Below are 72,089 nucleotides of genomic sequence, written 5' to 3' on the forward strand. Positions count from 1 at the left end.
GTAATCTGAATGCAAATATCATCCAAAAGAAATAGGTTAATTAATCTAGAAAAAGAGAAAACATTGTAAATCACCAAGAAGGCAGAGTAAGAGATTTCAACTCACTTGCTCAAAATTGTAGGTGTCTACTAGTTAACATTGAAACCAACTACTAAATGGTGTCAAAAATCCTAGTTCTTAGGAAATTAAATAAAAACGTTTTTTGAATGCTTAAGGTTCAGACCCAGAGGGACACACCAAATAGGTAGGCAAAGCTCCACCTAGCTCTGACTCAAAGCCTGGCCATTTTCAAGGCTGCTCCTGATCAACCTTTATCATCAGCGAAGTGTTTTCAGTTTATATTTCTTTAAGTTTATGACCTACAACTACCAACTTCCTCATGTGCATCATGTAAAAAGAAGTAGAGCAACTTCTTTAAAGAGGAATGGTTTGCTTTGTTGTACTGCAATAGTCAGTAAGAACGTTCCTAGCTTCTAAATATCCCATTCCAGAAGCTTTAGCTGAATGTTAGGCAAAACTTTAAGGTTTTATTTCCGACCCGAGTCCCTAGGAAAAATACGTGGGCTCGGAGATTGATTCAACACACAATTAATGAGCTCCAAGGACCTGGTCAGCAAGCTTCTTTCCGACAAGGGGACGGGTAATCTGATTGCACTGCATGGTAACAGGACCGGCTAACAAGCACTTTGACATTCAGCTCTAAACCACTTGCTCAGAACTTTCAGGCCTTTCCACGTAACATGCACGATTTTACAGAAGTGGTTTCTCCAAGCTATACCTGCCAAACCTGAGGCCAAAAGACTCATCGCAAAGTGCAGCGAGGTCTCTGCCGAGGACCTGACACCAAGCGCGAGCAAGTGGAGCCTCCAGAAGTGAGGCCCCCCAGAGGGCACAGGGCAGAGGCACCCCCATGATCCGGCTCCGGGGAGCCGAGGACGCGCGCACCTTCATGAACTCGTCCTTGTCGAAGCAGAGCGTGTCTGGCCCCTTGGGCAGGTTCATCCTACTTTTCTCCATCCCGCCGGCCACCGCCTCTCAGTGCCAAGATCCAAGCAAGAAAACGCAGGAGGCTGCGCAAACTGACGCGGCGGCCTCAGCCACCGCCAGTTTCCAAGGCACAGGAGGTCCGCTTCCGCCAACATGGCAGCGCCCGCGCCGCAGCCAATGAGCGACGGCACCGCAAGCCAGCCTGCGCCTGGCTCTGGCCAAGAGGGGCGCGGGGACAGCCGCCGCCGCTCAGGTTAGGCCGTGCTTCCCTCATGCGGCGGAGGGCGGCACTGCAGCCTCGCGCGGGTTCCTGCGAGGCGTGGCTGAGCTGCAGGGGTGGATCAAAAGGGGTGAGCGGGTCTCCCTCCCACACCACCGTTCCTACTGGGAAAAATTGGCCTGCAACGCTTTTCCAGTGCCTTCTCCCCTGAGATTGCTCCACTTCGTTATGCATGGCCGGACGTTGGCCCTTTGGTTCTCAGGCCCGTTTTCCAGATTGGACGTATCACTGTGGTCGCATTCTTCACCTCCCTATACGGGGTCACTGCTCCTGGTGGGCCCCGACGCCTCTATGGAGACTCCGCCCTGAGCCTCTGCACCCACAGAGCAGTGTAGCGCCTCCTCTGCTGGGCTCGGTTACTGGGAACTCAGAGGGAAAAAGGTGGTCAGCTAGGCAGCTTCCTGCCCAACCTGGGGCTCTGTTCCAGGTGGGCAGCCTCTGAGCGCAGCTATGGGTCTTCAAGATTCTTAAAGGAATGCCTCGCTATCTGATTCAACACAGCAGACAAATACATGTGTATGCATATTTGTTTTTAATTTCAACCAGGAATGGACAAATGTTTGTGTTGTGGCCGGTACTGGTGCAACCAAACCAATTTCTCAGACTGTCCTCCTCCTCCTCCCCCACCCACCCCAATTTTATTCTGGGACGTTCTTCTTTTTCCTCCCTTGCGTTTTTCCCCTCTTGTCCCTTCCGCTAGCTGTAAATACTGTGTCAAATGATGATTCATTTTTCTTCTTTTCTCCTTTACGTTCTGACGACTCAAACCACAAACCTCACTTCACACTCTTCATTCTGCAAACCTTTTCTTCCTGCTTTTATTGAGGAATCTACGTCTCTCCTCCCAATTTTTCTTTTTGGAGCTGACATTAATGCCATGATAGCCAGTAAAAAGGAATCCGACAGCAGAGGGCAAGACCTTACCATGAGACTTTGTATTTCAAGTACTGTATCCTGAATAGGAAACTGGTCCCTTAAAAAAAAAAATGGAGGCATAGAATCCAAAACGATCTACTCCCTAGCATGGGACCTAGCAGGCCCTATTGAAGAACCTATATCCTGCCAGTAGGATGAGAGCTGGAAGCTAGCTGGAGAATCAAAATATTCTGCCAGAGGAGCCATTGGGAAAAGTGCATCCTAAGTCCCTGTTATGTTTGTTGGCTGGAGAAACTGAAAGCCTCATTTTCTGTTTAGTTTTTTGTTTTCTCTTGTCATGAAAATTTTCAAACACACACAAGTCTAGAGAGCTCAAGGACCCACCCCAAGTACTTAGCACCTCGCTTCCACCATCATCAACCTGACTCCTCTGTCCACTCCCCACCCACCGCATCAAGACCTTCTTTTTGTGTTGGAATATATTTTAAAACAAATTCCAAACACCACATTATTTCCTATTCCCTGATACCTCATCAAAAGAAGAAAATAAAAACACCTGACATTTCTTGGCATTTCTTTGTAAAGTATGCACCTGCTTCTGCATTTCTCAGTAAATATTAATCCCCCTTTGACTTTGCATCTCTGGAAGGTTTTTAGTTCCCTATTTTCAGTGCCATTGTGACAGCTCCCATTTTTTTCTTCCCACCCTCCCCTATTTATAGGCTTCACATTTTTGGCAGGTCTGCTATAGAACATTCAAAGATTGCAGGGGGAAATATTATGCTCAGGAAATCAGAGGAGCATTTTCTGCAGTCATCATCACCACGTTCTCATGCTCATCCTCTCCTGAACTGTGGGACTCGAGCAGCTGAATTTTCCACCAGCAACCAGAGTCACCCTTGTTCACTGCTGAGGGATAGGAGCGTTTCCATTTTTAAATGGATCATGTGCTTGAACTGAAGGCTGAGGATACGGACGGATGGTCCTGCATTCCTAGAGGAGGGCAGACATGTCACAGAAGAGACAGGGGAGACAGTCACCACCTTCAGGACCTGCACTCTGACTTGGAAAACTCAATTAACCCATGGGCTATTTCAACATCTTCTGTATTTTGTTTATAACTCTGCTTCATTCCAGGATGGGTTTGAGGTGGTTTGGTTTGATTCCTGAACATTTCCCATGCCAACGAGAAGAGATTCTGTTAGGGGGTCCCCAAGTCTGTCTCGTCTCCCTAATCAATTAGTAAATGTTATAGTAATGCCCAAATATACTTCCACGTATATTTTGTAATCGACTTCGCTCATGGAAATGGTAGGGATAACATCTTTTTCTTTTTACCACTATAGGCGAAATTGTGACTTTGAAATGAACCAAAAAGATTACAGTTGTTTTCAAAGGAAAAATAGTCAGTCTAGCACGCCATTCCAGATGTGATTCTATGGTGTATCCTGTGTCTTTCTTTAAGCTATTTTACAACTCTGTAAGTTGTGGATAACTGATAGCAATGCAAGTGATATTAACGTTTGTCTATAAATATACAAATAAATTTTATCCTGTGAAAGTACAATTGACCCTTCCTGCCTCAATTTCCTTTGGAAAAAGCCAGTTTTGCATCCATTAGGGAAGTTCATTTGCACATCCTTGGCTGTATATCTATCTGGTCTTTAGATTATCTCTGGAAGTGGTCGTGACATTTTACTAGTTCTCTTGTTAATTACTGAGTTAAAATCTTTACAAATATTCTTTTTATATTTGTATGAAAGTTACGATTTTTAAAAAAGTATCCCTTAGCAGCATTTCAAATCATAAACCGTGATATGATTCTCATAAATGAAAGTGCAGAGAAATAAAATCAGAGTGAGTTTTAGAGTTGTCGTCTGTGTGGCCAGCACTGTGACAGGGGCTAAGAATGAATGAAGCTCAAGACCCAGCCTTTGACCCTGAAGAGTTCAGAATCTGCTTAGAGAGACACGACCTTCAAGCATGATGAATGTATGTGACTCTTTCACATTAGTGCTCCTCGGGGTTGCTAACCTTTCTCTTCCATGCTACCCTCTCCCGCAGTCATCTCAGCTGTGTCCTTGGTTTCAGCTCCGGAACACATACTCACAGTTCTGCTATCACATCTTCACCATGCGCTTCTTTTTCCCCGTCCACTAGGCCCATGTATAATACCACTTCACTTTGAAGTCCCACTGATGCCTCAAACTCAGCATGTTCAAAGGCTGATTCATTATCTTTCCCAAAAGGCCTGCTTATCCTCCTTCATTTTATTTCTTGATAAATGACTCCACCAAATGCCAGCTGCATAAGCCAAACACCCAGATATCAATCACAGAACTGAGCCAACCGATTGCACTTTAAAATAACCAGAAACCTCAAATGGGTGTAGAGGCAGAAAAGGGATGATCTCTTTCCTCCCCATCATAAAGGATCAAGGCTGACACTCCTATAACAAGAGACAGGTTAACAGAGAAAAGCATCAGAAATTTACTATGTGCACACATGTGCACTGGAATCGTACAAAACATGAAAACTCCAAAAAGACCCAGCTGGTTGATACTTAAGTACCCTTAAGCATGGGACTCATGCTCTCTGGCTCTTTCCAGGACTCCACTTTGGGAGGTAACTCAGTGCTTCCTTTCTAATGGATCCCTCCTGTCAGCAACTTCTGAGTTTCTTGCCCTTCTGTCATTCACAGTATAACTTATAAAATACTTAAGCGTACTTAAGCATTGGGAAGAAGGGAGATGGGGTGTAGGAGTAAAATGATGTACAGGGGAAATGAATGGACCCAGGAGACAGAAATTAACCTGAAAATGATTCACTTTGGAATTTAGATGAGCCCTAGAAGCTGACAGTATCTTGTGGAAAAGTCCATCCAGAAGTGGTCACACCCCTCGGTCTTTTTCCTGCTAGAGGAAATGAGATGTCAGGGAGTGAGTGGAGGGCAATTGTGTTCCTCTTTGGGGTTTTGGTTTCCAGGGATATAAGGGAGCTTCAGAGAGGATCCTCATCCTGTGCTTGGGAGAGACAAAGAACCGGAGCCAGGGAGAGAGCGGGTGGTAGAGACCTTGAGGCTGCTTCTCCAGCTCCACGTGTCAAGGTGCCACACGTCAGGGCAGCAGTTTCTCAGCCCCGGAAGCATACTCAGCACTGACTGCCAGGCCCCTTGTCTCTCCAGCGGGCACTTTCCCTCTAATGAAAATGACTAGTTCATGCCTTCAGGACTTGCCCCAGCTTTCTCCCCCACTTCTCCCGCCACAACGCCCCCTCCCTCTTAGCTCATGCTCTCATGTCACGTTTTGCTGGGGAAACAGAAGCAAGGTGCACAGGAATTCTCATATGTTCTTACCATCAAATCAAATCTATACTCTGTGTTCATATATTTTCAGTTTTTATCATTTATTCCACACACATTTATTAAACACCTACTCTGCAGTAGACAATACTCTGAGCATTGGTAATTCAGTAATTAACAGTAATGAACTTTTCAGAAAAGTGCCTGTCGTCATGGAATTTTCATTGTAATTGAACAGATGCACAATAAACTAATACAAATTAAAAGTTCACTAAAGATAAAGCCGAGTGAGTGAGAAGAGCGGTGAGAGACTGTCATAGGGGAGTAAGTGTCCTCCCTTCCCGTGTCACGCAGCCAGGTGCCCCCGCAGGTGCTTGGGACTCATGCTCTCCAGCCCTTTCCAGGACTCCGCTCTGGGAGGTAACTCAGTGCCTCCTTTCTACTGGATCACTCCTGTCAGCAACCTCTGAGTTTCTTGCCCTGCCGTCATTCACAGTATAACTTGTAAAATACTTTTTTATACCCTGGTTGCCCAACATGGTTACCACTCCCCTGGGGATAACTGAAAACTCTATACAATCTTGGTCACAGATCATTTTAAGAGAGTCCCTTTCCAGATCCTCTACTTCCATATACACTCTTTAGTAAAATTGATATGCCCAAGAATGCATCAGATAGTGATACATCTAATTTCCTTTTATTTATTTGCCATGGATCAGGGCAGTCTCCATCCTACAAAATGCAAAAGGGCTGGATGCGGTGGCTGACACCTGTAATCCTAGCACTTTGGGAGGCTGAGGCGGGTGGATCACCTGAGGTCAGGAGTTTGAGACCAGGTGAAACCCTGTCTCTACAAAAAATACAAAAATTAGCTGGGTGTGGTGGTGTGTGCCTGTAATCCCAGCTACTCAGGAGGCTGAGGCAGGAGAATTGCTTGAAGCTGGGAGGTGGAGGTTGCAGTGAGCCGAGATTGCACCACTGCACTCCAGCCTGGGTGACAGAGTGAGACTCAGTCTCAATAAATAAATAAATAGGACAAGAGGTCCCACTGGGAAATTACGGAACAGTGGGTTTTGTAAGGTGGGAACAAAGAAGCAGAACAATAGAAAAAAAAAATCTGATTGTTAACATCACATTACTTTAGGTGATTTTTCGTAGGTATTAAAGCAGAGGAAACTTCCTTATGATGCTGACACAGGTAGACTGGAATCTTCTGTTTTCAGGAAAAACTGGTCCATTTGGGGGACGTATCTGCTTCCTTAAAGTTTCAGTTTGATTAGCAGCAGTTAGTATGAGTGACTCCATTTTGGTTTGGTCTGGTCCATCGGGGCCTAGTGCAGCAGCTCAGCCCAAATCTCCCTTAATTTTTTAAGAGACTTCAACACTAGGATTTCCTTTTGTTGTTGTTGTTATGTGAAGGGTGTCATTAGAAAAAGAGTCTTTGGGTTAATGTTAACGTGCTCTGAAATTAGAAAAGCAGAATCCCTTTGGGTTAGTGACATTGATTCTTTTAAATTAAACTAAATTGCTTTGAGGGACTACCAAAGTGTCCAGATACAATGGGAGTAGAAACACAAATCAGCATTTTAATAGATGTTTTTCTGATTCAGTATGGTTAAGAAAACAAAATAACTGGTTGGGCGCGGTGGCTCAAGCCTGTAATCCCAGCACTTTGGGAGGCCGAGGTGGGTGGATCACGAGGTCAAGAGATCGAGACCATCCTGGTCAACATGGTGAAACCCCGTCTCTACTAAAAACACAAAAATTAGCTGGGCGTGGTGGCAAGTACCTGTAGTCCCAGCTACTCAGGAGGCTGAGGCAGGAGAACTGCCTGAACCCAGGAGGTGGAGGTTGCGGTGAGCCGAGATTGCGCCATTGCACTCCAGCCCGGGTAACAAGAGTGAAACTCTGTCTCAAAAAAAAAAAAAGAAAGAAAGAAAGAAAGAAAACAAAATAACTGAAAGCTAGGATTTTTTAAAAAGTTAAATTGGATCAGGAAAGTTTTATTCCAGTCAAGCCAATCTTTCCCTATGTTATCTTTTTAAAATACTTTTAATATTTTCAGCCTATAATTTATTTTTAAAAATATAAATTTATGATGAAATATTTCAGGTGTCAACTTAAAAATGTTCAAGACGGTACATAAATTCTCTCAGGAAGGGCATGAGCAAAGATGACCACTCCTAGCAACATGTGCTCGAGGGGTCCCGGTTCTCATTTCCTGTTCTTTCCTTAGTTCACCACAGTCACACAGGTGTTCTTCCTACCATTCTGGAGCTATATCCTAAATTTCCTTTAAGGGTTGCTCTTTTTTACCTGATCTTCACATTTTCAGATTCCCCAAAGCTTGATTCTGAGTCTCCTATAGCCACGTGCTTTCTGAATCAGGATTTCTCAAACTTGGCACAGTTGACATTTTGGGACCTATTATTCTTTGTTGTGTATTGTAGGATATTTAGCAGTATCCCTGGCCTCTACCCGATAGTTGCCAGTAGCAGTCCCTGCCTGAGTTGTGACAATCAAAAATGCCTCCAGGCATTGCCCAATGTGCCCTGGAAGCAAGATCACCACCTCCTATGTACCCTCATCTCTCAGTTTCAGAACCACTGTTCTCAGTTATTCCAGACAATATATTGATTTAACTACTTTCTGTAAATGGAAGGCTCTGAAGTTAAATATCTAATTTTGACCCGTTTATTGAGCTCAGACTCATATCCAGCTGCCTATGGAATTTCTCCATGGGAGTATATTACAGATGCCAAATTTTTAACATAACTTTAACCAGTTCCCTCCTCTACCTGTGCCTCTTCTGGTTTTCTCCCATAATAGTAAAGACATCCCCTCCTACCTAGTGGCTACGGCCTCAACCTTTGGGATGACTTCTCCCTTCCCCTGTTCTCATCTGTCAGCAAGTCCTATTAATGTTACCTCCAAAACAGAATGCAGACTTGATCACGGCTCCCATATGAATCCAAATCCTGACACGTGCGTTTTTCCTTTTTAACCTCAGTTACTACCATCAGGCTTTCAGTCCCACTACTCTACAGAAACAGCTGTTTTTCAAGGTCATTTTAAGGTCCCTCATAGTCACCACATTGCCAAATCCCGTATGTCATTCTCAGACCTCAGATTACTCAACCTGTCAGTCCCAATTGACACAGTAGTCCCTCTGTTTTTCTTGAAATGTTTCGTTTTTTTCACTTAGCTTCTGACTCTGCCTTTGTTTTCTGCCAGTCTTTGTTGGCTTGTTCTGACCTCAACTTTTCAGCACCAGTGTGCTCCAGAACTCAGCCCTGTTTCTGCTTAACTCAGAGTCTCCCTCAAGGCAAAAATGAAGGCATTGGCTGGGCTATGTTGTCATCTGCAGGTTCAGCTGGGGAAGAATCTGTTTCCAAACTCATTTAGGTTTTTGGCAGAATTTGTTTCCCTGTACCCACATGTCTCGGGGCCCTAGCCTCTTTTTGGCTATCTGTTGGAGTCTGCCCTCTGCTCCCAGAGGCCTTCTGCAGTTCCCTGCCACAGGACCTCTCCACAGTGGTTGACAAGAAGCCCTTTGCTTCCTCAAAGTCAGCAGAAGAGCCTCTCACTCCAGTCAGCAAAAGAACAGACGAATGAAACACAGTGTACTTATAGGAGGGATAATTCCTTACCTTGCCATATTCTACTAGTTAGAAGCAAGTCTAGGTCCTGTCCGCTTTCAAAGGACATAACACAGGGCAGATATCAGAGGGCCATCTTAAAATGCTGGCTAATATGCATTCCCTGTCTCTACTCCCTGCATGGGCAAGCTCTTCCAGCCTCACTGCTTTAAATAACACCCCTATTCTAATGACTGTCACATTTCTGTGTCCAGCCTGGACCTCATTCCTGAATTCCTGACTTGTACATCCAGCTGCCTGCTTGTCATCTCCATGTGATTCAACAGGCATCTCAAATTCAACACATCCAAAACTAGACTCCTCATTTCCTCTCAGGCTTGCTCCTCCCATAGTCTTTCTCATCTTGGTAAACGGAAGCTCTATTGTTCCAGTGCCTCAGGCCAAAAATCTAAAACTCTTCCCAATTCTTACCTTGTTCACATGATCCACATATAAGGCATCAACAAATTCTGTGTGTTTTGCCTTCAAAACACATACAGAATCTGACCACTTCTCCCACCTGCCCATCTACCGCTCTGGTCTGTGCCCATGTCATCTAGGTCAGTGGTTCTCACCTGAGGAAGGTTTTGTCCACACTTCTCATGGGTTTTGGCAATGTCTGGAGATGTCTCAGGTGGAACCACTGGGGAAGGGTCACTACTGGCATCTAGTGGTCAGAGGCCAGGAGTGCTGCCAAACATCACACAACACACGCGGCAGCCTCCACCACAAAGATGATCTGGCCCCAAATGTCAATGGTGCTGAGGCTGTGAAACCTAATCTAGATGAATTCAAGTAGCCTCCAAACTGTCTCCTTGCCTCTAGGCTTGCCCATCTTCCTGCGAGTCTATACTCCACAAAGCAGCCTGATGGATTCTTTTCAAATCAAGCCAAGGCAGGCCTCTTCTCTATTCAAAATCACAGAATGGCTACTCATTGGTCACAGAGGTAAGGATCAATTCTAACAAAGGCCTGTGAAGACTTACACGATCAGGCCCTCACTTCCTCTCTTGCTCCATCCCTATCGATCCCTGTGCCCTTCTTCAAACACAATAGGCACGCTCCCATGTTCAGTTTGCTGTTTACTTTGTTTGAAATGCTCTTCTGCAGACATTACTCTTGCTCACCCTTTTATTTCTTCAAGATCCTTGCTCAAATAAGAGAAACTTCCCTGACATAGCCTTAATAAAAGAGCAACCTTCTCCTGTAAACCTCCACCTGCCATGTCCCCATACCCTGCTTTACCTTTTTTCCGAATATTTATCAACTCATAAGATAGATAGATTGATAGAGAGATGAACAGATAGATAGATGACAGATGGATAGACAGATGGATAGACAGCGATAGACAATAGATGAATAGATGCATAGATGAGTAGATGGTAGAGATAGATAAATAGATGATAGAGATAGGTAAGTAGGCAGATAGATAGATGATGACACATTAAATAGATAGATATAAATGGATAGATGAAAGAGATGGATAGATACAGGTAGGTGGTTGAATAGACTAGATAGATAGATAGATAGATAGATAGATAATTTATCTGCTTATTGTCTGACTGCCCCACTAAAATGGAAGCTCCATGGAGCCAATAACTGTATCCTTCTTATTAACTATTCCATCTCTGGGGTCTAGTATGGTACCTAGCACACAGCCGCTGTTCTACAAATATTGAAGAATGACTAGTTTTCTTGTTTGTGCTTTTGCCTCCCTTCTATCCATTCTCCACACAGCAGTCAAAGGATCTTTTAAAAATGTCAGAGGAATGCTCTCACTCCCCTTCACCCATCCTTCGAAACCCTCGAATCACTTTTTATTGCTCCTGGGTATTTTTTTTTTTTTTTTGAGATGAAGTCTCGCTCTGTCACCCAGGGTGAAGTGCAGTGGCACAATCTTGACTTACTGCTACCCCTGCCTCCCAGGTTCAGGTGATTTCCCTGCTTCAGCCCCCCAAGTAGCTGGGATTACAGGTGCACACCACCACACCCAGCTAATTTTTGCATTGTTAGTAGAGACAAGATTTCACTACGTTGGGCAGGCTGGTTTCAAACTCCTGATCTCAAGTGATCCTCCCGCCCTGTCCTCCCAAAGTGCTGGGATTACAGAAATGAGCCACTGTGCCCTGCTACTTGCTCTTAAACTCCATTTGATTATTTATAAACCAGGCCAAATTAAGATTTTAGTCTTTAATCATGGAAAAGATTATGGTATCCTCACTACTATAGACAATTTTCTAAAAATGATAATGTTAAATCCCAAAATAAATATATTAGAAGCTTAACAATTTCAGATTTTTACCAAAGCCTCATTAATCATCCCACCTCTATATCTACCTAATCTTTTCCAACTGCCCAGCTTTCCCTTCTGTTTCGAGCCTTCACCATACTCTGCCAGAATTACTGCAAAAGCTTTCCAATTTGCCTTCCCACCTCCAGCCGTACGTCTCCTTCCCTTCTCTTTCCACACCAGTTCATTCTCCATACTACTCCAAAATGATCATTCTAAAATATATATCCCATTACATTCTTCTCCTACTTATAATTACTCAATATCTCTAAATTTCCTTAGTGAAGGAATTTTCTTTTTTTTTTTTTTTGAGACGGAGTTTCACTCATGTTACCCAGACTGAAGTGCAATGGCACAATCTCGGCTCACCGCAACCTCTGCCTCCTGGGTTCAGGCAATTCTCCTGCCTCAACCTCCTGAGCAGCTGGGATTACAGGCACGCGCCACCATGCCCAGCTAATGTTTTGTACTTTTAGCAGAGGCGGGGTTTCACCATGTTGGCCAGGATGGTCTCGATCTCTTGACCTCGTGATCCACCCGCCTCGGCCTCCCAAAGTGCTAGGATTACAGGCGTGAGCCACTGCACCCGGCTTTTTAGGAAGGGTTTTTTAAGACCCATTAGTTGCAAGTGACAACAAGCCAAAGCAAACTGGATTGAACAAAAGGGGAAAAGATACAAAGCAAAACTTTAAAAAAGGAATTTTGATGTTCACATAGAAAAGGATTCTGTGGTAGTTTATGGTACTCAAAGAAGAGCAGAAAAACTAGAATTTCAGAATCAAGCAACTGGGACTTAAAATCAGTGGAATATATATTTTTTTCTTGCTGACTGTCTGTGTCTATTGTCTGCTTGTCTCCATTGGACTGCTTTCTTCTTTAGTCATCATCTTTTCAAGTGTCAGGGAAGACTGCCACTGCCACCTCCAGAATCATATCCACCAAAGCCAGTGGCTTCTGTGGAAAGAGAGTATCTTTCACACCATTTATATATCAATCCCAGGGAAGATTTTGATTGGTCAAATTTGGTCAGGTGGGCCAATCAGGTGTCCCCAACCAAACAATATAAAGTGTGGGAGAAATTCCCCACAGACATTAGCAGGCTGTCTGCAGAAGAAGAAAGATGAGAAAGTCTAGTGGTCAAGGGCAACACGGTAGCTAATGGTTTCCGCAGTTTATTAAACATGGCACATAGAGACCTTCCAGATCTGGTGCCTGCCAACCTCTTCAACTCCACCTTAACCAACATTGTCCTTGTGCTCTGTGCTTCAGCCACAGTCAACTACTTGAATCCTTCTTTTTTCTTTTTATCTCCAGCACATACTGCTCTCTGTACCTAAAACATCATTTGCTGCCTCATTATACAAAGATGATGCTTCCGCATTCTTTTTTTTTTTTTTTTTGAGACGGAGTTTTGCTCTTGTTACCCAGGCTGGAGTGCAATGGCGCGATCTTGGCTCACCGCAACCTCCGCCTCCTGGGTTCAGGCAATTCTCCTGCCCCAGCCTCCTGAGTAGCTGGGATTACAGGCATGTACCACCATGCCCAGCTAATTTTTTGTATTTTTAGTAGAGACGGGGTTTCACCATGTTGACCAGGATGGTCTCGATCTCTTGACCTCGTGATCCACCCGCCTCGGCCTCCCACAGTGCTGGGATTACAGGCTTGAGCCACCGCGCCCGGCCCGCTTCCGCATTCCTTAGACCTTATCTACTACATTACTTCCTTCAGGAAATCTTTGTTTTAACATGTGGGTTTTATTATTATTCAAGTGTAAATGAAGCCAGCAGATCAGGAGATAATTATCCTTGAAAAGACCATTTATTACTCACAGTTCGCAAGAGGAGGGGGCGTACCACATCACAAAGGGCCACATGGGGAAGCACCAGAGCTGGTCAGGAGACCCAGGGAGAGAGCTTTTGTGGTGGTTTTGTAGGAAGGAAGAATGGGTGAGCAGGGAAGCAGTTCTAGGATTGTCTAGTGCGAATAATTTCAGCAGGCTCTGCGGCACAGAGGTTACCTGTAGTTGTCTTGCAACTGGGGCAAGGCGATTAGGATATAATAGTGGCCCTACATATGACAGCCCAATAAGAAGGTGGTTGTAGGGTGTGGGCTCTGGATTGGCTGGTTTGCATATGAAAGGCACAGTCCACGGCAAATCATTTACTATCTCTAGGAATTAAATAGTCCTGGAAGGACAGTCCTTTCAGGGTCAACAAGGCCCCAGATAGAAAAGCATCAGAACACAGAAAATAAATAGCAGGGTTAATACAACCTTTCCTTGCATTATTTTCAGCATCTTCTAAGTCAGGTTTAGGCATCTCTTCCTTAGGATTCCATAATACCCTTTGCACACTTCTGTGGTTGCAATGGCAGCAGTACTAGCAAGGATATCTTAGCCAACAGCCCAGCAATCTTTGACCTTCAAATTACTTCTAGGGAAGTAGGTAAGAATTTGAAACCATTTTGCTGGGAGTGGCAGCTCGCTCACCCCTGTAACCTCAACACTTTGAGAGGCTGAGGCAGGAAGATTGCTTCAGCTCAGGAGTTTGAGACCAGCCTGGGCAACACAGTGAGACTTGTCTCTACAAAAAATTTTAAAAACTCAGCCAGGCATGGTGGCATGCGCCTGTAGTCCCAGCTACTTAGGAGCCTGAGGTGGGAGGATTGCTTGAGCCCAGGAGGTTACAATTTCAGCGAACCATAATTACCATCCTGCACCCTGCCCTCCAGCCTGTGCGACAAGACCTGTCTTTAGTAAAAACAACAACCACGACAACCAAACAAAAAATTTAAGCCATTGAATTTAGATTTAATGGTTATGTGACCTCATTTTCATTCACCTAATTTTTGAGAACGCACATTTAGTTTTCACTTAAATGCCTTTGAAATATTTATTTTCTTTCTTCTAAAATGGTGCAAACAATACTCTTAGGTGTATTATACACTGAATTTTGACACTTTAAAGAATACCACCACATGAATTATGCAGCCATGATTAATTTATCTTTGTGCAGACTATTGAATAAAATTGTTCTTGTCATTATTGTGCCTATATTTGATCTTCTAAATACGTAATTAGAAAAATTGAAACTCTCAACTGCTCTTTTAAGAAATTCATGCCTGTGCATATTCACGCATATAAAACTGAAATGCATGAATACACAACTCTACCTCTCACTGCTCACTGTATAGTGCCTTATTGTCTTTATAAGTCACCTGCAGGTGAATTAGGAAAAGAAACTCCTTCTTCTGGGCAGATGCAGCTCTGTGTCAGGTGCATGGCTTGGGGGAAGAGCATGGGATGGCTTTTGGCTCCCCTTGCTGCCTGGTCAAAAATGCCTTGGTCTGTACAACCTGCAAGACTTTAGGCAAAGGTGTTAAATGCACACTAGCTTTGCTCAAATAGGCAAGTCTCAACTTATCTTGGTGTAAAATTATACATCATGGTGTAAATTTGTGTACTCCTTATAAAACGTTTGTGTTCGTATTTAGGAATGTAAGCATGTATTAGACATTCTTAGTGATTCAACTTTGAAGCAAAGATTTTCTGCCACTTTCGCTTCAAGTTAAATTAAGGAATACCCTGAGACTTCAAGGCGAAATATTATGAATCAATTTTTATTTGTAATTATTTACCTTTGTAATCAGTATTTTCTCGAGGAAAAGATACAAATGAATACAACGTAAAACGTAGGTGTAATTTGGATGCTGACTCTCTAATTGTCAAATATAACTTCTCATTCCATGTTTTTTTGTATCACCTTATGATTCTTATTCATTGACTAAAAATTAAGGAAATATTATAAATTTTCAGTTATAAATTTATAGTAATGAAATATACTTTTACCAGTTTTACATGTAATGGATCTTGGATTTTTTCCCCCATTTTTAAAAATAGAATCTACTTTTTAGAGCAGTTTTAGGTTCACCACAAAATGGAGTGAAAGAAACAGAGACTTTCCACATACGCTTCCTCGCTCCCCCAGCACGTACAACCTCCCCCACGGTCAACGTCCCCAACCCAAGGGTACATTTCTTACAATTTGTGAAACTACAGTGGCACTTGAGGGAAAACAGGCATAAATAAAAGACTTTGGGGACAGTTGCAGGTATTCTAGAAAGAATTCGCTCACTCAGGGACTTTGGTTTCCAGAGTTCTTGGTATAGCAAGGTCAGGCTGGGCACAGTGGCGCATGTCTGTAATCCTAGCACTTTGGGAGGCCTAAGCGTGTGGATTGCTTGAGCCCAGGAGTTCAAGGCCAGCCTGGGCAACATGGTGAAAGCCCATCTCTACATAAAATAATAATAGGAGGAACACAAAAATTAGCCAGGCTAATTTTTTTTTTTTTTTTTTGTAGCTGTAGTCTCAGTTACTCAAGGGTTGAGGTAAGAGGATCGCTTGAGCCCAGGAGGTAGAGGTAGCAGTGAGCTGTGACTGCATGATTGCACTCCAGCCTTGGCAACAGAGTGAGACCCTGTCTCAAAAATAAACGAATAAATAAATAAATATAAAAAGGTCAATAACAGGAGCACATGAAATGGCTCACGCGTCATCTGTGACACAGGATGCAGAGTCAAAGATGTAAACGATGTCCATACGGCAGAGAGACAAAAGAGGGAGTTACTAAGTTTCCCATATTTGGGATCGGCCATTTGCAGGGTACTGGCAAGTTTTGGTTTCTGAAGATGGAAACATCAATTTCCATTTTAATTTCTTCAAAAGAAACTAAAAAGTTAAGCAAGAGTCCACACATTATTGTTAGTGAGACCATAACACATTTTCATTTAACTAGCTCCCTCTCCTACTTTTTCCATGATTGGGCTCAGATCCAACCGTAATCAGGTGAGGTTTGCTGGGAGTAAGTGGGAAAATTTGCAGAACCAGAAGTGGGTGCCCCAAAGGGAAGCGAGCAGAAACCCCTCTTGCTCTCTTTAAGATTGACTGTGGGTAATGAAGATTATCTTTTCTAAAAATGAAGTCAATACGTTTTCAATTTGGCATGAAATTACATACCCATGTGGGCTTCCATTCCTACTGTCAAACCATCAGTCTCAGGAAAGACAGCAGGTACCACCAAAATCAAAATAGTCATTGACCGTCTTTGAGTCTTACAGTTGGGTTTTTTAAATCTACAGTTAGACAGAATTTCTTTCTTTTAACCTTTTAAGAGCCAGCCCTGATAGACTCTAGAATAGAGTTTCTTTCACATACAGACAATCCTCTTTCCCCCTCCCAAGTTGAGCCAAGAAGCTTCGTGACTTTGAGTACAGGAGGCTTTGGCACAGCACACTGGGACTTTACAACGGGAGCTAGACTCCAGCAGCAGAGCCCGTGAGATACTTTTCCACGACAACCCACAAGCCAACAAAGACCTACAGTGCCAGAGGATGCAGCACAGATCCAGGGCTCTTCTGCCCTGGGGTCTCTACCAAGCTCACACCACTGTGGGGCAGAGATGGGGAGGGCGAATGGAAAAAGGGTGCCTTTACCTGGAAGGACTGGGTTACATACGAGAGGGTTTAACTTGGCCTTGAGAGGGAGCTGCATTTCAGTTGTCTGCAGGACTCTCTTTAAACTAGAAGAGTCGGAAATCTTTAAACTTTCCCACCCCTCACTTTTCCTACAAGGTGAGGGTCTATGAGGAAGAATAGACTAGAAAAATGGAGAAGCCACATTTCTTTTTCCTATATGATGGCAGCATATAGTCTCCCCCCATAAAAGTAGCTAAAAATATAAGAATGTGAAAGAGTGACTGTGATAATCAAGGCCACAACCACAGAAGGGAGATAAGGCTCTGAGAGAGAATCCACCATAGGGTGGATTCTCCTGGCTGAGCCAGGAGAATCGCTTGAACCCGGGAGGTGGAGGTTGCAGTGAGCTGAGATCACGCCATTGCACTCCAGCCTGGGTGACACAGCTAGGCTCCATCTCAAACAAACGAAACAAAACAAAAAAGAGAAAGAAAGAAAAAGAAAAAGAAAGGCTCTTGTCAGAAAGAGCTGAAATTTTGGCCCAAAAGCCAGACTCAGGGGTGGACTGCCCAGGTGGTCAACAGGGGAGGCACTGGAAAACCCTGGAAATGTCACGAGACAAGATCAGCCTGTAGAGCTGGAAGGGCTAAGAGCAGCTTTGGGGCTTGTCAGAGACTTGCTTGAGTGACAACTGAGGTCCACTAAACTCACTTCAAAAGAAGAGAGGCTACCCCAGTGTTCCAAGCAGCACTATTCACAACAGCCAGGTGGAAGCAACTCAAGTGTCCATTGATGTGACATGGTTATGTTGTCTGGGGTATATACCCTGGGGCTCCTCATCTCCTGCCAGGAAAATTTGGGACACAGACACATGGGAGGAGTTTAGGAGCAGAGGTTATAGAAGAGAAAGAGAAACAGGTCTCTGCAGAGGTAAAGAGGTCTCCCAGTGAAAGAAACTGGCTGGTGGCAAATGCACGGGATTTTATAGTCCAGCTTGAGGAGGCGGTGCCTTATTTACCAGGCCTCACAGATTGGTTCACAAGGTGTGATGTCATAGCCTGTGCCACATCGTCCTATCCCGCATCATAGTGGTCGCCCCACCCTAATCTTATTATGCAAATAAATTCTCCTTGGCTGGCGCCATCTTGTCTGCTCCTTACTGTACACTAGGTTGGCAGAGAAGGGATAATGGAGCTGCCATCTTGAACATGTCTATTCCCTAGTTCCTGGGCATTCACCCCTGCAAGCTCCCAACTTGCTTGTCTATGTCTGCAGCTTGACTTTACAGGCTGCTCTTTGTTAGAAAGTGATTTGGGCTGCTTTTCATTAAAAAGAAAAGCCCTACCAAGGATTCCCATGCCCTTACTATCTGCCTAGGTGATTTCTTCTCCTATATCAGATGGATGAATGGATAAGCAAAATGTGATCCATTCATACAATGGCATGTTGATTATCCAGCCTTAAAATGGAAGGAAATTCCAGCACATGCTACAACATAGGTTAACCCTGAGGACATTAAGTGAAATAAGCCAGTCACAAAAAGATGAAGACTGAGTGATTCTACTTACATGAAGTTCCCAGAGGAGTCAAATGCATAGACACACAAAGTAGAATGGTGGTTATCAGGGGTCAGGGGAGCCTTACTGCAGGTGAGAACTCTCTGTGGTATCTTCAGGTGGCACAGGGCATTGTATAATAACATGTTAATCCATTAATCTGTAAATGGATTAATCCGAGGCAGAGGCCTCATGATTGAATCGTATCTTAAAGGCCTCACCTCTATACTCCACATTAAGGATAAATTTCAACATGAGTTTTGGAAAGGACATTCAAACTATAACAAATGGCACATTTTATATTATGTATATTTTCCACAGTTTTCTAAAAATGGAATAAAATAAGAAGGTGGGTTCTATTAAGCACAGGGTGTGTTTTCCTGTGTGAGGTGTGCCGCTGGGATTTTCAGCACTTCTACAATGCTGACCAAATTGTAGTGCAGTTGGCCTGCCTGAGGTGCCCAGGGGCGCCGTCCAGCCCTGGGCGAGGGTACCTGTGGGGAGAGACACGGCTGCACTGCCAATTGGGCCCTTCTTCCGTGGCACTGTGGGCCTGCCCATCTTTTTGCTTTTTTTTTTTTTTTTTTTTTTTTTTTGAGAGGTTTGAATGAGATGATTTATTTGGCACAAAACAAACCCTTAGTTAATGAGAAAGGGACACACAAAATAAAAAGAGAGGGTGAGAGTCTGAAGGTCACTAAAAGACATTGGATATCTTTATCATTGATCAGCTTCTGTCTTTTCTACCTTCCCTTGCAAACTCGACAGCTAACGGAGTCTGGCTCGTGGCAAATGCTCAGTGAAAATCTGTTGGAGGAGAGAGTAGAAGACAGCCCTGGGACACTTTTCTGCCTCACTCCCGCATTTGCTGTAACAGGCCAGATCCAAGGGCCTTGGGATCTGCCTCTCAAGGTTTCACCTTGAGCCTGTCCTTGCAGTCAGTCACCGCCCTGATGGCTCCAGCTCACCTCTCGCTCCGCACCTCCCTGCAGCTGGGCTCCTATGCCGCCATAACCCTGTTTTGCACGTGGAGTTCTCAGAGCCAGGCCTCATCCCTGAAGCCTCTCCAAGCTTGCATACTCATTCCCTCTACTCCTGACTCCGGAGCCTTTTTTGTGTGATGATAGAGCCGGGGCTGGTCCCAGAGGGACTGATGTAAGGGTTATTGCTGAGTTTAAAATGAGGAAACTGAGGCCAGTATAAGAACATTTAAATTCCAATTTATTCAGCTCCAGGACCAGGTTCTACGGTCCGGGAAAGGGGGACCAGAGAAGTCGCCCTGACTTCCTGAGGCTAGGGTTTTTATAGCTATAGCGAGCAAGGAGGAGCAGGGTGCTCTGATTGGTTATGGGGGAGCAGAAAGCGGATGGGGCAAGCTGCTATTGGTAGGTAGATTGTTGGGCGGCATTCCCTAATGCAAGATCCGGCTCGGGTTACATTAGCCAGATCCTTCCAGGAGAGCATGTGCTCCTGAGGTAGGTTCCGGGCGCAGAGATGTGAGGTAGGTTCCAGGCGCAGAGATGTGAGGTAGGTTCCGGGCGCAGAGATGTGAGGTAGGTTCCGGGCGCAGAGACGTGACCTCAGTTTCCGGTGCAGCGATGGGTGGGTGTGTCCGAGCTCCTGGTGAGGCAACCAGCCTTACAACTGGTACATTGGAAAGACTGTTGATGCTCTGCCAGTGGCTTCATCCAACCCTTCACAAAGGCCCAGGGATGCTGTTTCAACACAGCCATGGCAAGACTGAAGAAGCACAGTGACATGTAGAAGAGGCCCCTGTGGCTCAGTCGCAGAGTCAGAGTTGGGCGCTGTTCTGATAGCGCCCCTGCTCGTACTTCCAAGAGTACTCCAAGGACCGGTTCCGATTTCACCTCCCTGGCCACACATGCGTCTCTGGGTGCAATGGTCTGGCTTCCTTCCACGCCCACAAACCTGACGTCACAGTGTGAGTCATACGGATGGAAGTCACGTTCCTCTTACGATTCTGAAAGAGGGCTTGTGGAGAGCTTGCTCGGGAGGCTGGAAAGGGAGGGGCAGGTCTCCTCCCTGCCATGATGCCAGCAAGCACTGCAGAAGTGGGACCCTGCAGTGAGTCTTCTTGTTTCCTGTTCTCTCCACTCTGCCCCTTTCATGTGCATCATGATCTTTGTGTTTGTCTTGAATTCGGTTCTAGCCACGCCTCTGGTTGCAAGAAAGAAACAACCAATCAACCTGAGGGGATTATGAAAAGACAGAGGCACATCTCACCGACACACAATGGAAATGCAAGGAGCCTCATCGGAAAGGAGATTAGACCTGGGCGGGCCTGCCCATCTTGAGGCCAGTTAGACCTCCCTGTCACGCTGGGCTGGAGGTCTAGAGACTCCCCCAGGAAGGCTATGTGACCACAGTGGGAGAGGCCAGCCTTGCCTGGATTCTCACTACCTCCCGGCCAGCAGGAGCAGGTGAACGGCAGGAGCAGATGTCAGGAACCAGCACAGGTCATGCAGGGACATCTCAGGACTATCTAGAGGGGATAATGAAGCAAGAAAAGACCGAATCTCCTGAAAATTGGGGTGGGAATCAGAGTCTTCTTGATTTGAACGGTTTTACCTGGTTTTGTACCACAAGATGTTAATATGAAATACACTGTTTGCAAAGAGTAATTGGGGGGCATCCAGATATCTTAAATCCAGGAGAAAGACAGAACTGGGAGTCAGAGGGACTAATCAGCTATTGAAGGTAAGCGAGTAGGCGGCAGGCATAGGCTGTCTCAGAAGAATTTTTCTGAAAGATCTCCTTGTTAACAGCAGCCAGTTTTCACTGGCTCAAGCATGTATGTGACATTTCTTGTCTCAGAGCGGCTTAAAAGTACTGCTCAGCCCCTGACAGAAGTTGCAGAAATGGACTCTAAGGTTAAGGTTCTCTAGATCCAAGTTAATAATGCTACGCCTTTATTATTTCTTTCTGTCTTTCTTTCCTTTTTTTTTTGAGACAGAGTCTTGCTCTGTTGCCCAGGCTGGAGTGCAGTAGCGCCATCTGGGCTCACTACAAATTCCGCCCCCCCACCTCCTCCGCCTCCCCCCATCTCTCCCACACCGCCCCCGCCCCCGGGTTCAAGTGATTCTCCTGTCTCAACCTCCTGAGTAGCTGGGATTACAGGTGCACGCCAGCACGCCTGGCTAATTTTTGTATTTTTAGTAGAGATGGGGTTTCACCATATTGGCCAGGCTAATCTCTAACTCCTGACCTTGTGATTATTTTGATACCTGTGGCCTTCCTAGAAGGTGCTGTTGGAAGAAAAACTTTTCCTCTATTAACAGGTCCACATACCAGGGGCCTGCACATTAACTGACAATTGACATATTAACAAAAGAAAAAACAAAGTTGATTCCCTTGCCTGTGGGAGTACTCAGTACTGATGAGCTCACTGAACGGCTGGGAGTACCGGCTTATATACCAGTTTAACCAGGGAAGGGGAAGGGTAGGGTGAGGGTGGGAGAAAGATAGATGATTTGTTCTTGTAGGGAACAAATGGAAGGTAGACAGTTTTTGATAAGGTTTGTTTACGCACTTTCTCTAATGGTCAGTCTCCTCTGGCTGGAAGCTTCCCAGGAAATGGGATTATTCTCCTAAGTCTCTGCCTTTAGTCAGATAAGGGAAGCTTCACTAAGACTTCGTCTGTGTCTGCTGTATTTCAAATGTCTTCAATTTAAAGTAATCTTTATGCCATCTTAGTGGATTCAAATGGGTCCCTTCATTACTGTCACTTCTTTTATGTTCAAACGCTGTTATAAAAATCATGTCTAGGTAGCCACATAAAAATTTGAATAGGAATGATCTGAAATTTTAGGGATGAACAGATATTTGCCAGGTTCACAATTAGATAGAGACTATACAACCCTGCTTGTGAAGCATGAAAGTAGCCACAAAAATATGTAATGACTAGGTACAGCTGTTTCTAATAAAACTTCACTTACAGATATTAAAAAAAAAAAATTGTTTTGAATAGGCAGAGCTGGAGTAATAGCCATAATGACAGCTAACACTTGCAGTAAGTTTTCTGTGTGTCAGCCATCATGGTTGGCGTCCTACACAGATTATCTAATGTAACTCTCGAAATGACAGCAGGAAGTGGGTATTGTCATTTATGCAGGAGGAAACTCAGGCCTGGGGAAGTTGCCATGTGGCCGTGTGACTAGTGGAAATCAAACACAGGCGCCTCTGACTGTAGAAAACAACTTCCTGTATTAATTGTTTGTTGCTGCATAATCAATACCCCCAAATGCAGTCGCCTAAAACAATATACATAAATATTTCTCACCATGTGTGGGATTTTTCATGAAGCTCAGCTGGATGCTGGCTGAGCTGGCAGCCATCTGAAGACTTGTTTGGGGTGATGGGATCCACTTCCAGGGTGGCATTTTCTCTTGACTGTCACACGGCTGCCAGCTGTTGGTGGAGGCCTCACTTGTTCTCCATGGGGGCCTTGGTGCAGAATGATCTAACCGTGCAGCAGCTGGCTTTCCCAGAAGCCAAGGCAGCAGTTGCAATGCATGCTCTGACTTATTCTTAGAAGCCACACACCACCACTTCTGCAGTATCCTGTTAGTCACACAGGTCGGCTCTATTCACTTTGAAAAGGGACCACATAGGGGCATGGATTCCAGGTCTCTCAAGAGAATGAGAAAAAAAAGAGATTTTTTTTTCTTCCTTTAGGCTGGAAGGTGCTAAAGTACATTTAAAGGTTGAGGTTAAGGAGCCAGTGGAGAGGATGATGGTGGGGATACAGGAAAGACAGGGATCTGTGGAGCCTCAAAAGAACCCCCTTGTCACCTTTTGTGACCTTTCTTCTCTTTTATTCTTTTTCTTGCTTCTGCTGCCCACTCTTTTCCCTTTAAATATTGAAGTCCTCAAACCCTGTTTGGAAAAAGCATGAATCACAGATGTTCCTGTGATTTGTGTTTCTTTTTCCTAGGTACCTCCTCAAGCTTGGCAAAATAAAGCTCTAAATTGGTTGAGACTTGCCTCAGTCATTTTCTTTGGTTTACATTTCTGTGTTTCCTCCCAGCTGTTTTCAGCCTCAAGTCATTAGTACACAAGAGTTGTACATCAGTACGTAAAGAGTGGAAGGCATTTTGGTAGTAGTGGAGCAAATGAGCAGATGACATCCCACAGTGAGATTTGTGGTGTTAGACAAGGAGGACTATAAATATTGAGTGTTGTCTGCTGGTTTTGCAAGTAGAAGTTCACTGGCCAGAGAGAAAATGCTTGCTTGTGGTAGAGTAGATCAGAGGAGTTTGAAGGTAGCTGCATTGACTAGATAATTATTATGGTAAATTTGAATGTGAAAGAACAGAGCTAGTTGGTAAGAGTTAAAGAAGGGATCTGACTTGATAAAGAGATTTTTTCTTCCTTTAGGCTGGAAGCTGCTAAAGTACATTTAAAGGCTGGGGTTAAGGAGCCAGTGGAGACGATGATGGTGAGGATACAGGGAAGAGGGAGATCTGTGGATGGGATAAAATCACTGGGGAGATGGTAAGAAATCCTTTTATTTATCTAGTGCTGGGTAACAAAGTACTCCAAACCTAAGTGATTAAGATGGAGTTGGTTTTGTTTTTGTTTTTCTTATAAATCTGCAAATTTGTGCTCAACTTGGTGGGAGACAGTTTGTCTCTGCTCCACTAACCCTTAGCTGGGCAGCTTGGAGGCTGAGAGCTGGAGTCATCATCTGAATGCTCATTCACTCGTGTGTCTGGTGGTTTGTGCTGGTTGTTAGCCAGGACATTGGCGAGGGCTGAGCTGAAACACCTCTGTAAGCAACATGGCTGGATTCCCAGAGCAAGGTCCCCAAGAAGAGAGGTAGAAGGCTTACCACTTGTTATGATTCAGCCTTGGAAGACAGGTGGTTTCCCTTTCACCGTAGTCACAGGCCTGCTTAGATTCAACAAGAAACCATGGACCCACATTGTCAACTTCCCACTGTAAGGAGAAAATCCAGGATGGGATATATTGGTCCACTTATCTTTGGAAAATACAATCTGTCCAGATAATCTCTGCACAACTTTTACCTGCAGGTTCAGAATGTTCACGAGCTAGTTTTCTATCTCTTTTTCTGTGCGCTAATATATGAGAAGGAGCTGACGAGTACAGCACAAGCATCCATTTGTGAGTTGTAGGGCAATATAGAACACAAAAGGGAAACTGGCTGGGTGAAGCAAGGCACACCACTACGTCTACCATATTATCCGGGCTCGAGTATGCATCTGGAGGACAGCTGGCGAGCTCTGACTAACAGGATCTGCTGTGCAGAGTGGCTAAATGAAGTCATTGGAGCTTCGTATGAGGAATTTGAAGATAACTGCTATCCTCGATATTAGCAGTCAGGAGTGGGAGCAGAAGCTGAAAGACACAAATAAAAGGCACTCAACTGAAGCCACAAACCAAAGTGCTTAGTAAGCAGGAGCCATGAACTAAAGGGAATTCTGAAGACAGGAGGTAAGGCAATTCACAGTGGCACAAGTGGAGGAAGAAGGGACAATGGAGCTGAATCACAGCAATGACTGAGCGTGAGAGCCAGGCAGGTGCCTGCTGCTGAGGGTGACCCCAAGAGAACCCATGGCTAGAGACAACTCTCCAGCTGTCTGAGTGCCTGCCTGGGTGGCAGCCAACATGAAGACCTTCTTCTCAGCTTCCCCAGGTCTTTCTACATTGGGCTCTGATCTCTGGAGATTGGTAGACTTTCTTTGACCCAAGAGAGCCTACCTGGCACAGAATCTCAAAATTAACTTTAGGGAAGCCTATTAGGGTGTCAAGCATATATCTACTTAAAAAAATCAATGCATGCCCACAAACTGGAATTAGTAATATTTGGCCAAATATTAGAAACTGTTTTGAAGGTGGCTCACTCTATGTGTTTGTTCAGAGTCTAATATTTATAGAACTACATTATAGTAAGGGATTTGTCTGGGGAATCCTATACAATCATTTCACCCTATATTATGCTCCTTGCAGATGGAAGGAGGCTATATTCTGTGACCTGGTTAACTAAAGGGCTCAAATCATAGCACAGGTCTGTCACTTCCATGCACTGTCTCTCCTAGGTCGTATTTATACTCAATTGAAGGCTCCTGCAGTCTTCAGGGGCTGATCACCAATTGAGTGTTTGCCCTTCCGAAGGACCATTGTCCAATGTCAGAGTACAGGGCACAGGGATTATTTCAGTGAGTTCCTGTGCTAAGACTTTTAGAAATCCACCTCTTCATCCTCGGCAAGACATCCTATCATGTGGCTAGAAAGAAACATTATGACATTTATTCTGTGACCTGTGTATTACTTTGTAGGTTGCCGAACATTCAGCAAGCTAATGAGTGGTCTAATTATTTGTAAGCTTGGGCCACTGCTTCTTATCTCTAAAAGCTGAGTACTGCCATTGCCGCCATCAACTGGTACAACCTTTTTTTATGAGACAGAGTCTTTCTCTGTCTTCCAGGCTGGAGTGCAGCGGTGTAATCTCAGCTCACTGCAACCTCCACCTCCCAGGTTCAAGCGATTCTCCTGCCTCAGCCTCCCAAGTAGCTGGGACTACATGCATGTGACACGACGCCCGGCTAATTTTTTGTATTTTTAGTAGAGACGGAGCTTCACCATGTTGGCCAGACTGGTCTCTAACTCCTGACCTCAGGTGATCCACCTGCCTCGGCCTCCCAAAGTACTGGGATTACAGGCATGAGCCACTGTGCCCGGCCAACTGGTACAAGCTTAAACAGCTTTCTAAAACCCTCACATGTTTTTCTTCTCTTATTTAGCTTCTAAAAAGCATGGTGTATCACTCAGTATTCTAACTAGCAGGAAAGAACTTTATGAAAGAGCACAGGAGGGTCAAAGTCAGGTTTTAGAGCTATGCCCCTAACAGAGCTGGACATGCTACACCACAAGACTTTCCAGAGAGACACTGCAGTGATACCTCAGCGGTGGGCCTGGAGCAAACCATGGTCATGCTTGCTGTGAGGCTCCAATACTCTGCCTCCATCCTCCTTAAAAACAAGTCTGCATGGTACCTGTTTTTTCTTTCCCATCAAAGCCTCACATGGTTGTGTTTGATTGGCCTAGGACACATGTCCAAGCTGAACTGTACCCATCTTTGATAGCGATGACAGGTCTTGGGTTTTAGAGGTAAGAAGCATCAGCCCAAGCTTGCAAATAAATGGACCATTCACTCGTTTGCTCAATGTTTGGCAGCCTACAAAATGACACATGGGTCACAGAATAAATATAAATCTCATAATGTTTCCTTTCAGCCACATGATAGGAAGTCTTGCCCAGGATGAAGAGGTGGGTTTCCAAAAGTTGCCAAGTTAGCATGGGAAGGAACATTTCTGGTTCCTACTTTGGGGAGGCGAGGTAAAATAGGGGAGATTCCTCAACACAGGAAGAGTGGCCAGGAGATGCTGAGCAGTCAAAAATTATAACAAATGTTTAACTATCAGAAGATGACCAGAGGCAGGATTTTAATGACTTTATGTGACTATTATCAAACTTCTAAAAATTACAGAAAATTGCTCATTGTAGACTCACAGGAGATTTGATAACAGAGCACCATTTAGACTTCTCTAATCAGAGATGTTGGTTGACTCATCCTGTGAAAGAGTTCTCTGAAATAGCTGTCCAGCTCAATTGCAATATAGTTTCTCAGTTGGTTATTTCATAACCCGTTTGAAGCAGAGCTCAAAGTTCTCTACTCAGTGGGGGCTACATAATTGTTTTAGTTCATTTGTTAAACATAATTGTTTTCCCACACTTCCATTCTCTTCCCTTGATATGTACTCTGCAACTAGATCCCTAATGAATATGATTAGTGCCTCCCACAGCGTACAAGGAATGGAGGCTGTGATATTTTTAAGTCGAAGACATGTCTCTATTTCATGTTTCAGGAACTTAGACACTCAGGGACCAAGTTAACAGAGGAGTCCTTCAATTGCTTTATTTGAGCAAATTTTGCCTGTCATCATGCTCAAGGGGAGCTAGACAACAGGGAGGAAGGCAGAGGGCATAGAACAGGCAGGTATATTGTGCTCACCTCCTGGCCCCTCGAGTCACCCACCAGTTTAAACACAGATGCTATGGTTTAAATATGTCCCCCCAAAAAGCGTATGTTGGAAACCTAATCCATAGTGCAACAGTACTGGGGTCTAATGAGAGGTGACTAGGCCATAAGAACTTTGCCCTTATGGATTAATGTCATTATTATAAGAGTGGGTTCATTATCACACATTTTAGTTTGTTTTGTGCTGCTATAAAAGACTACCACAGATGGTAATTTATAAAGAAATTCATTTCTCACATTTCTAGAGGCTGGGAAGTCCAATAACAGGGTGCCATTATCTGGTCAGGGCCTTCCTGCTTGTGATAGAAGTCACCACATGGGTGAGAGAAAGAAGGAAGGGGGCCAAACTCAGCCTTTTATCAGAAACCTACTCCCGCAATAACTAATTCATTCCTTCAATAATAGCATTAATCCATTCATGAGTACAGAGCCCTCATGACCTAATAGCCTCTAAAAGACCCCAACTTTCAACACTGTCGCACTGGGAAGTAAGTTTCCCACACATGAACTTTGAGGGGCATGTTCAAAGCACAGCGTTACGGGAGTGGTTTTATTATAAAAGGATGAATTTGGCCCTGTAAAGGATGAATGTGTGCCTCTTTCTCTCTTTCCCTCTCTTTGTTCTTTTGCCTTCTACCATGGTATGATGCAGCAAGAAGACCCTCGCCAGATACCAACACCTTGATCTTGGACTTCCCAGTTTCTAGAACTGTGAGAAATACATTTCTGTTTATTATAAATTGCCCATTTTGTGGTATTCTCTTACAGCCACACAAAATGGAGTAAGACAACAGACATCCTAAGACATATGAAAGACAGGCTCTCAGAAACAAGTCAGAACATATTCTTGTGAAGAGTAGTTACCTGTAGTGATCCCTTGTGAATTTTAGACGTTATATCTTCTAGAGATCTCAGAGTGTTTTACAGGCACTATCTCATCCACCCTTGTAATGTCGCCTATGAGATAGTTATTCCCAAGTCTGGAAGAACTAAAGAACATTGGATCCATGCACTCTTAGATGTCAGGGGAGGTGCCAATGGATCATCCCCTTTTCTGGGCTCTAACCTATACGGAGAATAGATACCAACCGAATTTGGTTAAATGTGTCAGGTATTTAGGGCTAGGAGGATCAGCATAGCTTAGACCCAAGACCAAAAGGGAACACTTTACTTCCTGCCTCTCTGAATTGAAAAGTGGTGCCCAGCAAACAGTCTACCTTATCTAACCCACTTTGCCTATCCAAAATATATAAAGATTTTTGCCCTATGCTTTTTTTAGCGGTTTTATAATTTTAGCTTTTGTGTGTAAGCATATATTCCATTTCTAGATAATTTTTGGATGTGATATGAGGTAGAAGTGATGATTCATTTTTTCTTATATATATCTGGTGATAGAAGTACCTCTGATTGAATTCGAGTCACGGCACCAAAATAAAAATATTAAAAAAAAGAAGTGCTTCTGAGACAGTGACAGAGCAGAGCTGGGCTGGACCTTACCAACGCATTTCCAGCAACAATCCTGAACTGCTTGTTTTCTGAGAAAGCGGATGATAAGTGATCCAAGGAACTGAAAGAAAATTCCAAATTTAGCAATACTCTCTGCTGGATTTCTAGTTAGTTTTATTTGAAGTTCATACATTTTACCCTCCCTTAATTTTTTTCTACTTTTGTAATCTGTATTCTGCTGAGTCTCCCTTAACTGTTAAATTGCCTTCTGTAGACGAAATCAATTAACTTGTTTAAATGAATCCTGAAAAATATTATAAAACAATGTTAAACTACTTACTAGAGTTTTGTTAAGTACTGATCTTTTGTTACTAGCCCTGTTCCCAGACAAAATTTCTATTTTTGTGGGCAAAAGTAGACCAGACACCTCTTTCCCCACCCCATGGTGCAATGGAGTACACAAAAGTCATGTTCAAAGAAACCTTAGATCTTAGACATTACAGAGAACGAGACAGTCACTAAGTAGACGAACTGCTGGAAACTGATGTGCTCTAGCTCAGCCTTTGCATTTTTGACTTAGACATTTTTGTATACTTGTACATTTCTGATGGGTATAATTTTGTCTATCAGATTAGTTATAAAATTTCACCCAAGGAGCAGAGGTTTGTTGTTGTTGTTAGAGTCCCAAAATTCTGCTTTAAAAATAAAACAGGACTCCAAATGTGTACAGCAACATTTATTATGCACTCTGGGCATATATATGCAGTACGTATGTGTGAAGTAGGTACACATGAAATCTCAACAATTACTGCAAGGTACAAAATTAAGCACCAAATAGATGGACTCATTAACAAGCGCTATGGGACTACAGTGGACAGTGAGACTATGATGCCTTAGGGTGGTCAGGGAAAGCTTCTGGAGGTTTTAGGCACTGATGTGGTCATTTAAGTCATGAAGAAGACACCTCAGAAAGACTGGTATGGGCAAGGGCATAGAAAAGGAGCTGAGCATCATATGGTGGGACAGCAACTAGACTGTTGATGGGGCCATGAGCAATGTGGTCGAGACAGGTAGCCAGGTGTCAGGAAGCCACGTCAATATCATGCCTATGGGATATGTCCCTGAATAAGATACCACAATTATAAGACACATGATCACTTTCTATACCACTAACTGGAGATTTTACCAATTAAACTATGACACGCCATTGATTATGAGATGCAGCCCAATTTCAAAGATGTTAGAATGTATATGGGGAAGCATAAAAACATGGTTGAGTATGGCAGCCAGCCTCCAAAAATAACCACAACGATCCCTCTATCCTTGTGTGGCCAAGAGGATATAGCAGAAATGAGGATGTACCAATTCCAAGATTAAGGTCAAAAGACACTGCAGCTTCTGTTTCGTTCTCTCTCTCTCATCATTGGCTTTTGAGGATACCCAGGCAACCTGTAGAGAGAGGCCCCTGTGGTGAGGAACTGGGGCCCTGCAAAGAATGGAGACTTTCCAATAATCACACAAATGAACTTGAAAGTGGATTGTCCCGCCTTCGGGTGATTTCAGCCCAAGCTGAGAGTGTGATAGCAACCTCACGAGAGACCCTGAGAGAACCACCTGCCTAAGCTGCTTGTAGATGTCTGACTCCCAGAAACTGTGTGAAATAATAATTACTTAAATATTTCTTGTTTTGAGCTGCTAGTTTGGGGATCATTTATTACATAGCCATAGATAGCATTAATGAATACCATGCATAATGTATATACATACATACTAGGTAAGTGTCAATCTGGGGCTCATAAACAGATAGACTCATCTGATTTAAAGCCTCCTCCTGAGTTTTCCTCCCTGGCTGCCTGCAGATGACCTGCAGCATGAATGACACACTATCTGGACCAGGAAACTCATGACCAACCAGCTACTTCTTTTTTTTTTTAATTTTTTTTTTTTTGGGACGGAGTTTCGCTCTTGTTACCCAGGCTGGAGTGCAATGGCGCGATCTCGGCTCACCGCAACCCTCCGCCTCCTGGGTTCAGGCAATTCTCCTGCCTCAGCCTCCTGAGTAGCTGGGATTACAGGCACGTGCCACCATGCCCAGCTAATTTTTTGTATTTTTAGTAGAGACGGGGTTTCACCGTGTTGACCAGGATGGTCTCGATATCTTGACCTCGTGATCCACCCGCCTCGGCCTCCCAAAGTGCTGGGATTACAGGCTTGAGCCACCGTGCCCGGCCGTAAATTTTTTATTTTTTAAAGACGGGGTTTCACCATGTTGGTCAGGCTGGTCTTGAACTCCCGACCTCAGGTGATCTGCCTGCCTTGGCCTCCAAAGTGCTTGGATTACAGGCGTGAGCCACCACCCCCAGCCCCAACCAGCTACTTCAAAGGAAACAAGTGGCCATAGATATCCTAACACCGGGAAGGCAACAGTACCTAAGACAAAAATTCTGGAAAAATCAGTCAAAATATACAAAACCACACTGGATGTCATCTTTGTATTTGGATTCAGAACTTATTTTGCTGGTGGCAAGGTAGCTGGCTTTGGTGTGATTTATGATTTTTTGGATTATGCAAAGAATCAGGAGCCCAAACATAGACTTGCAAGACATGGCCTGCTTCCACGAAAAGAAAAATACCTCAAGAAAGCAGTGGGAAGAATGCAAGAACAGAAGGAAGAAACTCGGTGGGCATGGCAAAGGCCAATGCTGGTGCTGGCAAAAAGACAAAGGAGTAAAGATGCGGCAGTGATGTTATCCACAGGCATTGTGTGGATTAATAAACTAAAAACTTTCAAGTGAAAAAAAGGCATCCTCCTGCTGCCACTTAGACCTTGACATGCCCCAGAATCAGGTGGAGAGATTAGAAACAGGTAATCACAGTGGGACTCAGGTGGTGGATAACACGATTTCAAATGAGGATGGTTTACAAAAGCAAGATTGGAATGCACTGAGCCAAATCAAAGGGGCCTTAATAGCAGAGACAGCTGTCTGCCTTTGTCCTGAAACATTCCCTCTTCTTCCTAGTTGAATAGAAGCCAGCTCCAGAACAAAGCCACACTATATTTTATGGACAGAATTAAGCGGAAATACTTGTACAAAGTGGGAAGATCAAGGTAGGTGTGGATTCAGGCATTTCTAGAACACCAGAACTTTGGGAAGGTATAAATTAGTGCTCACTCCCGGAGGATCCTGTTAGCCAAGCTAAGATATTTTGACTTTATTGTACAAGCAGAAGGCAGTCACTACTGATTTGAGGCAGGAGAGTTAGGTGGTAATAACAGTGTTTGGAAGCTTAAACTGGCCATGGCATGTAACACAGATTTGAGTGGGAGAAGCTATGAAAGCCCTGGCCAGTTTCCAATGTGAGGATATTATTAACATTTGGACCTGGAGAATCCATTCTTTCTCATCCCTCTGGCCACTTGCCTCACTCAGGGTCAAAGGTGAGCCTAACATATCCATTCCCAAACCCCACTTCATTTAGAAAACCCTCTTCCCATAACCACTCAATCTTGCGTAAAATTTCTTCTATAGAAATATCCTTGAGGCTGGAGTGCTAATACTGTGCCACCATGCTGATGCTGCAGTCTCACCAGCGTACCTTAAGGCGGCAGTTTCCCTGAGGTTCTTTGTCCTACACGTCCAAGAAAATCAAGGAACGCAGACACAAAGGGTAGAGTTGGAGCCAAAGTTTAATAAGCGAAAAAAGAAAACTCTGAAGCAGAGAGGTGAGTCCGAGTGGATTGGTGGGTTATAGCTGAATTCAGAAGCTTTTTATAAAAAACTGCTCTCTTCCCTGTAACTGTTTGAGTAACTTTTCTTATGAGTAAAACTGTCTGTGCAACTCTCCTTCTCTTATGCAGCTGTGGGTATATCTCTAGGCAAGCACAAAGCGCTACTTCTCTTGTTTGTATAACTGTGAGTTTGTTTTAGGCAAGCCCACTACCTCCCTGTGCAAGTTCCCACCATGCATATGCCTGTAAAGGGGAGGAAACTTCTTCCTGGGAGCTTGCTAATTGTACGAAGAAGAAAGAGCTTTTGTGCTGGACCCTGTTTGCAGGTGCAGCCTGAGTTTTTTCCCAGGTTATTTTATTTTTGACTGTTGTGACTTTTCAGGCAGGCCACTTCTGCGGTCTGAATTTTTCCCAAATGACTTTTCCTTCCCTTCTGTGTCACTGAGGACAGGGCCACAGGGGTGCTGGACTGTGGGAAAGCTAGGGTGTGTGCAGAGACCTTGCAGAGGAAGGACAGATAGGGCAGCTTTCCCCAGTCTGTGCAAGGAGCTTCAGAACAGCTGATGCTTAGATGTGAGCCTGGGACCTGCAAGAACAAAAGAAACAAACCTCCCTATTGTTTATTCATCTAATAAGCTGAGAAACCCTCATGGTCATCAAATTCAATTTATAATTTCGCAAATAAGGCATTGAGCCCACCTAGTGGTCTCCAGCCTCCCAGGCCAGGCCGGCAGCACCTCCTGTTCACCTCTTGTTCTCCTCAGAGGAAAGCAGCTCAGTCTCTACCTGTCTCTGAAGGGAGCCATCCACACATGGGGGAGTGACTTAGCATATGGTTCTTTGGCAAGGAGATGCCCACTTGGGGGTTTTTGCTTAGCTTTTGGTAAGTTAAGAGAACTGTGTTCTGGGGCCTACCACTTTCACTAGACAAAAATCATTGTTACATCTGGGTGAAAGAGAAAAGATGCCTGTTTAGTTTCCTTTTTATATCTGGGTGAAAGAGAAAAGACCTACTTAGTTTCCTTTTTGTATCTGTACTTAGGGAAAAGTTAGCAGATAAACTCTACCTATTGTTTTAAATAAGGCCAATTTAAGAGTGTCAAAGGATTCGTGTTATTCACGGTTGTTTTTACTCCTGTACTCCTGTGTCGTTCCTGTACTAACACTAGTATAGACTTTCACATCTTCACCTGGAAATTTTATAATCCCAACCAAAGGGAAAGAACCCCTCTTTAATTTCTGTAATCCATTTCCTTCTTCACATGTCTTTTTATCTCTTTTTTAGAAAGTCACAAGGTTGACTTGTAATACTTCATGCTACCTGAGACGAAAGGAAAAGTCACTTTGTGCTTGACTCACATAAAATGATTGAAATACCTGTTCACAAGATTAATAGCAGAGCATTGTTTACCAACTTGTGCATTTTATTAGACATCATTTTCTTCTCTTTATGTTTCACAGAAACGAGCTCTGCAGGGATCTCTTTTGGCAATATGGCAATCTAATTACACAAATCATCCTTTCTGCTGAAAATAACTCAAAAGTTTGAAAATCAGATAATTCTTTTTTTTTGTTGTTTATGGGTAGAATCTCTTAAGGATTCTTAAAAGCACTGATGAGCTGGCAAGAAACCAAGAAATACACAGGGCAAAATCTAAGGGCAAGTGGGAACGGAGAGGCAAGCAGAGTCAGCTTTCAGCCTGCGGACATTTGCCAAGCTCTGAGCTTCAGCGTTCATTGCTTCTGGGAGCACCAGAGACAGGAGGCAAAGCATGGGACATGCTGGCAGACTTTCCCTCAAAGACAGTACCCTGAAGAACCCCACCCTTAGTGTAGGCTTGGCCTGGAAACATATCGTAAACCAAAAAAAAAAAATTCTAAGCCCCTAAGCTGACTGAATGAACCCCCAACTCTTGAACAAGGGAATCTCAAAAAAACCTGAAAAGCTAGTTTAGGCTGTGATGGGAAGGGAGATCAGATGCTTATATCCTTCCCGTTGGAGTTTAGGCACAGCTGACCAGAATTAGCATTAAAATAGAGATCAAAAGACAAAACACTTTTTGTGGCAATAAGATACCAAATTCCAACATGACTCTGGTATAGCATCACATGACAACAGGTGCTAAAGAAAATGAAAGCAGGCCGGGCGTGGTGGCTCACGCCTGTAATCCAAGCACTTTGGAGGCCAAGGTGGGCAGATCACCTGAGGTCGGGGGTTCAAGACCAACCTGACCAACATGGTGAAACCCTGTCTTTATATAAAAAAAGAAAGAAAGACAATGAAAGTATTTTGCCCCAAAGCATTTTTCTTTGATATATTTTGAAATGGTCCTGCAAAGCTTTCTCTTGTGAGGGAAATCTGCATTTTGTAGAGAATCTCCTTCCCTTTCCAGGTCTTTTCCTGATCAAAGAGAGATTTAACTGAGGATCTGACACCTTTTAAGATCCAAAAGGTGACATTTACCACCTATTCTCTCTGAAGCCTGCTATCTGGAGGCTTCATCTACATAACAAGAACCTTGGCCTGTATCACCCCCCTTATCTTAACTCAACATTTCTTTCTGCTGACTTCAATTCTTTAGGCAGAGCTTAGCTCTTTCAACCAATTGCCAATCAGAGAATCGTTGAATCCACCTATGCCCCGTGAGTTCCCACTTTGACATGTCCCACCTTTCTGGGTCAAACCAATGTTTACCTTACATGTATTAATTTATGTCTTTGCCTATAACTTCTGTCTACCTAAAATGTATGAAACCAAGCTATAACCCAATCTCCTTGAGCATGTGTTCTCAGGACTTTTTGAGGCTGTGCTATAGGCCATGGTCACTCATATTTGGCTCAGAATAAATCTCTTTAAATATCGTACAGAGTTTGGCTTTCATTCCAGCAACAATACCCACCTCTCCCCATTACCACACTATAGCATTGCAATAAGGCATTGAGCCCACCTAGTGGTCTCCAGCCTTCCAGGCAGGGTCCTGTAAAACAAGTCCTGCTGAATTCCTGTCTCACTTGCAGCACAGATTTAAACTATCTAGCTAATGTTGAAAAACGTGCTCTTTGAACGAAGAGACTTTCCAAACAGGCTTTGTGTGAGCCACATGGCTGTTTATTCACCTGGGTGCAGGTGGGCTAAGGCTGAAGAGGGCATTAGCAAAGGGCAGTGGGATAGGAGTTGGTTTTATAAGTTTGGGTAGTTTTTTTGGGGGGCAGGGGTGTTGCAGAGGAAGTTCAGTTACATGGTGGGGAGTAGGGGCAAGGAGTATACATGACCACAAGTTCAGTTACAACGACAGGGTTAGGTAAGAGGTATTTACATTATCATAAGAACAGTCAAGATGGCAGGGCTGGGTGAAGGGCTTGTCCTGGGAAGCTCTGCCACCAGGGCGATTAGGGACAATGGCGAACGCAGGCGGGGGAGTGGGAGACATAGGCCAAGGCAAGCAGGACTTCAGACTGTCAGGCTCCAGGCTTGCTGGAGACCTGACAGTTAAAACAACAGCAAGGGAAATTTCTCAGCTCCCTGGTGCAGAACAGAGGTGGGAAAACCCACCTCTGCAAAGATGTAACCATAGACGACACCTTAAACACTTTTGTGGTGTAGGGCAAACCCCAAAAGTGGGGATCAGCCCAGGAAGCCATGACTCCTTGACTCCACGCAGGAAGGAATTCAAGAGCAAGCTGACAAAGTGAAGTGAAAGCAAGTTTATTAAGAAAGAAAAGCATGGCTGTATCAAGGCAGAGCAACCCTCATAGGCTGCTGGTTAGCTATTTTTATGGTTATTTTTTGATGACTTGATAAAGCTGGGGTGGATTATTCATGAGTTTTCCATGGAAGGGGTGAGGATTTCCCAGAATTGAGGGTTCTTTTCCTTTTAGAACACATCAGGTAATTTCCGGGTATTGCCTTGGCATTTGTAAACTGTTATGGTATTGGTGGGAGTGTCTTTTAGCATGCTAATGCATTACAACTAGTGTATCATAAGCTGTGAGGTCACTTTTGTCACCATTTTGGTTTTGGTGGGTTTTGGCCAGCTTCTTTTTTTGTATGTTGTCTTATCAGCAGGGTCCTGTAAAACAAGTTCTGCTGAATTCGTGTCTCACTTGTAGCACAGATTCAAACTATCTAGTTGAAACAACAATCACAACACAGTCGGTGAAAATTTAGCTGCAAGGGACACTGGACAAGTGGTTTCTCAGGCATCTAGCAAAAGTAAGTATAAAACTTTTAGGAAAGAATCTGCCTTAATTCCAGACATCAAAGAATTTCCTCAAATAAATTTCCATGGAAAACAAGTAGCTCACAGAAAAATATAATAAACATTTAAGGACATAAGTTACCATAAAGTGAACAAGCAGAAATAACAAACACTAGAAACTGACCTGCAAAGACCTTAGATATGCAAGTAAAGAAAAGAGTACAAATCCTAAATATAGCTCAGTGAATTATCACGAGAGGAATATGTGCATGGAACAGACACAGGTCAGAAAGTAGAATATCAGCAGCGCCTAGGAGTCTCCCGTGCATCCCCTTCTGGCCACCCTTTCCTCACCTTTCTCCCCAAACTTCATACAATTTCTCTGTTAGCTAGCTATTGCCAGAAAAATGCCATATGACGAACCAGCCTGAAATTCAATGGCTTAAAAGAGCAATCACTTATAACCATAGATGAGCAATCACTTACTGTCATAGATGTGTGAATTAGCAAGAGAGTCAGTGATCGAGGCTGGGCTCAGCCCATTGGCTTTGCTACCCTGGGCTCACCTGTGTGCCTGGCGGTCAGTCTCTCCCTTTACTATTTTACTACAAGGTGATGATGCCTGGAGTCGTGTACCTCGTACAAGTAGACAGGCTAAAGGAAAATCTTTTGTTATTGAACCTAGCTCAAAAGGTTTGACCTCATTAATCGTTATCCAGATCAATTATTTTTCTGTATTTTATTTCCTAGGGTTATGTTTTTAGACCCAAACTTGGGGTTCTTCAGTCCTTTTTTTCTGTATTCTCCTTTATTTCCTCTCAATTCAAATTATGGGTATGTCTTTCTTAGCTATCTGAAGAATTATTATCTTTTGTGTCTCTGTTTTCCAGACTTACATATGAATATTCATTTACTAATTCATTCAGTCATTCGTTAATGCATTCACTCAATAGCTATCACGGAATACTTTATATTGGCCAGACATTGGGACAGGATTAGCGTGGGTACAGTCTTTGCCCTCAAGAAGTAAGTAAGTCATGATAAGACAATGAGGGAAGTTCTAAATGGAATGTATGTGTAGGTACTAAAAAGACAAAGAGGAAACTGTACCCAACTCTTCTAAGACATGTCAACATGTGCCTTGCTGAAACAGGTGACATTTAAGTCAAATCTCGAAAGAGGAGCAAGCTGAGGTTCATTTCATGACGCCAGACTGCCTCTCAAGTGAGAAGAGATGAAAAAATGTCCATCTGATTCTGAAACTGTAAAGATACTAATGACCTTAGCAAGTGAGGTGGGGTGGAGCCAAGTGGAAGGGCTGAATAGCTGTGAAGGTGATGATCGTGGGAAACCATTCACAACTGCTGATTGAGAATGAAAGGAGAGAGATGGGTCATAGCTACTTAGGAATGAGACAGGGTTGTGGATTTCTTTATTAAGTTGGGAGGTGGGAGCATTTTAGCAAACGAGGCAGTAGAAAGGAATTAAGAAAATACAGTAACTTCCTCTCTGGGAGAACCCTCTCTCAGTTTCTTCAAAATTACCTACTCTTCATCCCTTCTTTTGGATCTTGTGGTTTCTCTTACTTGGTTCTATTATTTCACTTCATTACTCTTCCTTGTTGCCAGTTTCAAAATTATTATATACTCTATGCTTTGCCACTGTCTTCTCAATATAAATCTTAAGATCTAAAAACCCATGAATGCATTAAACTAAGTCAAGCTGCATCCAAATCAAAGTACCCTAAGATTTACATATATTTGAGAAGTAAGCTCTTTATTTATGTAAGTATTCTAGCATTCTAAGGAACCAAAGTACCTATGTGCCTGAAGAGTCTTTGGAAGCCTGCCAACCAACACTGAGTCAGCCTCCATCAAGAGAAAAACATGGAGCAAAGGCCATGAGAAGACCCCAAATGTAAAACAGTGTCCTAGGCTCCGTCCTTGAGGGTCATATAATATACATCTTGCAAAGCTTAATGTTTTCTGCTAAAACAGGTTTATGGAAGGCCTTTAAAACTTAAAGAATTGAAAGATGAGTCCATTTAGTTGCATAACAAAATGTCAACTGAACACAGAAAATTATTATGCCCTTTGGCCCATTTGATGCCTGGGCATCAGGGTATCTTTGGAAATTACCTCCACTTTTTGTCAAGGGCATTGTACAACAAAAAGGTAAGGACAGAAAGGAGAAATTTTGATTTTTTTCCTGTGGTTCATAGATCAGTTACAGCTCCACATTTCGAAATGTCAGACCTGCATTTACAAAGGCAATTTTGTTTGTAACTACATGAATAATATATAAACACACAATTACTGGAAAATATTCTTTTTTTTTTAAATTCAGACAGAGTCTCACTCTGTCCCCAGGCTGGAGTGCAGCTGCGCAATCTCAGCTCACTGCAAACTCCGCCTCACAGGTTCAAGCAATTCTCAGCCTCCCGAGTAACTGGGATTATAGGTGCCCACCACTAAGCCCAGCTAATTTTCTTGTATTTTTAGTAGAGATGAGGTTTCACCATCTTGGCCAGGCTGGTCTTGAACTCCTCACCTCGTGATCCACCTGCCTCAGCCTCCTAAAGTGCCAAGATTACAGGTGTGAGCCACTGGAAAGTATTCCAATAATCAAACCTATTGAATAAAATGTTATGAGTCCCCTTTGACATAGCAGCCCTACTGTTTCCTCACTTCGACATATACTTTTCTAGACCTTTTTCTGGACATTTTTGTGCATGGATATGTGTAAATTAAATTTATTTACACATCTACTTTTAAATTTTAAAAAATATTTTGCATGGTAAAATCATTAATTTGCAATTTGAGTTTTTTTTCATTTAATAATGTAGCTTGAAGAGCATACAAATCTCATATTTTTTTGTATTCACTGAATAATATAATCTGGGTATGTTGCAATTGATTTATTCAGCCCACCATTAGTGGATATTTAGGTGATTTCCAATTTTTTTTTCCTGTTTAAAAACAGTGCTGAAATGAACATTCTTGGGCATATACCCTTTTGAACATGTGCAAATATGTGTGTAGAATAGATTCCTTTGTTCCTGGTGTCCATCATATACTTCTTGAAGGTGGTGCTTCCTCCTACCTCCTGCCCAGATTCCCTTGGATTCTGGCTGCGTATGTGGCCATCCTTTGACTTCTGTGTGCTTTTTTCCTGTGGCCACACCTGTGGCTCTCTTGGGACTACAGTCCTGAGCCACTTTGCCCACACCAGCAGACGGTCAGAATTGCCTGGGAATTTAGGCTCCTTTTGGGTGGGCCTTAGCAGATGACAGGTAGGACAGGTTATGAAAGTCCAGCTCTTTCCTTTGAGTTGGGACATACTTGGAGGTGCGTGTGCATTTCAAAGCTCCTCTGAACCATCAAGCTAAAGCTGGGATTTTGCCTAAAAGTACACTCTCCCTTGACTTCTCTTCCCTTTCTGGCTGCCCCACTCATTCATCAGCACTTCCATAACATATCACTTGCATATGAATCCTTGACTCAAGGTCTGCTTTTGGTGCAACCAAGTCAAGACCTCCCTGTACTGAACAAACTTAGTACAGAGTTTGCTCCAGAGAAAGCACTGTCCTTAAAGATTGCCCCTGTCTCCCTATTGGGAGTTGTATTTGTTCTACCAACTGTGATGGCTCATTTTATCCAACAACTTGACTGAGCCAGAGGATGCCCAGATAGCTGTCTAAACGTTATTTCTGGAAGAGGTTAGCGTTTGAGTTGATGAACTGAGAAAAGCAGACAGCATCATCTAAACCATTGAGAGTCTCAGTAGAACGAAAAGATAGAAGCAGGTTGAATTAATTCTGCCTGACTGCTTGGGCTGGAACATCTATTTTCTCCTGCCCTCAGCTCTCCTTGTTCTCAGGCTTTTAGAACTGGAATGGAATCTATGTCACCAGGTCTCTGGCTTTTAGGCCTTCAAACCACATGACTGGCTTTCCTAGGTCTCCAGCTTGCAGACAGCAGATCATGGAACTTCTCGGTCTCCATAATTGCATGAGCCAATATGTTATAAAAATCTCTTTTTATATATCTTCTGGTAGTGTTTCTCTGGAGAATCTTGACTAATACACTTACAGTTTAGGATGGAGTTGGATGGTTCTAAGGCTTCTTTAGCCTGTTAAGAGCCTACTGTTATAGAGCCCTAAGGGAGTGGGGCAAGATGGTAGAAGGAAAGGGCAGACAGCAAGTGTCTGGCACCATATCCAGGCAAGAGCCCTGCTGCTTATGTCCCCAAGCTGCCAGTCTTCCAAGCTTCTACCTTTGGCTTCAATTAGAGGCAGATGGAGGATGTCTAGACAACAAATGAGTTCTGGAGATAAAAAAGGGAGAGCCACTGGTCAATGAGGCCAGTAAGAACAAAGCTCGTTTCTTTTCCTTTCTCTGGTTTGCAGGTGGAAGGCAGCCTCTGCTCAATGTTAACTGAATCTTGAATGCAGGCCTTCCTATCCAACCATCTGCAGTGTGATTGGGTTGCTGCTGTGAGGGAAGCTGCTCACTTTCCCTTGGTTTGCCTCACTTCCTGGCGCAGTGCCTCTCCACATCCTAATAAGAATGTGAAGGAGGTATTTGCCTGCTGCTTTCTGCCAGCTCAGTGCTGCTGCAGTAGAGCGGGATCTTGGACCCAGATCATCCGTCCTCCATTGTAACCCTCTTGGTAGTACTTATCATCACCCCATGGTTGAAAGTAGAGCTGAAGAAACCCATTCTACACACACTTGAATGTGTTCAACAGGGCATCTACACAAGAATGCTCACTTTGGCAATGCTCTGATCCTGAAGATGTGGCTGTGCTTCTAGTTTCATGGCCAGGACCAATTATGCAATAAAGTTTAGCCACCCATGATGATAACTGAGTGCAGATCAGGGGCAGCTGATGATGAGTAGACGGAATGAGGAAAGAAAGGAATGTATAAAATTGGCTACAGGATAAAATCAAAGTCACACTGGGGAAGTTTGGAGAGAGAACATAGCCTGCTTCCATTCCATTTCTATGATGACTTCTGGCAAATTTCTGGAACAATTGCTGGAGAGCACAGTAAAACTGAAGCCCCACCCGGATAAACTAAAAGGTGGAGAAAGGATCATGACAATCACGGTGGGGATTCTCCTGCACTGTCCTAAATTCTCATTTGACCTATAGATATTATCTTGAAAACGACTTGTTTTAATTTACTTAATGTTCAGCTTTAGTAGCTAAGCTGTTTATTTGTATAGTTACCTTCCCATCCTCTGCCCTCTACATTCTAGAATAGGACACGTTGTCCACGTAAAATTTTAAACTTTAAAACCTGGGCAGCCCCTGACCAGTTGGTAACCCTTAGGCTCTGTCCACTCAACCCATGACCTCCACCTATCTTCCTCTAAACTGTAACATGGAGTAACTATTATATCTTCAAAGCACAGATCTTTTGAAGATTATGATGCTGCAACTGAAACTTATGAAGCCTACCAAGCACGCCTAAAAGTTGTCAATTTCTTAAAGAGATTTCCAAGTTAAAACTAAAAAAGAATATCCATTAATACAAGACTGACTTTTTAAATTTTTATTTTGTTTTTAGAAATGGGGTCTTGCTTGTGGCCCAGTGCAGAGTACAGTGATGCAATCATAGCTCACTGAAGCCTTAAACTCCTGGGTTCAAGTGGTCCTCCCATCTCAAGGCTGACTTTTTAATCACAGAAATGTTAAGAACGCACCTAAATCTTTTCGTATTTTTTCCATAATCCACGTCTTCAGCTCACAAAAAAGTCCTCACATAAAATAATTTGAAATGCCATATCCTGACATTGCTTCCAAAGGTTTGAATGTCAAATAGATCAAAAGTGGGTTAAAATGTATTTAAAGAATGAGGTATGTGATCTTGGGAAAGAGTTTAGGACAGGCTGGCATACATTAAGAATATGAAGACATGGAATATATTAATGTGTGAAGATACTCTCACATTTTTTATCTATAGACTCAATGACCTCAGCAATATTAGCCTGCTTGCATGGGTCAGATTGGAAGCACATGTAAGTCTGTGTTAAATGCAGGTTTTAAAGCTCTTGCATATCCATAGATGAAAGGTATGCTATAAGTAACATTATTACATAGGTAAATTGTATACTTTTTGCAATATTTAAATGATTCAGGAGAGTGACTTTGTAATGGAAAGGACCATTATGCAGAATTGTGCCCAGAGAAGGTAATTGCAGCCAGGTTGCTATGGTCTGAAGGAGAATGAATGAGCATTCATCCGTGAACCTCCTTTTCCATCCTGGCACCCTCAATGCCTTGATGTGGACAATTAAACCATCACTTTCTTTTCTTGCACCAGTTCTAACATTCAGGAATTGTAACCGTATCCTCCCTTTATTTAAACAGATATTTGAAAACCAAGTTGTCTGAATTTATGAGTTTATTAATAATTATAATCCATATGAGAGTACTGAGGGAATTCTTTTATTTAAAAAACAAGTGGTAGTAACTGGAGGCAGTGGCTCACACCTGAAGTCCCAGCTGCTTGGGAGGCGGACAGGGGTGGATCCTTTGAGCCCAGGGGTTTGAGCCAACCTGGGCAACATAGTGAGACTCTGTCTTTCTGAAACAAAACAAAACAAACCCCATGGTGTGATATAAATATTTGATATCCTTTTTGATAACAGTTGTATTGTTATTTCCCTTAAATCTAGTGAATCTGATTAAGAGAGATTTAAAGCAAATATGAGCAAGAAAGGGGAAACCTAGATGAACGCAATTATCATTGAAGACGGCAGTTCTGGTAAGGAGAGGGGTAGGGGTATTCAGTGTTCATATGAGCATGCAGTCAGGAAGGGATCTAGACATGAGACGTGACCTTGGACATTTATACTCCATTGTGTAGAATATGCAGAGTAAATAAACTGAATCTGAGTTATAAGCTAGAATAGGAAATAGATTTGGAAAATATTGCTTAAAATGGAACACAGGGATGGAGAAGCTTGTTCTATGCAAAAGAAACAGACAGTTAAGCAGCAAGGCTGGGGTCTATAATATGTCTGGTTATCCACAAACCTGTCAGCAGAAATCTTGGTGGAGCATAGCAGTAAGGATTGAAGAAACAAGTTGAAACAACACCCTTGTGGACATATGCTACAGGCCACCTGATCTGTTAGAGGAAATAGGTAATAAGGTTCCAATGCAAATATTTTATAGCTCACTATCCATTAGCTGAAATTACAATATCCAGAAAGCTCTAAAAGGTGTTTTTTTTTTTTTTTAAATAAATCATTTGGCAGCAAAATTTGACCTGATATGAAACTATTTAGAGTCTTTTTTGTTGGTGATGGTGCTTGTTTCTGTAACTTTTAATTAAACGAAGTGCACACATATGGGAGAAGACATTAGGAAATACAGATAGGAGTAGAAAATGAAAATCACCTACGGTTCCACTATTCAGTTATAAAGACAACTCATGCTTTGGTGTGTCTCCTGCCAGACTTTCATAGTTTTTCACCTACCTACTTACCTGCCCACCGACCTACTTATCCACACACCGACCTACTTACCCGCACACCTAGCTGCCTACTGATATGGCTACCATCCATCTATCTCTATTACCTAGATATCTATCTCTAATACCTATGCAATATGTAGCTATTTTTACAAAAGCCAAGATGTACCATTGTATACAGCACATTGTTTTATGAACTGCTTTCTTTTTCATTAAGCAAGGGATCACAAACAGCTTTTTGTGAAATTTACTGCAGATTTTTTTCATCATATAAAAATGATGCATTTACGGGAATATACCTTATTTATGTACCAAACCCAATTTTATAACATTTCATATTTTTGTATTTTCACTATCAAAAGCCATGTTGTGATGAACATGCTAATAACTAGATCTATGCAAATAATTGTAATCACTTCCTTAGTGTGAACTTCCAGCTGTACAACTGCAAGTCAAAAGCTTTTTTGCTAAGTATTTTATAAATTTGCCAAATAGCATTCCGAAAAGTTTGTACTAACATGTAATCACCCCTCCAATATGTTATCACACTCCCAATATGCTAAAATGCTCATTTTCCTGCAATCTTTCAACACTGAGTAACAAAGTTAAAAATCTCTGCCAACCACTTAGGTGGAAAATGGTATTTAAATATTTCAGTTTCGATATCTTTGATGACTAGAGAAATTGAGCACTTCTTCATGAATTAATCAGCCAATTGTATTTTTTAAATAAATCTTTTTATTGAGGCAAAACGCAAGTAAAGAAAAGAGTAAAATCCTAAGTATAGCTCAGTGAATTATCACGAGAGGAATATGTGCATGGAACAGACACAGGTCAGAAAGTAGAATATCAGCAGCGCCCAGGAGTCTCCCGTGCACCCCCTTCTGGCCACCCTTTCCTCACCTTTCTCCCCAACCTTCATACAATTTCTCTGTTAGCTAGCTATTGCCAGAAAAATGCCATATGACGAACCAGCTCGAAATTCAATGGCTTAAAAGAGCAATCACTTATAACCATAGATGAGCAATCACTTACTGTCATAGATGTGTGAATTAGCAAGAGAGTCAGTGATCGAGGCTGGGCTCAGCCCATTGGCTTTGCGACCCTGGGCTCACCTGTGTGCCTGGTGGTCAGCTGATCTAGATGGGGCTTAGCTGGGCCACTATCCTGACATGTAACATGAGTTAAGCTTCACTTCTGTTAGGATTTTATATAAATGAACTCATACAGTATTTTTCTACATCTGGCTAATTTCACTCAATATTATTTTTTAAGTTTTGTCCAATGTGTTCAGGAGTATGTTTTGTACCAGCTCACAAGAGTTGATTGTTACATTTTCAGAAATTTTGAAATTTATCTGTTACCTGGTGGGGGAGATACCATGATCACGAAGGTGGTTTTCCCAGGGCGAGGCTTATCCATTGCACTCCGGATATACTGACCCCTGCGATTTCCCCAAATGTTTGTGGTAGTGGGGGACTGTATTCACGTTTTCCCCTGGTGTTAAAAAAAAAAAAGTAAAATTAAAAAAAAGAAAAAGAAATTTGTTAAACATAATTATTAGAAAAATTATAAATATATAATTAAATCACAATAAAAAACACAGGTAATAAATACTCAAATGCTTTATTTTCTATTTATCGAACTACATTTTACTATGACCTCTGCTTTTGAGGATGTTTCTACCTATTGTAATTGCATGGAATATTATATGATGACGTGCTATTGTGTGTTTCTTCCTGACCTTGTTTACAAGCACGTCACCATGATAGCTTAAAATTGGCCACAGTAGGAATATTGACATCATTAGAAATCGGCAAATGCTGTAAATAAAAAGGGCTGGATTTACTGATTTTTTTGATTGTCTAGACTTAAGAAAGTGGTGAGAAAATTGGCCATTACGCTAAAGTACACAAAAAAATTGAGGAATTATTCATCCAGGATTCAAAACTATTATCCAGTTCAGGATGATAGTTTGACAAATGAGAGAAGTTTTTCTCTTTTTGCTGAAGTCATTGACAAATGAGAGAAGCTTTTTTTTCCCTTGGGTTTTATTTATTTATTTTTTTTTTTGAGATGAAGTCTTGCTCTTTTGCCCAGGCTAGAGTGCAGTGGCAGAATCTCAGGTCACTGCAACCTCTGTGCCTCCCAGGTTCAAGCAATTCTCCTGCCTCAGTCTCCCGAGTATCTGGGATTACAGGCGCCCGCTACCATGCCTGGCTAATTTTTGTATTTTTAGTAGAGACAGGGTTTCGCCATGTTGGCCAGTCTGGTCTTGAACTCCTGACCTCAGGTGATCCAACTGCCTCGGCTTCCTAAAGTGCTAGTATTACAGGCATGAGCCACCATGCCTGGCCAACAAATGAGATAAGTTTTGACATAAATCTTTATTGTATTTTGTTTTAATCTTTAACATAAATAAAACTATCAACTAACATTCATGACAGAACTACAGGTTCAAGAGTTTGGCAAAAATGAACAAAATTGATTGAGAATCAATTGGCAATATGGAATTTACAATAAGAAGTATTACATATTTTATTTTTTATAAATGTGTCATACCTCCTTTATATTAGTAACATTTATAATAAGCATATATATGTGCATACATGTGTTTACACAAACATATATGTATGTATATAATCTCCACCCAGAGACGGTCATTAAAAATTTGTGTACACCACTAGATTCATCCACATTGTATATTGTTGTGTGCAAGAGTAGTTATTCATTTATATTACTATATGGTATTCTATTGAATGATTATACTACAATATATTAATCCATTTGACTGTGAATGAAGTTTGGATGATTTACAGTTTTGTATTTAACAAATAATGCTCTTGAAACACTCTTCAGAATGTATTTCAGTACATATATGTACTCATTTCAGCTAGATACTGTATTAGTTACCTATTGCTGCTATAACAAATTACTGCAAATTTAGTGGCTGAGAACAATACAAATTAATTATAATTCTGGAGACCAGAAGTCCAAAAATGGGTCTCATTGGGCTGAAATCAAGACGTTGACATGACTGCCTTCCCTCTGGAGATTCTGGGGAGGATTTGTTCCTGTGCTTTTTCCACCTGCTAGAGGCTGCTCACATTCCGTGACTTGTGGCCCATTTCAGAAAGCAGTGGCATCGCTCTAAATCTTGCTTCCATTGTCACCTGGCCGTCTCTCACACTGACTCTCCTGCCTTCCTCTTTCCCTTATAAGGAACTGCGTGATCACATTTAGAGTCCAGGAGAATCATCCAGGATAATCTGCCTATCTCTTGATCCTCTTCCTAATCAGGTCTGCAAAGTCCATTTTGCCAGGTAAGGTGAACATATATTCATAAGTGCGGGGGTTAGGATGTTAAAATCATTGAGAAGCATTTTTCTGCCTACCACAGATACATACTTTAAAATTGAATTGCTGGGTCATGATCATTCATATGTTCAGCTTTAGAAAATATTGCCCAATAGTTTTTCTAAGTTGTGTCAACTTAGCTTCCCACAAGCCACAGATGAATATTTTGGTTACTCCACTTTTTCACTTGGTAGTGTCAGCCTTCTTAATTTCAGCCATTTTGGTGGGTTTGCTGTAGGAATTCACTGCGATTTTAATTTGCATTTTTCTGATTACTACGCACATTTTGATAGGCCTGTTAACTATTTGAAAGTCCTCTATTGTGAAGTTCCTATTTAGGCCTTTTATTCATTTTTGTTAAAATAAATAAGGGTATTTGAGCTTCTTTTTTTGGTATCAGAACTTTAAATATGTATATATATATATATATATATACACACACACACACACACACACACACACGTATATATATATATATTCTGGATACAATCTTTTTATCAGTTGTATCACAAATATTTTCTCCCTCTCTGTATATTATATTTTCTATTCTCTTTATCATCTTTTTTTGATGAACAGAAGTTCTAATTTAATGTGATATGGTTTGTCAGTCTTTTTCTTTATGGTTCATGTTTACGATGTTCTAAGAAATCTTTGCCACATCAATGTCTTGAAATTGCTTTCCATGTTATCCTCTGATAGCCTTCTTGTTTTCCTTTCCACATTACATCTATAGTCTGTATAAGATTTAGTTTTTATTTAGTTTTTATTTTTTTGAGATGGAGTCTTGCTCTGTTGCCTAGGCTGGAGTGCAATGGCGCGATCTCAACTCACTGCAACCTCTGCCTCCTGGGTTCAAGTGATTCTCCTGCTTCAGCCTCCCAAGTAGCTGGGACTACAGGCACACACCACCACAGCCAGCTAATTTTTGTATTTTTAGTAGAGACGAGTTTTCACCATATTGGCCAGGCTGGTCTCAAACTCCTGACCTTGTGATATACCCGCCTAGGCCTCCCAAAGTGCTGGGATCACAGGTGTCAGCCACGACGCCCAGCCTGAAATTGATGTTTTTTTATGTGGTATGATTTACTTTCTTTTTTTTACCATTTGGATTGCAACCAGCCCAACACCATACTGAAAAAAACCATACCTTCCTCTAATACTTGCATTATTGCATGTCTTCACATTTAATTGAGTAATAAAAATTGAGTGATAATTTGAGGCATTGAATAATGTTATCTTCTCCCAGAAAGAATTAGCTTTTGTTTCTGCAGACAGTTTGGGGCAAATGGTAGCAATCAGGGATTGAAATGATTGGATGCTGGATGTCTTCAATCTCATGAAGGAAAGTTTATTTCCAGTTTGCCCTTCCTTCAATGGTATACCCTTTTGGGGGTCCCAACTGCAAGCGTTAGGATTTATTGGGGCCTCTCCTCCTTGGTGGGTTTTAATATTTTCTCCCTGCCCTATAGGAGTGCTGATAGTTTTACTCAGTTTCTCAGACTTTCAGCTGCTTTTTCTTTCAGCTTCTCAGCCTCTTAGGTGCAGGTTTAGAATCAGGAAATGACTCCAGGCGAAAAGCAGTGCCAAATGTCAGCTCACTCAAAAAACACTGTGGGCCGGGGGTGGTGGCCCACGCCTGTAATCCCAGCACTTTGGGAGGCTGAGGTGGGCAGATTGTCTGAGGTATGGAGTTCGAGACCAACCTGGCCAACATGGCAAAACCCTGTCTCTACTAAAAATACAAAAATCAGCCAGGCATGGTGACAAATGCCTGTAATCCCAGCTACTCAGGAGGCTGAGGCATGAGAATCACTTGAGCCCGGGAAGTGGAGGTTGCAGTGAGCCAAGATTGTGCCACTGCACTCCAGCCTGGGTGACAGAGCAAGACTCTGTCTCAAAAAAAAAAAAAAAGTGACACTGTGGCCCACCAGTCAATTCAGAGGGTAATGGTGGTCAGGTGATGAATGGAGTCTAACTCACAGTGCCCCCCCCCACCCCCCGTGGCTATTTCTCCAGTTCTTGAGTACTTGGTAGCAAGGGACATGCTAGTAGGAAATGCTGAGTTGAAGCCCCTGGAATATCTTTTTCCTACCAAAATAGTAAAACAGAAACAGTACTGCACTCCTGGGGGAACTGCAGAGATTGATGCCACCATCGAAGACTTGAAAGAAATGGAAGGGCACTGTCTATCATGCCCCCATTTAACGTACCTGTTTGGCCTGTGCAGAGCCAAATGGATCCTGGAGGATGACTGTGAACCATCTTAGACTAAATCAAGTTATGATACACTGCTTGAAGCTGCTGTCCCCAGGCAGTGTCTTTACTGGGGCAAATCAACACAGCTCCTGGTACTTGGTATGATGCCACCAACCTGGCTGATGCCCTTTCTCCATACCAATATTCAAGGGCTACCAGAGCAGTTTGCTTTTACCTGTCTGGTCCAATGGTATATCTTCACGGTGCTGCCTCAGAGCAACATCAACTCCCCCGCTCTCTGCCATCATGTAGTCTGCAGAGATCTTGATCATCTTGACATTCCACAAAACATCCCACTGGGTCCATCACACTGACGACACTATGCTGGTTGGCTGAAGTGATTCATCTCAATTGCCCGGGTCGATTGGGCTGCTGCTATACAGTGAGGCAAGGAGGACCGTGTCTGGAACCCAAGGGAAGCCACCAAGCCATCTCTTAGTACTCCTCTGTGCAGCAGTAGAAATTAATGGACAACTAGGTAACAACAACAGCAAAACAAAAGCAGCACAGCTGGGGACTCAGACCCTTGATGAATGAAAGTTTGTCATTCTACCGGATAGAAAACCCTGGGTTGCTGAGATTTGGGCCAAGAGGACAAGAAAGTTAGACTGGACCACTGAAGAAAGAAACAACAGATACCAACCACGAGCTCATGACCGACTACACAAGTGAGGACCGCAGAAGCTTTGCATATTTTCTCTTTGCTTTCTGTATGCGTGTGTTTACTGACATATACAAACCATTTTTAAAATCTCCTTCCTATTTTAAATTTTTATCCAAGTTGTTGGAGGTCAACTTTACAGTTTAGTTGTTAGGTAATAGAATATTCCATGGGACCATGACTACATTTGAAAAGGCAGTGATGAATATGGTCATTGGGTTTTGCACGTTTGGGGATTTTGCGTCTTTGGGGCATTTTGCTTCTTTTTATCTTGGGGAAAGGTGATAGCTCCTCCCTTGTAAGGAGGAGAGCCATGACTTGTTAGGTAGAAACACTGAGCCGTTTGGTTTTGTATGACAGTCAAATGTGTGTCAAAGAGTGCATATGAAAGCTGGGTAGTTGAAGGGGTAGTCTGTGCCAGGGGTCCATTTATGGCCTATCAGCTCTAAAATCACCCTTCAGTACCTGCTGTGCAATCATAAACTCCTTTCAGGCTTGCCTCTTTCATAGCGAACATGATGTTAAGCTTCATCAGCAGAGGGCAGTGGAGGGGCACTTAGGGAGAGTCCTTTCTGGCTGCAGTAGCCGTGCTTCACCTTTCCTGCCCCTACCGCTCTGACCATTCTGTGTGTTCTGTTTGGAGACATCGATGGTGCTCTACTCCAGCCACATGCCCGGAGCATGAGCCTCTTAAGGCTTTGCTGTCCTGGTTGAGGCCACGTTGCTGTGCCCCTATCCTCCACCCCCTGCCCAGCCCCGGCAGACACTGTGCCTCAGGCCTTTGACTGCAGTCTGGCTGCTGCTCCCTCTGCATGCCCCCACGAGCCTTGGCTGGCTCACACTCAAGAGGCCGGTTTCCTGCTTCCCAGGTGACTGTGGACAAGCTCAGGACCCAGCAGCCCGGAAACTCCCTTGCCATCTGGAAGTCTGCAACTGCACCTTCTTAGCAAGGATGCAGCCTGGGGAAGAAGCTGCCCTCTAGGCGGCCCCTCCTTAGGGTCCTTCCCTCAACCCTCAGGTACCTGTTTTTCTTTTCTTTACATCTTTATAGTTATTCTCCTATAATACTTTAATAATTGTTTATATTAAGCTTCCCCTTTTTCTGTCTCCTAATTGGACCCACACTGATATGCAAGATGATAATGAAAAGAAGCCCCAGAATGTCAGCTCAGCAGCTCGCCTGTCCATCAATCAGTTCCAATTAGAACATAAAGCCAGACGGCTCCAAGAGGGGATGTCTCCGGAACAAAATGACAACTGATAGCTTTTCTTATCTCATCGAAAGGTTAACTGAAAGGCTGCAGAGGGCCTGGGAAAAATTCTCTACACCTACATAGAATCATGAGAAGATTAAAATTTACTTGAGCGCATGATAAATTATATTGAGAACCTATGGAGAAGATGGGAAGAACTGGCTAGAGGCACATAAATGCCTAAAAAGAGGAAAGTGATTTAAGCACTTAAATTTCAGCAATGATTACATCCAGAGTTAGCAATTAATTATGAAAGAAAGGAACTATAATATATTAAATGTATAACTAATAATATTTATAAAGACAATTAAAATGATTCAACCAAAATTACAATAAACCTGTGATTGGAAGGTGGAGGCTAGCAAACAGCAGGTGGGGATAGGGTGATATAAGAAGCTAAATAACTGTTCAGTTGCAAATGATATTGGAAGAAAAGGGGGCATTAGTAAAGAAAAAGTCTGCCTGTCCAGAAAGCATAGCACTGTTAATGGGTACAAAATTATAGTCAGAATTAATAAAATCTAGTATCCTGTCAGGTGTGGTGGCTCACACCTGTAATCCCAGCACTTTGAGAGGCCGAGGTGGGAGAATCATTTGAGGTCAGGAGTTCAAGACCAGCCTGGCCAACATGGTGAAATCCCATCACTGCTAAAAATACAAATATTAGCCAGGCAGTATGGTGCATGCCTGTAATCCCTGCTACTTGGGAGGTTGAGGCAGGAGAATCACGTGAGCCTGGGAGGTGGAGGTTTCAGTGAGCCAAGATTGGGCCACTGCACCCCAGTCTGGGCAAGAGAGTGAGACCCTAACTCAAAAAAAATACTTAGTTATTTTCCATAACTAAGTATTCCATAGCACAAGTATTCCACAACAATAATTTATTGTACATTTTAAAAGAACTAAAAGTATAATTGGAACGTTTGTAACGCAAAGAAAAGATACATGTTTGAGGTGATGGACACCCCATTTACCTTGATGTGATTATTACAAGTTGTATACCTGTATCAAAATATCTCAGGTAACCCATACATGTGTATACATATATATGTGTGTGTGTGTATGTATGTGTGTGTATATTTATATATACCTACTATGTACCAACAAAAATTAAAGCACATTCAAAGAAAGAAAGCATATCACCAAGATACACCAATGATGGATACAAGGCCAAGGCCATGCAGAAACAGAACAGAACAGTCCAGATACATAAGAAAAACAGCCAGTGGATTTTTCACGGCAAAAGGCCACTGGGAGCTAAGACTTGCAAAAAAAAAAAGCTGACTTTCAAAGTTTGTTTTGTTTAACAACTTCAGCATTAGATGATCAATTCTTCATCTGAGAGCCACCATTCAGGAGGATGTTTGATGTGGAGAAGTCATGGAAAGTTGGAAAATGTGCAAACTAGCAAAGACAACACAGAAGAACACCACTCCCCCACTGGCAGGCAAAGAGGGGGATGCAAAGTTTCGGCTATGCAAAGTTTAAGTCTGCGTTGCTGAAGCTTCCACGTGCATGCAGATGACATGGGGTCCTGTTAAAATGCAGATTCAGAGTCAGCAAGTCTGGGATGGAGCCTGAGCTTCTGGATTTTTAACAGTTCCCAGATGGTGCTGATCACTGCTGTTGGTCTGCTACTCTGAGTCTAAGAGCCTAAGTGACTGTAGATCTGCAACGCAACCTATCATTAAAAAAAAAAAAAAAAGATATGGTGAGTTGACTGAGACAGGATAGGGTATGGGAAACACAGGTGTATACATAACATTACAAACCAAAAGTGTCTGAGACGGGTCTCAATCAATTGATAAGTTTATTTTGACAAGGCTAAAAACACACCCAGAAAAAAGGATTACAAATCTGCAGAAATGACCGTGTTCCATGCCTTTTTCCAAAGATGGTTTTGAGGGCTTCACTAATTAAAGGGGACAAGCAGGTGGAAGGGGGAAGAAGGAGGATATGGTCACAGTATGAAACCCACACGTTGCAAGAGAAAGAGAGCAGGTAAGGGAACAGTCAGTTATTTGTTAGTCTTGTGCTCAGTAAGTTGGCACTTTGTAGAAGATAAGGTGAACATAGAGTAGCTATCTGTAGGGATATTTAACTTTTTATCTGTAGCTATCTGCTTAGGAACAAAGGCAAAGGCAGCTTCTTGCATGATTCAGCTTTCAGTTTATTTCTTTTCCTTCTGTCAAAGTGAATTGGGGTCCTGAGATTTTATATTTCCTTCCCAACATGGGGCTGCTTGTCTCTAAGTGCTAAAGGAATGGTTGGCTCATATGTGCACGAACAGTAAAGAACTCCTACTTGGAAGTGGAAGACATGGGAGAAAGCTAAGAAACTTCACGGTGTCTTAGAAAGTTCTTGACATCAAGGAGATGCACAAGAAACCACATAGATGAGAACATCCCCCACCCCCACTGCCATGAGCAGTGTTATGGGTGGTGACAACCAGCCCCGGTCTAAGAACCAGTGACTTAGAAAATTCTGTTTTCCATGTGGTTGGCATTGATAGGTAGATCTGGAAAGTGCACCAAGAATTTGGCAATTTTTCATGACCTGCTTAAAAACTGTGTAAAGAAATATGGATTAGATGCTATTTACAATTAAGTGGAGTAGTCACTGGTTTAATAACCAAACCCAAAGAGTATTTGATTAATTGACTGATGTCCACTTAAAGGAAGGTTTCTAGGACCCTATGTACAGCTCTTTCATGTTCAAGTATGGTCTGTGATTGTCAGGTCTATTCTGCAAGTGGCAGAAAGACCAATTCAAACAGCCTTAAACAAAAAGAGAATGTATCTGTTTATTAAAGTCCAGAGTTTGGGTGCATTTCAGACAGGTTGGAATGAACCATGTTCAAGTATGGTCCCTGATTGGAGTGAACCTTGGGATATGAAAGATGTACACCAGATCTCTTCTGCAAGTGGCGGAAAGACCAACTCAAACAGCCTTAAACAAAAAGAGAATGTATCTGCTTACTAAAGTCCAGAGCTTGGGTGGGTTTCATGCAGGTTGGGTACTCAAACTGGGTCCTGCTCTCCACAAATAAACAGAGAGCTACAGAGTGATGGGTGTGGATGTTGTAAAGAAGGATGTTTAGAAACAGTCAGGGTACAAAAGGAGGAGGGGTCAGATCCACTTGGGAAGAAGCAGGAAGGAAAAACGTCATAGAAAAACCTTGACTGAGTCTTGGAACATAAGAAGACAGTCCTTAAGAAGCCAGGTGATCCAGGCATGGTGGCTCCTGCCTGTAATCTCAGCACATTGGGAGGCTGAGACAGGAGAATCGCTTGAGCCCAGGAGTTCAAGATCAGCTTGGGCAACATGATAAGACCCCATATCCTCAAAAAAATAAAAAATTAGCCTGGTATGATGGTGTACCTGTAGTCCCAGCTACTTGGGAAGCTGAAGCCAGAGCATCACTTGTGTCTATGAGGTTGAGGCTGCAATCAGCCACGTTTGTACCACTGCACTGTGGGCAACAAAGCAAGACCCTGTCTCAGAGAGAAGAAGAAGAGGAATAAGAAGGAGGAGGAGGGGGAGAAGGAGGAGGAGAAAGGGGAGGAGGAGGAGAGGCAGCCAGGAGGCACCTGTGCATGGTAATTACATACTCACATATGCATGTATATCTCTGAGTTATTTTTCAAGAAGCCAGTCCCCACTAAATGGATCTGCTGGCACACACATGTCAGATAAGGGGAAACAGAAATGAATTCTGGCCACCATTTGTTGTTCTACATTTCTTACAGGGCCTGGGAGAGGCCATGCCCATAAGTCAGAGCTAATATTCTTTTCACTGCTCCTGCATGTTTGGACAAAGCATCACCTCCTGAACTAATCACGAATCAGAAAAATCTGTCAGTCCACCTATGACCTGTGAGCAACCCCCTCCTTTGAGATGTCCCACCATTTTAGGTCATACCAATCTGTAACACCCATGTATAGATTTATGACATTGCCTGCCACCTCTGCCTCCTCCCCTTTAAAAACTCTTGCCCGTAAGCCATCTGGGAGTTTGGGTCTTAAGCATGAGCTGCCTGATTCTCCTTGCCTGGCACCCAGCAATAAATGCCTCATGTTCTCTCACTGCTATCCCAATATCAGTGTTGGGCTTTGTTGTGCTGGGCAAGTGGACCCCAGTTCAGTTCAAAAACATCTCGAGCTGGAAGAAGGGCCCGAGATGGAGAAGTCCTGGTGCTACAGAGCAGAGATCAAGAGCAATAGTCAGAGTACCGGCCCAGCCGAGAGCTGTGGGCAATGCAGGACAGTTCTCTGGGTGGCCTTGGACCAACCCAGTTCTCTCCCTTTTCTTGCCCGTAGTCCACAGGGATAACTGTGTGATGTGCTGGGAATGACATATCCTGAGACAGGGAGCAGGATGGTCCAGACTTTTCCTGTCCCTCCCAAGGAGTGTAGTGTATTGAGTTGGAGAGGCACGGCCGAGGGTGTGCAGGCTTTGTTCCTCTCTCCCTTAAAGCAGGATGCCCCTCGATGCTTTGCCACCTGAGTCCCATAGTCCCTGAGAGATATAACCCGGGGCAGGATGCCCGTTGGGGTCCATCAGCTGTGGCACAAAGTGGCACATGTGCAGTCAAGATTCCATCTACCCTGAGCAGCCTTCTTGAGCTTTGGGGACCCGGCTCATAATGGGTGAGACTTCTTCACATACCTCGTGTGTGTGTGTGTGTGTGTGTGTTCTGCCTCAATGGACTCAGACACATTGGTGATCGGTGTGTTGTGGTCCTAGGCAGTAACCTGAGACGCGGTGGGCAAGTGTGTATGGTCTCCTGAGTCTCTTAGTTGGCAGGATGATCTTTGCTCTTCTCCATGAGTCAGAGTCCTCTCCTGGGATTGGCAATTAGCAGCCCTACATCACAGATGGGGGTCTAGACACTCAAAGCAGTGGCAGAGTCCTTGGGCACCTACTGATCATTGAGCTTGGCCAATGCCTCAGTGACTCGGGAGACCACAGAGAACAGCACCCATTCATGTTACACCTTAGGGGTGCGTCTTCCTTGTCCCCTTACCCAGTATTCTATGCGGGGGGAAGGAAACAGAGTTGGAAGAAACCACAGTGGGACCAGGCTGTGATTTGCCCATTTAACAGAGAGTGATCAAACCTCCTGCAGGTAGTGGGATATCCGGGTATCGTGGTGAACACAATGGGTCACAACACAGGGTTGACATATCAGTGAGAATGCTTGTTTCCAAAAGCAACATAAGGAAATACACTGAATGATGACAAATCATGGTAGGTGTTATGAAGGAAATGTTAGTAACGGGTGCAGAGGTGGAGAGTGAGTGGTGGGTGTGAGGGCATCTTCATAGACATCTCTGAAGGGCTGTGAAGGTGGGTGAATGAGGAGCTCGTTGTACAAAAGGCAGCGGTGGAGGTGGAAGGGGGAAGGGAGCAGCAAGACCAAAGCCCCTGAGCTTCAAAGGCCTTGGTGCAGTCAAAGAGCAGAAGGATGTGAGGGATGCAAGTGAGCAAGGGTCGGAGGGGCTTAAAATGAAGTTGAATCCACAGGGCCAGATCACGCAGGACCTTAGGAGCCATATCAGAAGTTTGGATTTAACTGTAAAGGCAACGGGAAGCCATGGGGGCAAGTTGGGTTGGAAAGAAATGTGTGGCCTTCATGAAACTGAAAGCAAGAGAAAACTAGCGCAATGGTAGGGCTGGTATAACCATGGTCTTCTGTTTATGTCTCAATGACTTAAGACTGCTCTGTAATCCAGTTACATCTGAAAGCATTGCCTGGTTCTTGGTCCCCGTGTATTTTGTCCTTTACATTAGTGCGTTAGTGTTTCTCAACCCTGGCTGGTTACTTACCTGGGGGAGCTCTGGAAAATTTACTGCTGCTGTGGTTCCATCTTTTGCTAATTAAGTCTGAATCTCAATCATAAATAAAGTTGACACGTAAGTTACAGACTGTAATCTAACATTGTAACTTATATAAGACAACAGTTTAACTTCTGTAAAATAGAAAATTGCATTCTCTTTAGAATCAATGAGAAAGATTTTTTAAAAGTAGGAGAAGATAATCATAAATATGAAGTAGATGCTGTTGACAGACTTCAAAAGGTGTTCAACGTCTCCAGTAATCAGGAAAATGCTGAACAAAATATTAATAAAATGTTATTTTTCACCCACAAGATGGGTAAATAAAAAGAAAATGACTGACAATGACCAGGATTGGTAAGGATGTGTGAAAATTGATTTGCTCAGGTATTCTGTAAGTAGAAATTGGTTCAGCATTTTTAAGGAGTTGGCAATATTTCGTTAAATATGAAGAGCATACGGCCAACAACCCAATAATGCAGTAACTCCACTTCTGAGTTTCTCTCCTGCAGAAATATATGCTTATGTGCACAAAAACACATGTATGAGGGAAGCATCTTTTTAATGGAAAAAATAAAAATCTCCATTGAGAGAGATAGCTAAATAAATTATGGAATACAATACTGCCTAGTTGTTTGAAAAAGATGTAGATCCAAATATGCTGGCAAAGAAATAGATCTGCTATATTCTCTTTTTTTTTTTTAAAAAAAAGATAACATTGCCGGGCGCGGTGGCTCACGCCTGTAATCCCAGCACTTTGGGAGGCCGAGGCGGGTGGATCACGAGGTCAAGAGATCGAGACCATCCTGGTCAACATGGTGAAACCCTGTCTCTACTAAAAATACAAAAAATTAACTGGGCATGGTGGCGCGTGCCTGTAGTCCCAGCTGCTCAGGAGGCTGAGGCAGGAGAATTACCTGAACCCAGGAGGCGGAGGTTGCGGTGAGCCAAGATCGCGCCATTGCACTCCAGCCTGGGTCACAAGAGAGAAACTCCGTCTCAAAAAAAAAAAAAAAAAAAAAAAAAAAAAATAACATTGGTGGAACTTTAACTGAGAAGTAAAGCTTTATCTGATATATTCTTTAGTTAAAAAAGCAAGCTAGAGAATATTGTGTGTGGTGGGGTCAACTCTGTAATTCTGTTATATTTGTGCATGTGGTTTATATTATTTTGTGCATTGTTCTCTGTTTACCCCTACCTCAAGGTCTTTAGTAATTTCTTGCTTTCATGAGTTTTACAGGGCAGAAAACAGAAGCTGTTAGAAGTCAATAGGTCTTCCTGTGTCTTGTAAAATTCCAAGTCACTGAAGAGATTACACTAGGGTGTGCCTTGAGAGTCAGAGAAGAGAGAGAATACCCCATGGGAACGAGTAGCAAGAGACAGCCAGAGATTTCATTATGACTAAAATGGAGCAGGAGGCAGAGGCTTAGACCAAGAGGGAAACTTCATATTGCTCGAGGAAGTGACAAACCTCGGTGAGGGTGAAATCTAATGTGCCCCAAGAGAACAAGGTACCTGTGCTTGTCAAAGACGCCAATGCCCCTGCCTCAAACTTGGCACAGCATCAGCAAAGCCACCTGACCTGAAGGGACCTTGTGGGCTCACACACAGATGACCTCCTTGGCTGGTATATATCCAGGGATCTTTGTGCCACTCTGGGATTGGGGAATGGGGGCTTGGATTCAGATGTAATTAGACTTTTTAAAAAATTAACCCGGGCTAAGACCAGGCAATGGGGAAAGGATAGTCTTTTCAACAGTGGTGCTAGGAAAAGTGGATATCCACATACAAGAGAATGAAGTTGGATCCTTACCTTATACCATATATAAAAATAAATTTGATGGATTAAAGACTGAAATGTAAGACAAGAAACTATAAAACTCTTAGAAGAGAACATACGGGAAAAGCTTCATGACACTGGATTTGGCAATGCTTTCTTGAGTATAATAGCAGAGGTAACAAAAGAAAATATAGATAAGTTAGACTTTATCAAAACTTAAGAGTTTTCTACATCACAAGACAAAAATCACAAGACAAAATCAACAGAGTGAAAAGGCAACCCGTGGATTGGGAAAAAAATATTTGCAAATCGTATATCTGATAAGGGGTTGATAGCTAGGATGTATAAAGAACTCTTACAACTCAACAACAAAAAAACTAACCCAATTAAAAAATGGGTGAAGGACTTGAATAGACATAACATCTCCAAAGAAGATATGAAAACAGCCAAAAGGCACATGAAAAGATGCCTGCCTTCACTAATCATTAGAGAAATGCAAATTAAAACCACAATGAGATGTCACATCACAATCATTCGAATGGTTATTATAAAAACATGAATATTGATGAGGACATGAAGAGAAATTGAAACCCTTGTGCGTTTTTTTGTGGGAATGTAAAATTGTGCAGCTGTGAAAAACAGTATGGCAGTTGCTCAAAAAATTAAACATAGAATTACCATATGATCCAGCAGTTCCACTGAGTCTACACCCAAAAGAACTGAAAGCAGGGACTCAGACAGGTGCCTATATACTCATGCTCACAGAGCAGCATTATTCACAATAGCCAAAAGCTAGAAGCAACCCATATGTCCAAAATAAACCATACAATGGAATGTTACGCTATCTTAAAAGGGAGGGAAGGCCGGGCGCAGTGGCTCATGCCTGTAATCCAACCACTTGGGGAGGCCGAGGTGAGTGAATCACGAGGTCAAGAGATGGAGATCATCTCGGCCAACATGGTGGAACCCCATCTCTACTAAAAATACCAAAATTAGCTGGGCATGGTGGCGCATGCCTGTAGTCCTAGCTGAACAAAAACATCATAATGTGCACAAAAATTATCTACAAATATGCTTATGCCAATATTTTGCATAAAATCAGTTGTCATTGATTCCATGTTTAACACCATGTGCCGAGTGTTATGCTAAAGTTTTAATATACATTATCTCATTTCAGCCTCGTAAAAACATCATGAGGCATTCTCTTTATAATTTTCATTAATGAAGAAGACTTGGCCGGGCACAGTGGCTCACACCTGCAATCCCAGCACTTTGGGAAGCCGAGGCAGTCAGATCACCTAAGGTCAGGAGTTTGAGACCAGACTGGCCAACATGGTGAAACTCCATCTCTACTAAAAATGCAAAAATTAGCCAGACATGGTGGTGGGCCCCTGTAATCCCAGCTCCTCAGGAGGCTGAGGCAGGAGAATTGCTTGAACCTGGGATTAAGAGGTTGCTATGAGCCGAGATGGTGCCACTGCATTCTAGCCTGGTGACAGAGCAAAACTCCATCTCAAAAAAAAAAAAAAAAACGGGAAGGAAATTCTGAAACATGCTATGACATGGATGAACCTTAATCACATATGTTCAGTGAAATAAGCCAGTCACAAAAGGACAAATATCATATGATTCTATTTATGTGAAATATAGGAATAGTCAAATTCATAGACACAAAGTATATTGGTGGTTTCTTTCCAGAAACTGGCAGAGGCGGGAGAATGGGCAGTTATTGTTTAACAGGGTTTCACTTTGGGAAGACAAAACAGTTATGGAGACGGATGATGATTGCAAGACAATGTGAATGAACAGTCTCCAATTGACAATGGTCTGACTTATGATTTTTCAACTTTATGATGGTGCAAAAGTGATATTCAGTAGAAACCATACTTCAGATTTTGAATTTGATCTTATCCTGGGCGAGCGTGTGCCGGGCTACACTCTCTCCTGATGCCACAGAGCGACAGCAAGCCACAGCTCCCATCAGGTACTCAATCACGAGGGTAAATTACTGATACTCTGAAGTGCACGATGTTGCCAGCATTTTTTGGATATGATTTTGCCCAACTACAGGCTGATGTGTGTTCTGAGCACATTTAAGGTAGGTGAGACTAAGCTATGATGTATGTTAGGGGTGTGTATATGTGTGTGTTATCTACCTACATGTAGATAGATACACATCTAATGTGTGTGTGTGTGTGTGTGTGTGTGTGAGTGTGTGTGTGTGTGTATGTGTGTATAAAACAAGGTAGGTTTCTCTGTTCCCCAGGCTGGAATGCAGTGGTGCATAACAGTGAATAACAGTTCACTGCAGGCTCAAACTCCTGGGCTCAAGCGATCTCCTGCTTGAGCCTTCCAAGTAGCTACGACCACAAGTGCATGCCACCGTGCTTGCCTAATTTTTAAATTTTTCGTAGAGATATGAGTCTTGCTATGTTGCCCAGGCTGGTATGGAACTCCTGGGCTCAAGAGATCCTTCCTCCTTGGCCTCCCAAAGTGCTGGGATTACAGATGTGAGTCAACATGACTGGTTGAGGTATATTAAATGCATCTTTAACTTACAATATTTTCAACTTACCGTGGGTTTATCAGGAAGAAACTCCATAGTAAGTCAAGGAGCATCTATACTTAACACCACTGAGCTGTGTGCTTAAGGTAAAAACAGTACATTTTAAGTTATGTATTTTTATCACTATCAAAAAAAAAAAAAGACACAGGAAAAAAAGGAATGTAATATTTCATGTGACATCTGACTAGGGGGAATGAAGTCTACAGATTTCCTAGAAAAAAAGCGTAGACAGCAGACAGCTCATGGTTTATCCCTGGGAGAAGGAGAAACTGCTTGCAGGGAAGGGCAGAAACCTTTCGTTTCACTCTCATGCCTCTGCTTTGTTTGAATTTTTGAGACTGAACATCGATTACTTTTGTGATTTTATTAGAACACAAGACTTTTCCAGGTGTGCAGAGCCCACACCACCTCACCTCACCACAGCCATGCTTCCAGGTCCTGCAGACCCTCGTGTCTCCACACGCTGGCGCCTTGGCCCCTAGACTTGGCCCCCAGCTCCTGATTCATCTCAGTCCTTCAATGGTGACTCACTCCACTGGAGTGCCCACACAGGCTGACGCAGCACACCCGCGTGTCCCTGTGGGTCTCTGGCCCCTCTCCCAACCTCTTCCTGTTCTCGCTCCTGCCACTGGCAGCAGGAGCTGCAGCAGCTGCCACCATCACACCTCTTCAGCCTCTGCTGAAGGTGGGCAGGCCTGCTCTGCATTACAGAATGTTACCTACTTAAAATTGATACATAATAGATGCACGTCTTTTCAGGGTACATATCATAATTTTATACATTCATATAAAGTGTAAAGATTAATTTGGGCAAATTGAGATATCCATTGCCTTAAACATTTCTTTTCTTTATGCCAGGAACACTTGAATTATTCTCTTCTAGGTATTTTGAAATGTACAATAGATTAGCGTTAACAATAGTCACCCTACTGATCGGTCAGACACTAGGTCTTATTCCTTCTCTCTAGCTGTATTTTTATGCCTCTTAATCAACTTCTCTTCACCACCCTCTCTCCCCTTTCAGGTCTCTTGAAACCACCAAAGTACTCTCTATCTTTGGGACATCCACGTTTTTAGCTCCCACATACGAGTGAGAGCATGCAGTATTTGTCTTTCTGTGCTTGGTTTCATTTAACATGATGGCTTCCAGTTCTAACCATGTTGATGCAAATGACAGGATTTCATTATTTAAAGACTGAAGAGTATTCCATTGGGTATATGTACCACATATTCTTCATCCATTTGTCCCTTGATAGGCACCTAGATTGATTTCACATTTTGGCTATTATGAGCAGTGCTGCAGTAAACGTGAGAATGCAGCTGTCTCTTTGATATTCTGATTTCCTTTCTTTTGGCTGTCTATCCAGTAGTGGAATTGCTGCATCATATTGTGGCAGGCCAGGTTTCACGAACGCAGGCCTCCATGACAACTGTTTCAGTACTGACTGAGTGGTTAAGTTAAATATTAAAAGCTAGAAAAAACCAGTGCCTTTATACAAAGGCTGGAATGTCACAAAAGCCCACCAAGTGTCTTGACTAGGCCTTTCCTGAACCTTGCAGCATGATTAAACAACTTTTACTGGGGGTCTGAAGAAACTCCTCAGGCCTCCACAAACAAGTTTATTGGGGATCTGAAGGAACTCCCCAAACCTCCATGATTTAGCAGGAGACAAGAAAAGAGTAATCACCCCAGCCCTGGACCCATTTAGATTAAGTAAATATACTGAGGCTCCAGAGGACAGTCTTCAAGACTCAGACCTTCGTTGTAGATGAAAATAAGTTAATCACTTACGTCTTTGGATGAATGCACACTTACACGTAGCCATATAGCTTAGAAGATATATAAGCTCTGGGAAACTTTGTAATTTTGAGTTGGTCTGTTGATAATTTTCAGGCCTTCTCCCTGTAACTGGTTACAGAAATAAAAACTCTCTTCCTCCCCAGTTCATCTGTATCTCATTATCGGGCCATGAGAAATGGCAGCCCGACCCTCAGCTTGGTCCGAGAACAAAGTGGTAGTTCTATTTTTAATTTTTTGCAGAACTTCCTTACCATTCTCTGTAGTGGCTGTGCTGATTTACATTCCCACCAGCAGCATAGTAGGGTTCCCCCTTCTCTGCATCCTCACCAGCATCTCTCATTGCCTGTCTCTTGGATAAGACCATTTTAACTGGAGTAAGAGGGTATCTCATTGTGGTTTTAACTTACATTTCTCTGATGATCAGTTTTGGTAGGCATTTTTCATATATTTGTTGGGCATTTTGAGAAATGTCCCTTCAGATCTTTAACCCATTTTTAAATCACACACGCACACACACACCCCACATACACACTGCTATTGCTTGAGCTCCTTATATATTCTGATTTTTGATCCCTTGTCATAAGAATAGTTTGCAAATATTTTCTCCCCTCCTGTGGGTTGTCTCTTCACTTTGTTGATCGTTTCTTTTGCTGAGCAGAAGCTTTTCAGCTTGATGTAATCCCATTTGTGTATTTTTGTTTTACTTGTCTGTGCCTTTGAGGTTTTACACACACAAAAAATATTTACCCAGAACAATGCCCTGGAACATTTCTCCAATGTTTTCTTTTAGTAATAGTTTATTGTCTTAAAGTCTTTATGCCATTTTGATTTGATTTCTGTGCATGGTAAGAGATAGGGGGTCTAGTTTCATTCTGCTGCATAGGGTTGTCCGCCTGACTTCTTTTGATAACCTCTCCCCCCAGGTCTGGTCAGATTGGTTAATAGCACCTTTCTCCTACTTGGGTGAAAACATCATTAGCTTAGGCATTTCTGGACAGTAATAGTGGAAAACATACAGCTTTCAGAGCTTTGATACCACAAGTCCTCTAATCAGAAATTGTGGCTCTTTGAGGTATTGGAGCAACTTACAGAAGCAATGGCCAGCCTGGCTCTAAGTATGAGAGATTATAGGGTGTCACTTGTTGGAATGCGCATCATCAGACCTAGGGTTTGGGTGATACACAGGCAATTTAAAGTAGGTTATGTGTGAAAGAGGAAATCCTCTTCTCCAATTTTCCATGTTTATTTTCCTTTCCAAATATCAGCTCACTTCAAACACCATAACAACCTGCATTGCTTGACAGAGCACAGCAAGCGTAGCAGGGTGAGAGGCATTGATCTGAGCTCAAGGCCTTTCGTTTCACATAAAAATGTTTGTTTTAGGAGATTTTCTCCCAGCTTCTCCCAGTGAGCTCTGTTTTCTGGGGATATTCTGCTTGACATCTTGGCATTTGAGTCCCTCTTGCAGGAAATCTCCAAGATCCCACATTACCAACCAGAGGAATGACCAGCATCCTATACAGAGGGAGTGCCTACAGCTGGTCTCCATTCCAGCAGGAGGAAGTAGAGTCAACATGGTGGTAGCAACAGCTGTAACACCAGGCTTCTGCCTAAGAGGAAACGTGTACTTCGGTGTACCACCTCCATTTCTGATGGAGCCACCGTCCTTGACATTGGACAGGTTTCTGTTTCCTCTCTGCCTCTTAGAAGCCGTATAACCTCCCAGACAGTTTCTGTTTTTCTCTCCTAACCTCAGTTTCTTTACTTCTTGAGACAGGCTGTGGGTGCACTTCCAGAGTGTTTGAGGATTAATGGAGAGCCAGGTGCCTGCTGGTTCATTGCAGGTACTCAACACCCTAGCGGAGATTCAGCCCCCTACTCTTGCCATCTGGAAAGTCACTCTCCAAATTGCTGATGATGTTTTTCCACTGTAAGACCTGTAGACATGCATGAAACTGACATGTAAGCTCCCAAAGAAGAGAATTTTTCCTCACACTTCCATGAGACAAGATAAAATAAATAGAAATATATTCAGTCTCCAGCTGCGGCTAAATCCAGTCAAGGTGTCCTCCCCCTTGTCACAAGAAGACTCCCTAACTGTGGCTCTGATGCTCCGTTTTCCACGTACTCCATTTTCCATGTGCCATATTGTGTCTTTATAAAGTTTCACATTCTTCAATTATGGTGTTTAAAAGGGAAAACATCAATTTGCTTCCTTTGAATTCCTGATTAACTGGAATGATCTCTCCATCTGCTTTTGAACATTTTGTTTTATGGTGTTAACGATACATATGTATTAGTCTTTTCTCACAGTGCTACAAAGAAATACCTGAGACTAGGTAATTTATAAAGAGGTTTAATTGACTCACAGCTCTGCATACCTGGGGAGGCCTCAGGAAACTTACAATCATTGCAGAAGACACCTACTCATAGGGCGGCAAGGGAGAGAAATGCAGAGTGAAGGGGGGAAAAGCCCTTTATAAAACCATCAGACTTCGTGAGAACTCACTATCATGAGAACAGCATGGGAGAACTGCCCTCCCACAACACGTGGGGATTATGGGAACTACAATTCAGAATGAGATTTGAGTGGGGGCACAGCCAAAGCATATCAATAAAACATAAAATTTTCCCTTTTAGCCAGTTTTCAACACATGTAGTTCAGTGGCATTAAGTTCAGTGGCATTCGTGTGGCTGTGTGACCCTCACCACTGTTCATCTCCTGATCTTTTTCATCTTCCCAAACTGGAACTGTACCCATTAAACACTTCCTTTCTGGTTCCCCCTCGCCCAGCCCTGGGCAGCAACCATTCTATTTTCCGTCTCTATGCATTTGACTCCTCTAGGTCCCTCAAATAAGTGGAATATGTTTGCCCTTTTGTGTCTGCATAACATCTTCAAGGCTCATCTGTGTTGTAGCACATGTCAGAATTTTCTTCGTCCATTTTTGCAAAGAGAAGCTTGCTCTCCGTTGTGGTGGTTCATGCTGCTTTGCGCCGTTAGTCCTTTGTTCCCTTTCGCTGTCAGGAAGAGGCAGACAGAAGGAGCATGACTGATCCACCCAGGCCTTCACGTCTGTGTCCCTCCGAGCTGCCTTTCTTTCCAATTATGAGCGTTACCTTGGCAACAAATCGCTTCTCTAATTCTTTTTAAGGTTGTGAACAGATGACCAAATTACAAGGGCAAAAGATGGTAAAGATTGAGCAAATGTGTATGGAAGGGGACATTGTAATGATTTTACAAAATACAAAATGGTCCTGATGTGTTTTGTACATTTCATACTCAATTCAAGAAATACATTTGAGCACCCGACCAGGCACTGTGCTAGGTGTGAGATACAGTGGTGAGCAAAGACAGATGCGGTGCACACTGAAGCTGCAGGCTCCAGGGGGACAGACATTGATCCAGTAATCACAAACATGGCTCAACAGCTTGGAAAAAAGACCACGTTTTTACAAACCATAGTCCAAAGGCCCCTGCCTAGACTATGACATAGGAAAGGTGTCCCCAAAGATATAACACATGAACAGAGACCTGAAAAATGAGTGAGATTTGAGCAAGCAGTTTGGGAAGAGACAGAGGCAGCTGGATATAACTGAGAAAGTGTTCAGCATGGTGTCAGAGCAGATATGACATTTGTCTGCTTCCTAGCATGGTCCAGCAACTCCCTGTTTCCTCTAGAAACACAGGACGATGTACCTTGCCCTTTGGCATGTAGAGGCCAAGGTAGGAATAATACTGAGCTGGAAAACACCTTTTCTGAGGTTTGGTCTGTTCCTTCCCTGGGACGATATGTTTCCGAGGCAGGACTCTAGACTGGTCTTAACCACGTCAGTTACCTAGAGTTGAGGAAGCAGGCGAGGTCAGAGCCTGAATTGGGGGTCGGGGATCAGAATGTATATGACTCACCATCATGGAATAGAGGACCCAGCTTTAGGGAAGGATGGGAGCCAAGAAGTAAAAGCACAGTCTGGGCTTTAGTCATCAGCTGGTGCTTAGGACTACATGCCGTTTCTTGGGTGGGGGTGTGTGGAGCTTCAGTATAAGTAAAAAAATCTAAGTAGAAGCCATCTGCCCCCAAGTCTGGGAGGAAATGTTGGGGACATGGATGCTGTGGTCTCACAATATTATGTTTTGGTGTAAAATCACAACAACAACAAAAAAATGTGTTTTGTCTTAGCACCTCTTGGCTATAGGGGCCAAAACTGGCCATAGCCACTCTGGTGGCTTAGTGAAGGCTGACCCTGTCCTGGAAGAAGCTCATCATTGAGCTCTCAGAAGTCAGAGACCAGCATGCAGAAATAGAATTGGATGAAGGAGGAGGTATGGCAATGCATTTATTGCTGAAGGCTTTCTGGAGGAGACAGTATAGGTTGAGGTTAGAACAGCATTGTGGCCAGAAGGCTCCAAGACCATCATCAGGTTACATAGAAAGACCACCCTCAGATAGAAAGTTTCCCAAGGATTCACTGGAAGGGCTCACGAAACTCTGGTTATGCTCATGGTTACAGTTTATTACAGTGGAAGAATGCATATTCAAATCAGCAAAGGGAAAAGGCACGGGACAGAAGTCCTGGAGAGACCAGGCAGAAGCTTCCAGGTGTCCTCTCCCACTGGAGCTGCACGACAGCACTTACTTCTCCCAGCAATGATGTGGCACAACATATATGAAGCTTCGCCAATCAGGGAAGCTCCCTCAAGCCTTGTGTTCAGGGATTTTATTGACAATTGGCCATGTAGGCATGGAAGGCTCATGTGGCTGATCTCAGTTATTCAATCTCCAGTCCCTACAGAAGTCACACTGAGAGAGCACAGCCTGAGGCCCCCACCAAAAATTGGATTGTTAACATATGCTATCCAGCATGGGCCAAGGCCTCCGGTATTCAAAGACACTGTTACCAGGCAGGATATTCCAGGCCTTGGAGCTTGTCTCCCAAGCTACAGTCAAGGGCCAGTTTCTTTGGACTCTGCAGGGTTGGGGCAACCCAAACCTGCTGCACTGACCCTTTACTGCACAAACATGAACGGACTGTGGCCAGTGCAAGATATTTGAGAGGAACAACTATCACAGAAAAAGAAAATGTGCTTTCGATAATTATCATCCTTTGCAAAATTCTGTTTTGCCTTACCCTTGAATCCTGGTTCCCCACTGCTTCTGAAAGGCCAACTCCAGCTTCCATGTTACTCTTGCCAGATCCCGTATCCCTCTGTGCCGTTGCCTCATCGGGATTGGGCTGCATTGGGGAGGAGAAGGAGGAATCAAGGCAGCCGTGATTAGATATGTTATCCCCCACTTTGCAGTCACTATGACACTGGGCTAGCTCTGCAACGACATACGGAAATCTGTGGGTTGCTCCCAGGGTTCATTCCAGCACTTGCTGTACACCAGCTTGCAGATGGTGTGTGCAAGATATTTTATCTCCCACCTTTGCAGTTGCTGTGAAACTAGGCTGCTCACTGTCTCCCCTCCACTCGCAGCATACCCTCCAACCCCCCCACCCCCCACCACCAGCACCAAATAATGCTTATTTTAGCATTGAGAAAGTTTTCCTTATGAATTATGGGCCTCAGCATTTTATTAACCTGCTTCCACTTGCAACTTCTTTATTATTGTTATAGTTTTTTTTTGGGGGGGAGTTTCACTCATGTTACCCAGGCTGGAGTGCAATGGCGCGATCTCGGCTCACCGCAACCTCCGCCTCCTGGGTTCAGGCAATTCTCCTGCCTCAGCCTCCTGAGCAGCTGGGACTACAGGCACGCGCCACCATGCCCAGCTGATTTTTTGTATTTTTAGTAGAGACGGGGTTTCACCATGTTGACCAGGATGGTCTCGATCTCTTGACCTCATGATCCACCCGCCTCGGCCTCCCAAAGTGCTGGGATTACAGGCTTGAGCCACCGCGCCCGGCCACTTGCAACTTCTTAAAGGCAACTGAGCAAAGAGGACAATTATTTCCCTGTGAATGTTTTAAATATATTTTAAGACAAAATGGGTGTTAAACAAAATAAAAAGCAATTTTCACCAATTCTTGTTCCCCACTCCCCATTTCACCAAACATTCCTGTCATGCATGTTTTTATTGTCAGACTCCACTTGGTGGTGAGATAACTTTCAGTTACAAATAAAAGTGCCTATGAGTTTGCCAGTTTTAAAAAATCTCTTTCAGGTAAAGCCTTCTAGAGATACAATGTCAATCACACAAACAGCTTCAGTTGTAGGAGTCTCTGCATTAAGACATTTTGGTATCTAAAATTGCTTCACATTTTCAGCCTCTAAGTAGGGCTGCAGGTTAGCACTAAGCAGAGGTGATGTTCTGCACACTGGTATAGTGAGCTGGTCAGCGTCCCTCTGTTTGGGACATGAATACCAGTTGTTAAAGACTTTGAATGTCACATCGCGCTCTTTCTAGAAAGCGTGAGCCTAGGAGGCGCTGAGTTACATCCTGTTCAGTAGACCAATCCTAAAATAACAAGATGTTCCTCATTCAACATTAGAACAAAAGGCTTCACTCTGGGTGCCCCACACAGACTCCAGAAGAGTTCACAATCCCAGAGCACTTCATGAAAAATCACTCTTGGTATTTGTGGCGACCTGCTTCTTGCAGAGTTCTGTTTTAGAGACTTTGTTCACCACTTGCAAGGATGTGTATATCCACAGCCCCAGCATGTGTTATGTTCCAGATTTAGTTACTTGTTGTGTGATGAGGATGCAAGTCTCCTCAAAGGTATGTTCCTAATCAGGGCTTTAAGTTGCAAAGGACGAAAGGCTGTGGCGATCTCTCCAACTGTGAAGTGAAGAATTACCTATGCCAGCACATCTCCAACTCATGCTCTGCAGAATGGTAGGTACACTGAAAAGAGAATTCAGGCTCAAAAGCCTTTGGGATATAATGCGTCAAACAGACTTCCTTATTTCTGAAATAAGGTTTCAGAGTCTTTAATACACTCATATAGATTGCAAAGATGCCAGGGAGCCATAGTATGCAAAGTTTCTAGTATATTTGACCCAAGAATATAGCACATGTATGTGTAAGGGTCTCACAATGTCCAGTTCCTAGTCCTGCATATTTTGACTATGATTTGCATCATTATATACAATATATTATACATACTATTATTTGCATAATTTATGTGCTATAAAATGTACAACTGGATGGATTTTACTCCTAGGTAGAACATCTCTGTACCACCACCCAGATCAAGATATGGAACATCCCCATCTTCTCAGAAAGCTTCCTCATGTCCCTTCCAGTTAATCCTTCTATGCACTTCTATCACCATAGACAAGTTTTCTCTATTCTTGAACCTCATAGAAAGGGACTCATAATACTCTAGGTAACCCTGTGTTACTTAACATGCTTCAAGTTTCAGCCATATTGTTGCATGAAGTAGCCACTTTTTTTTCCCTGTTTTTGTTTGTTTGTTTTGAGATACAAGGTCTTTCTATTCTGCCCAAGCTGGTCTTGAACTTCAGGGCTCAAGTGATCCTCCAACCTCAGCCTCTCAAGCAGCTGGGATTATAGGTGCTTGCCACCACACCCAGCTGAAGCAATAGTTCTGAAATAATAGTTTTATCCCTCTTTGTCACAGTCCCCAAAGCAGGAAGGATACAGAGGATCTATTAGAAGTGACGTCACAGGCATGTTCGTTGCTCTGGCGCGATCACAGGAATCAACCTGTATGTGAGCGCCCACCTTTGGTAACAGGAGACTTACTTTACCGTGAATCTGTTCCAGTCTTCCTCTGTCAACTGTGAAGCAGAACTGGAGGCTTTCTTTCTAAAATTTTAAACACTTTTATTTTAAGTTTTTATTTTTGTATTTTCTTTATTGGGAAGTCAACGTCGTGTTACATCTTGAGACACCTGTACAAACCTTATTTAGAAAATGAATAATCCTTCATTTCTCCCTCACATGCTGGAGGAATGAAAATGAGTGTAAGACAGTAAGGCAGAGAGGTAAGCTCGAGGTTATTCACTCGCTCCCACAAATATTCGGTAAGCATTGATTGAATGCCTAACGCCACACTCAATTTTAATAACTAAAAAAAAAAAAAAGAAAAATAGATGGTCATTACCCTCCAAGTCCACAGAGACAAATAGTTAAAACTGGCACCCGGTTCAGTGTTTTATTGCACTGTGAGTCCCTACCACAGGATTCTATTTCTCATCAGTGGCCCTGTCCACACAGCAGTACCATTATTTGATGTGTGCCTGTCCCTAGCTAGACCTCAGTGAG

The 72,089-nt window shown here is 43.0% G+C and overlaps 1 protein-coding gene, 2 long non-coding RNA genes and 1 pseudogene across 4 annotated transcripts in view; 2 read left to right on the forward strand and 2 right to left on the reverse strand.

Moving 5' to 3' along the window:
• The window catches only part of COG2 (component of oligomeric golgi complex 2), a 57,949-nt gene extending 56,787 nt beyond the window's left edge, over window positions 1-1,162 (reverse strand). For both annotated transcript variants that reach the window (XM_032242360.1, XM_032242359.1), the window contains exon 1: window positions 946-1,162. In XM_032242360.1, coding sequence (XP_032098251.1) covers window positions 946-1,017 — 72 coding nt within the window. In that variant the 5' untranslated portion in view covers window positions 1,018-1,162. The remainder of the gene's footprint in view (window positions 1-945) is intronic.
• Window positions 1,163-37,909: 36,747 nt separating this feature from the next.
• LOC116526182 lies at window positions 37,910-40,901 on the forward strand. Its single transcript, XR_004258006.1, has 2 exons — window positions 37,910-38,191; window positions 40,721-40,901. It is a non-coding gene; the product is annotated as an uncharacterized LOC116526182 (long non-coding RNA).
• LOC116526181 lies at window positions 39,813-59,589 on the reverse strand. Its single transcript, XR_004258005.1, has 3 exons — window positions 59,464-59,589; window positions 54,773-54,779; window positions 39,813-39,825 (listed from the first exon to the last, which is right to left on the reverse strand). It is a non-coding gene; the product is annotated as an uncharacterized LOC116526181 (long non-coding RNA).
• Window positions 45,700-45,843, forward strand: LOC116526190 (annotated as a pseudogene).
• Window positions 59,590-72,089: the final 12,500 nt, after the last annotated feature.

Source organism: Sapajus apella, unplaced genomic scaffold (assembly GCF_009761245.1).
Source record: "Sapajus apella isolate SASKATOON/1434 unplaced genomic scaffold, GSC_monkey_1.0 scaffold49, whole genome shotgun sequence".
In the NCBI taxonomy this organism is placed as follows: Eukaryota; Metazoa; Chordata; class Mammalia; order Primates; family Cebidae; genus Sapajus; species Sapajus apella.